Source organism: Schistocerca americana, chromosome 6 (genome assembly GCF_021461395.2).
Source record: "Schistocerca americana isolate TAMUIC-IGC-003095 chromosome 6, iqSchAmer2.1, whole genome shotgun sequence".
Classification (NCBI taxonomy): Eukaryota; Metazoa; Arthropoda; class Insecta; order Orthoptera; family Acrididae; genus Schistocerca; species Schistocerca americana.
This window is the reverse complement of record NC_060124.1, coordinates 16,690,175-16,755,798: the sequence shown is the minus strand read 5'-3', so window position 1 is coordinate 16,755,798 and position 65,624 is coordinate 16,690,175. Positions and strand designations below refer to the sequence as shown.

At 43.2% G+C, this 65,624-nt stretch overlaps 3 non-coding genes across 3 annotated transcripts; 1 reads left to right on the top strand and 2 right to left on the bottom strand.

Annotated features, from left to right (window-relative positions):
- Nucleotides 1-29,602: 29,602 nt before the first annotated feature.
- Trnas-cga lies at nucleotides 29,603-29,677 on the bottom strand. The gene has a single exon. It is a non-coding gene; the product is annotated as a tRNA-Ser (tRNA).
- A 123-nt stretch (nucleotides 29,678-29,800) lies between these two features.
- On the top strand, nucleotides 29,801-29,875 carry Trnas-cga. The gene has a single exon. It is a non-coding gene; the product is annotated as a tRNA-Ser (tRNA).
- Nucleotides 29,876-34,949: 5,074 nt separating this feature from the next.
- Nucleotides 34,950-35,024, bottom strand: Trnas-cga. The gene has a single exon. It is a non-coding gene; the product is annotated as a tRNA-Ser (tRNA).
- Between the last annotated feature and the right edge of the window lie 30,600 nt (nucleotides 35,025-65,624).

The window sequence follows — 65,624 nt, the reverse complement described above, 5'->3', positions numbered from 1 at the left end:
CAGACTGCAATGCGTGCGCCTCGATTCTGTCATCGCTGAGGAGCGAAAGGTGGAAAAGACTGCGGGCCTCCTCTTCCGAACAAACGAAAGGACTCACCCAGCAACTTTGGACCGTATCCTGCGTAGACTCTATTCACACTGATCATTACTATCTGACTATTATTATCTTTTTGTCAGATATACGAGGGACACAGTATTATACTTTTACAGCCTGTCTGGAATATTCATCCTTTTAATTTACCCAGTGGTCTTTTTTCTTCGAAAAAGTTCCACGTGAAGTCCCTAAGCATCTCTGCAGCAACGTGAGCAAATTGCTGGTGTTCGTGTAGATGGTGCTTCCGTAACCAACGTAGCTGAAGTTCCTGGTATTGTAAGAGGCAGCGTATCGGAGATTTATACAGTATACAGGGAAAGCAGAAAAAATGTCATCCTGTAAGTCACAAGACGGAAGAATTTGTTGAGTGATCGTGACAGGCGGTCATTGAAGAAGATTCTGACGAAAAATAAGAGAGCGGCAGCTGCAAAAGTCACTGCAGAATTGAATGTCGCACTCCCAAACCATGTCAGCATCCAAACAACAGGAAGGGAGTCCGTAAGCAGGGGATTACAGGACGATCTGGTATTCTAAAACCAGTCGTCAGTGAAATAAATGAACGTAACAGGAAAACGTCGTGCCGAAGCCATAAAGCCCGGACTATGGAGCAATGGAAGAAAGTGATTTGGTCGGATGAGTCTCGTTTCACACTGTTTCCAACTCCTGGCCCAACTTACGTCTGCTGTACTCCGTCCCAAGCCTACGATGCAGACAGTCGCTGCCGGGAATAAAGCATTGTGGGGTGGGAGAGAGGGGAGGGATGGGGGAGGATTCCGTGATGCTTTCAATAGCCATATCGTGGTATTCGATGGGTGCTTTACTTATTCTGCCAGGTCGCATTTTGGCTAACGAGATCCATCTCATGTACAATGTTTGTTCCCCAATGGCGACGCTATATTCTAACATGAAATGTCTCCTGGTAACACAACTCGTGTCGCTCTGGACTAGTTTTGTGAGCACATGGATGAATTGTCACTTAAACCTGGAAACGACAGTCACCAGATCTCAATATTATAGAGCCCCTGTGATTTAAGAGTACTCTTTCCACCTCCATCGTCGTTGCTGCCCATTCGGAGACTGCTGGAAGCTGTTTTGAACGATAGCGATTTCCCTACACCGTATTAGGCGTTGTAATGTGTTGTGTTTTTACTGTTTCCATTTTACTGTCCACCACCTATATTTTCAGAGTATGGATGTAGAGATGCGAACGTAGATGTTCTCAGCGAGACGTTCTAGAAGGCAGCTGCGACACGCCGAGATAAGGAATGTAAGGTGTTTGGTAAGTAAGGAGATCTGTTGTCAACACGGAAAGGGGTAGAAACAGGACGTGTATTTGTGCAGAAAGCGCGTTTTATTATAGTACGGAGATGGTAATCTGAGGCGTTCCCCCGGCAGGCCGCAGCCGGGATTAGCCAGTGTCGGCGGCGGCGGCGGCGGCGGTACCAGAAGGGTTGCGGCCGCAGCTGCGGCGCGACAAAGCGGTTGTTTGGCCGTCAGCGGCAGCCCGGCCCGGTGTTTATCTAGCTGTGACAGCCGCGCTCTTTGTCCCGTACTCCGACACGCTGCCGGTTCTCGCCTCCTCCCGGCGCGATCTGCATTCGGCCGGCCGCTCGCTGGACCAGCTCCACTGTGCTAGGGGCCACAGCACCAGCACCCCTCCCCGGTTATTTCGCTCCGCTGCTGTCACCGCAGGAACCACCCAGCCGCTTTCAGTGAGCGTTGCCACAGGCTGCAGTTGAATTGGTCTATTGCTCGTCCAGCGTTGTGAATCTCCTGACATACAGCTCCCGGTTTCGAATCTCGGCGGTGATTTCGGAAGTTGGTTGAGTTGCGGTACACATAAGATTAGCGAACCCGACTATGCTTCGCAATTGCTTAATACGTATGAGAATTAGAAGCACATTCCGAACTCCTTCCCCCACATCCTCTCTCTCTCTCTCTCTCTCTCTCCCCCTCTCTCTCTCTCTCTCTCTCTTATCCACCTCCTCCTCCCTTTGTCCATTTCCTCATCCTCCTCCGGCCACTGTGGCCGAGCGATTCTAGGCGCTTCAGTCCGGAACCGCGCGGCTGCTACGGTCGCAGGTTCGAATCCTGCCTGGGGCATGGATGTGTGTGATGTCCTTAGGTTAGTTAGGTTTAACTAGTTCTAAGTTCTAGGGGACTAATGACCTCAGCAATTGAGTCCCATGGTGCTCAGAGGTCAAGAAAGATTTTAAAGCGTCAAAGACGCTATTACCTACACCTCACTGGGTTTGAACGAGGTCGCGTAACAGGGCTGCAAGAAACTCGATGTTCCTTCTGCGATACTGCAGAAAGACTTGGCAGGAGCGTAGCCACTGTACATGACTGCTGACAGCAGTGGAGATGTACGGTCGCAAGGAGAGCGGGATCCGGACCGCCACATTTCACTACCGAGATGGACGACCATCCTCTTCGGTGTATGCCTCTGGCGCATGGTAATCCACAGCAGCAATTTGAAAATCAGGTGGCGCCACAGTGACACAATGAAGTGTTACAAGCCGGTTTCTTCAAGGATAGTTCCGAGCCAGACGACCTGCAGTCCATTCCACTGACCCCAAATCACCGCCATTTGCGACTTAAATGGTGTCAAGCGAGAGCTCATTGGAGATGAGGGTGGAGGTCTGTTGTGTTTCCTGGTGAAAACTGGTTCTGTCCCGGTGCCAGTGATGTCCATTTGTTGATTAGGAAGAGGCCAGTTGAGGGCCAGCAACCTACCTGTATGAGGGCTAGACATGTGGGACATGCACCTAGAGTTATCGCCTGGGATGCGATTGCGTTTTTTTTTTTTTTTTTGGTCATCAGTCTACTGACTGGTTTGATGCGGCCCGCCACAAATTCCTTTCCTGTGCTAACTTCTTCATCTCAGAGTAGCACTTGCAACCTACGTCCTCAATTATTTGCTTGACGTATTCCAATCTCTGTCTTCCTCTACAGTTTTTGCCCTCTACAGCTCCCTCTAGTACTATGGAAGTCATTCCCTCATGTCTTAGCAGATGTCCTATCATCCTGTCCCTTCTCCTTATCAGTGCTTTCCACATATTCCTTTCCTCTCCGATTCTGCGTAGAACCTCCCCATTCCTTACCTTATCAGTCCACCTAATTTTCAACATTCGTCTATAGCACCACATCTCAAATGCTTCGATTCTCTTCTGTTCCGGTTTTCCCACAGTCGATGTTTCACTACCATACAATGCTGTACTCCAGACGTACATCCTCAGAAATTTCTTCCTCAAATTAAGGCCGGTATTTGATATTAGTAGACTTCTCTTGGCCAGAAATGCCTTTTTTGCCATAGCGAGTCTGCTTTTGATGTCCTCCTTGCTCCGTCCGTCATTGGTTATTTTACTGCCTAGGTAGCAGAATTCCTTAACTTCATTGACTTCGTGACCACCAATCCTGATGTTAAGTTTCTCGCTGTTCTCATTTCTACTACTTCTCATTACCTTCGTCTTTCTCCGATTTACTCTCAAACCATACTACGTACTCATTAGACTGTTCATTCCATTCAGCAGATCATTTAATTCTCCTTGACTTTCACTCAGGATAGCAATGTCATCAAGGAATCGTATCATTGATATCCTTTCACCTTGTATTTGAATTCCACTCCTGAACCTTTCTTTTAATTCCATCATTGCTTCCTCGATGTACAGATTGAAGAGTAGGGGCGAAAGGCTACAGCCTTGTCTTACACCCTTCTTAATACGAGCACTTCGTTCTTGATCGTCCACTTGTGGGGCGGCGATTAATTTATGGAAAAATCTAATTGCTGTATAAATGCTTGCATGTTGAATCAGTTTCTGGCTTTTAGAATGTTGTTAATGCTGTCTTTCGCCGTTCTCAACACTGGCTCTCTATTTACTTTTTAGCACCCAGAAAGTGATTTAACAAAACGTGGAGCCAGTAATTAGAGATCCTAGTGCCCACTTCATCTGAGAATACCATTATAGCTGCAGCTTATAGCTCTGAGGAATTAGGAGATTGTCTGGGATTTCTAATCAAAAACGGTTTTCCAAAATAGTTGAGTATATTCTGAAATTCACTGATAAAAAACACAAGTATCCCTACAACCTAACTAACAGAGCAGTTCAGAGTCTAATGCGCTGATGCAACTATAAATGTCCGAATTAAATGTTAAAAGGAATGCTCGCCATAATTTGATGAAAATATTTCATCAAACGCCACGCTAAATAATTGGTAGAATGTCTGTCCCGCGACGGCACGTGAAAATACGATAATACGCAAACTGAAGCTAGATAATGAAAATCATCCCAGAATTAACACTTCACTTGAAATGTTTTCATGGTTCCGCGTATCTCTACTAACTTAATACGGCACCCGAGGCTGTTTGTAGCAGTGATACCGATGCGATGCGACTCCCGACACAGATGGCGTGTCATTCAGCGTCTGGAGAGAACTGGGCCTTCCTTCCTCGCGCAGCGTTCTTATATATAAAGCCGCGGTGCGGACGGCTAAGGGAACGCCTGATCAAATCGGCTCTCCTGACTAGCCGCTGGGCTAGTAACGCACCACTTCAAGTTACATAATAATTTATAGCTTCTTTTGCTGATGGCCGATGAAGCTCTTAATTTAAATGTGCATTCAGCACGCAGGTAAGTATTGATAATAAATTTTTGACGTGGCTAAGTTAAATATTTTGGGCGAGAGAATTAATTAAATTACACTGCACGAAGTAGATGAGCTCTGAACTGGCCCTTTTGAGATCCGCTATCGCTATAATTTTATAGGTATTCAAAAGAAACTTTTCACATCTTCATAGTCATAGCGGACCTCCAACCTATTTAAATCTAAACATCCTAGCCTTATTTATTAGCCTACTTAATCTATCTTGCTTCCTTCAGTTTTGAGGTGAAAACCAGAAAATCATGAATTTCCACTAAAATCTTAATTTGTGAAATCCAAAGTACTGTTTTTATTAAATCATTATGAAAGATGAATCTAAATATAAATTTTGAAGTCTCTAGCTCTTTTCTGTTGCGCCAATGATTTTTTTAGAAAAACGTCCAAATTTCGAAAATGGCTGAAGTTATCGAACTGATATTTAACACACATTAATTTAGTATTATTCCTAACATGCTAGAAAAGTTTTAGGTCATTTGCTTGATTTTTAAGGTAGTGCGCAACATTTATGACGTCAGAGCTAGTTATAGCAGACTGGCTGGCACACAATGGAAACTGATGTGAATTTACTACAGCGTGAGTAGGCTGCTTCCCTACACACTCTTATTATTCTGTCTTGGTTGTTGTACATATTGTATATGACCCGTCTCTCCCTATAGCTTACCCCTACTTTTTTCAGAATCTCGAACAGCTTGCACCATTTTATATCGTCGAACGCTTTTTCCACGTCGACAAATCCTATGAAAATGTCTTGATTTTTCTTTAGCCTTACTTCCATTATTAGCCGTAACGTCAGAATTGCCTCTCTCGTCCCTTTACTTTTCCTAAAGCCAAACTGATCGTCACCTAGCGCATTCTCAATTTTCTTTTCCATTCTTCTGTATATTATTCTTGGTTCAAATGGCTCTGAGCACTATGGGACTCAACTGCTGTGGTCATAAGTCCCCTAGAACTTAGAACTACTTAAACCTAACTAACCTAAGGACAGCACACAACACCCAGCCATCACGAGGCAGAGAAAATCCCTGACCCCGCCGGGAATCGAACCCGGGAACCCGAGCGTGGGAAGCGAGAACGCTACCGCACGACCACGAGATGCGGGCGTATATTATTCTTGTAAGCAGCTTCGATGCATGAGCTGTTAAGCTGATTGTGCGATAATTCTCGCACTTGTCAGCTCTTGCCGTCTTCGGAATTGTGTGGATGATGCTTTTCCGAAAGTCAGATGGTATATCGCCGGATTCATATATTTTACACACCAACGTGAATAGTCGTTTTGTTGCCACTTCCCCCAATGATTGCGTGTGACAGCAGAAACATTCGTTTCCAGAAGTTTTATATGAAGGGATGTTGTTCGGACATGGAGGAGATACAGAGCGACAGGAACTGCCGACGACACGCCTCGCTCAGGCCGTTCAACGGCTACTACTGCAGTGGATGACCGCCACCTACGGATTATGGTTCCGAGGAACCCTGACAGCAACGCCGCCATGTTGAATAATGCTTTCGTACAGCCACAGGACGTCGTGTTACGACTCAAACTGTGAGCAGCAGGCTGCATGATGCCCAACTTCACTCCCGACGTCCATGGGGAGGTCCATCTTTACAACCACGACGCCACACAGAGACATACAGATGGGTCAAACAACATGCCGAATGGACCGCTCAGGACTGGCATCACGTTCTCTTCACTGATGAATGTCGCATAAGCCTTCTACCACACAATCGGTGGAGACGTGTTTGGAGAGAGCTCGGTCAGCCTGAACGCCTTAGACATACTGTCCAGCGAGTGCAACAAGGGGGGAGATTCCCTGCTGTTTTGGGGTGGCACTATGTGGGGCCGACGTACGCCGCTGGTGGTCATGGAAGGCGCTGTAACGGCTGTGCGATACATGACTGCCATCTTCCGATCGATAGGGCAACCATATCGGAAGTATATTGGCGAGGCATTCGTCTTCGTGAACAACAATTCGCTCCCCCATCGTGCACATGTTGTGAATGACTTCCTTCAGGATAACGACATCGCTCGACTAGAGTGGCCAGCATGTTCTCCAGACATGGGATTGGTTGAAAAGGGCTGTTTATGGATACATGACGCGAGGGATGTACGCCGAATCGCCGTTGACGAGTGGGGCAATCTGGACAACAGTGGGCTTGGTGAACTTGTAGATAGTAATGCCACGACGAATACAGGCATGCATCAATGCAAGAGGACGTGCTACCGGGTATTAGAGGCACGGGTGTGTACAGCAGTCTGGACCACCGCCTCTGGAGGTCTCTCTATATGGTGGTACACAAGCAATGTGTAGTTTTCATGAGCAATAAAAAGGGCGGAAATGGTGTTTATGTTGATCTCTATTCCAATCTTATGTACAGGTTCCGGAACTCTCCGTGTAAAAGGCTGAGACAAATCGGTCAAGACCTTTTTTCGAGATAGTTCGGAACATTTCCCCTTTATTTATTTTATATTTACTTGCATTTTATACAAAATTATATAGCTTAAGTCCGTTCGAATGTTTAAAAGTTTATTAGAGCATCGCATAAAAATTGGAAGTCAGTCGCTCAAAACTATACGAGTTTTTTGGTAACAATGTTGGACAGCGACTTGTCTTTGTTTAGTAGTATAGATAATAAATTTCTGTTATCGTTTCATCACGCTGCTAGTACTACGTCAGGCTTCAGAAAAAGTCTTCGTTTTCCTGCCCTTTATCTTTCTTCTTCACGAGATTAGAAAATTAATCTTGATTTGACAGTGTTAGTGGTAGAGGGTGGACGAATCCCATTCTTGCCTCCCCCTCCCCCCCATTTTGCCGTCCCACCCTTCTCCCAAACGGAATGTAATTTGTGTATCTCGTCTGCGCCTACTATTGTCCCACTGAAGCGGTACTTGGGTACCTGCCCGGTATTAACTTGGCTGGATGTAGGAACCCGTCTAAAAACAACATCGGCCGGCCGCGGTGGTCTCGCGGTTCTAGGCGCGCAGTCCGGAACAGCGCGACTGCTACGGTCGCAGGTTCGAATCCTGCCTCGGGCATGGATGTGTGTGATGTCCTTAGGTTAGTTAGGTTTAAGTAGTTCTAAGTTCTAGGGGACTGATGACCACATCTGTTAAGTCCCATAGAGCTCAGAGCCATTTGAACCATTTTTTTGAAAAACCACATCCAGGCTGGGCGGTACGCCGGACCTCGTTATTAGTGGGACGTGCATACTTGTTTGTTGGGCGTGAGATAGCGAAGACAGGTTACGGCTGCAGAATAATGAAGTATTCCTGTCCATCTTTCGGAAAGCCGTCAGCCTACCTCATGTCTAATAGGAGTGAGTGACTGCGAAGTTTATTGACTTTACGAACTTAACACTACAGTCTTGTAACCAATTTTATAGAAAGCACGTGGCGCCATGTTGCAAAACTATTGTATGTTTAGTGGCTTCTGTACCTTCTTTGATCATCCCTATCACTTGTTTCAATTATCAGCCGAAATAAGAGCCACATTCTGTGCGTGTTATGTTCGGCGATTTTTGATTAGTCTTTCGCGGGTCCCACGCTTGAATCTTAGTGTATATAGTATAACGGCCAACTGGTAATTCAGTTCCACACTTCTTGACCACGTGGACGATCTTGCTTCCTATATTTTTCCTTTCCAGCCCAAATGTACTTTCTGAGTGCGATTTCCCAGTGTTTTTTGTAATGAATATTCACTGTATATTATAAAAGTAAGCGTACAAAGTGCGTGCCGCTAGGACCCAGAACATACCCGGGTACGATCAACGGAGTTACATGGTGTGGTAGCCCTCTATCCTCTATCCATGAAGAATGTTCCCGTTCTTAACTAAGGGAGTACTTTCGAATATATAAAAGCTGAGAAGTTTTGCCCTCTAGAACATTCCAGAACATTCGAGAGTTTTCTGGAATATTCCAGAACATTCGGTAGTAAGCGAGAACATTCCACAACATTCCAGAATATTTCGGAATGTTCTACAACGATTCAGTATGTACTGGAATGTTCGGAAGTAGTGTGGAACATTTGGGAAGACTCTAGAATGTTTGGGAAGATCGCGGGACATCCCAGATCATTGTCGAACATTCCACAACACTCTTGAATGATGTGGAGCATTCTGGAACGTTGTGGACCAATCGAAGTCTTTTTGCTATGTTCTGGAATTCGCCACTGGTGGGGTTACTCATTGGTAGGTGTATATAAAGTAAGACCAGTCGTGGGGTCGGACGTCAGTTTGTTATCAGTGGCGAGGGGAGAAATCAAAAAAAGTAGTGCAGCGAGTGAATAAAAACAACCAGTCAAGTGTGAGTAATCAAAGTGACACAGTGACTGAATATAAATCGAAAGTAAAGCGTCAAAACCGTGTAAAGTGCATTCAGTGTATTTGTTAATAAAAAGTTGATTTGATTTGTATTTAGACAGTGCCCAAACGTAAAAGAGGAGATATTTCCAGTTCTGAAGCAAAACGGCGAAAACAAAAAGAACAGCGGAAAACAAAACAGACAAAGAGCACAAAGCGAAGCACGTTTAAGTTCCCAACGACCGAGAATGAGCCCAGTGAGAAGCAGAGACTTCGAAGAACTGCGAAATGAACGAATTGAAGGATCAGGAATTGCGACACAGTCATATATCTGGGGTTCACTGCTCCGGTCAGGGAGCTCATATGAGATTATGTGGTAGCTGAAATGAAAGGTTAACTTTAAAGTCTCCAATTTCCAATGAAATTAGCCCACAGTTTTACGACTAACAAAGTGCAACGACAAACTTTAAAATGTTGCGGCATCACCCTCAAAGAGTCCTGCTTCTCTCACGGTCATCTATGCGTACCTTGCTCTCGAGTAGGAAATTCGAAAAATTTATACATATATACCCCTGATGACAAATTGAAAAATATTGTTCACAAACAAATATTCTAATACTTAGAAAAGGTTTTCAGTAAAAAAAAAGGTAACTTTTATACCTTAACAAGTATTGTAAACAGTTAGAATATGTTTTCAAATGGCTCTGGGGACTATGCGACTTCAGAGGTCATCAGTCCCCTAGAACTTAGAACTACTTAAACCTAACTAACCTAAGGAAATCACTCACATCCATGCCCGAGGCAGGATTCGAACCTACGACCGTAGCGGTCGCTCGGCTCCAGACTGTAGCGCCCAGAACCGCACGGCCACTCCGGGCGGCGGAATATGTTTTCAATAAAATATTTTTACCTCTTATACTTCGAAGTTCATGCTCTTTTTCCATCTACCACACAATCTTATAAAACTTCCAGCTGGCTATATCTAATGAAAGAGTTCGACAGGCTTTCACCTTCACTAGCACTTAGTCATGCATTGTGTGCCTTAAGTATTTGACCATATTTATCCGTAATTTTAACACTCCCCCAACTATTTTTACGTAATATGAGTAATTGATTTACACCACAACGTTTACCGACTTCATTACCGCAAGCCAATACATTTATGTATCTTTCCCATGGTCACAATCTCGTTTTTTGTAAAAAATTGAGCTGCATACATTGCACACAGGGTACATAAAGAGTTTTCTTCCAGCGCACGGGGTAAGTTTGTCGCTTCAAGAGTCAACGAGATGCAGGACAGACAGAGTAAAAACTGCGAGTATGTCTGTCGCGGACAAGCACAGGTCTAATAAGAAGGATTTCCAATTTCAAGACATAGTTCTGTGAACAAATTCATGTTAAAATTAAGTCCTGTGTATTAAGGTATTGTCGAGCCCAACTCAAATTAGGGACTAAGTTATATGCGTTTAAATAATTTTCCTGTATGAGATAAATGTCAGTATAACTCAGAGCAGCAACTTACGGGCGTTGTCCTGGATACAAGTTTCAGCAGAGGAACATAACAAAGCACTGTCAGTACACGACAGACCGATAAAATATGCAAATTTCATGTTTGCTGTGGAATGGGTGCCCACTTAGTATCGGAAGTTTACCATGGGTAAATGTTTACAACCGTCTCGGATCAGTATATTGGTTACGTACGTGGCATTATCACTAAATTTACATCCAATGAATGTATATACATAGAAAAAAAAGTTTTGCATCACCCCAGTCCCCAGAACCACTGAAGGTAGGCGTTGACTGTGCATATTGTAACACATACACAGTCCCTTAGACTGTTCAGAGATGTCACTAAACCCGCCCAAAGATGTAAACAACGAGGCATGAGCAGCTCCTATTAGACGGAGGGGGTCCGACAGCCGATCAGTTCCAGTCATTCCACCAGGAAGGAGGTACACGGCTCGTGTTGTCTGTAGTTCAACCGTGCCTAGACGGTCAACACCGCGGTTCGATCGCGTCCGCATTGTTACTTGGCGCCAGGAAGGGCTCTCAACAACGAAAGTGTCCAGGCGTCTCGGAGTGCACTGAAGCGATGTTTTTCGGACATGGAGGAGATACAGAGAAAAAGAACTGTCGATGACATGCCTCGGTCTGGTCGCCCAAGGGCTACTACTGCAGTGCATGACAGCTTCCTAAGGATTATGGCTCGGAGGAATCCTGACAGCAACGCCACAATGTTGAATAACGATTTTCTTGCAACCACAGGATGTGCGCAATAGGCTTCATGATGCGCAACTTCACTCCCGACGTCCATGGCGAGGCCCATCTTTGCAACCACGACACCATGAAGCGCGGTACAGATGGGCCCAACAACATGCCAAGTGGACCGCTGAGGATAGGCATCACGTTCTCTTCACTGATGAGTGTCGCGTATGCCTTCAACCAGACTATCGTCGAAAACGTGTTTGGAGGCAACCCAGTCGGGTGGAACGCCTTACACATACTCTCCAGCGAGTGCAGCAAGGTGGAATTTCCCTGCTGTTTTGGGATGACATTATGTGGGGCCGACGTACGCCGCTGGTTGGCATGGAAGGCTCCGTAACGGCTGTACGATACGTCAATGCCATCTTCCGACGGATAGGTCAACCATACCGGCAGCATACTGGCTAGGCATTCGTCTTCATGGACGAAAATTCGCGCCCGCATCGTCCATATCTTGTGAATGACTTCCTTCAGGATAACGACATCGATCGACTAGAGTGGCCAGCATGCTCTCCAGACATGAACCCTATCGACCATGCCTGGGATAGATTGAAGATGTTTATGGACGACGTGACCCACCAACCACTCTGAGGGATATACGCCGAAGTGCCGTTGAGGAGTGGGAAAATCTGGACCAACTGTACCTTGATGAACTTGTGGATAGTATGCCACGACGAATACAGGAATGCATCAATGCTAGAGGACGAGCTACTGGGTATTAGAGTTACCAGTTTGTAGAGCAATACAGCAATCTGGACCACCACCTCTGAAGGTCTCGCTGTATGGTGGTTACAACGTGCAATGTGTGGTTTTCACGAGCAATAAAAAGGGCAGAAATGATGTTTATGTTGATATCTTTTTCAATTTATGTACAGGTTCCGGGACTCTCCGAACCGACCTGATGCAAAACTTTTTTTGATGTTTGTATTAAAAATTCAGTTACTTCACAGCGCCGAAAATACACTGCCTGGCAAAGAAAGTGGAACATCCAGAAGGGGAGGAAACGAATCATGACAGGTTGATAGGGTATGTGATGTTATTTCTCTGATAACGAACTCGAATCAAATTTACAAAGAACTTGGCAGTATGATCCTAGTTATCAGTATGATGCACGCGCTGATTCCGTAGGAAAGGGTGGACTTTGTATGCTCTCCTGAGGCAAGGTGGCTCACAGCTGTTGCAACTGGTCCTTGATATCCTGCATACTGGGACTGACATGGAGACCGAGTTAGTTTCACGTATATTCTATCGGGGCCAGATCTGGGGATTTCGCTGGCTGCGGAGGTACGAAATCACCCTGACCGTTCATATAAACATGTGTCATTTGTGAATGAGCATTGTCCTGTTGAAAAACGGCTCCACTATAGTGTCACATGAGAGTTAACAAAGAGGACGCAGATGTCCGTAACGTGCCGCTGTGCCGTCAGAGTCCCCTTCCACCACACTATCAGCCTCGGCCTGAAGTCATATGCGGTGACTCCCCACACTACGACACTAGGAGTAACAACACTATGTCCCTCCAAAACATTGGAAGAATGGGACTTCTCGCCAAGTCACCCTCTTAGTCTACAAAGATAGTCATTACCGCGATTCGTCGCTGAACACAAAGCGACGCCATTCATCAGCAGTCCATGGCTCCCAGTCATACATAGTACCATTTCAGAATCAGGAGTTTGTGTGGTGGTATAAACGGCAGTCCACGCTTCGGACGGTATTCTGTAGTCGGTCTGCTGCTAGTGTGCGACCAACAGTGCTGGATGGCAAAGAATGCCGCGAAGAGCCCATTTCTTGTAACTTCTGAAACCTTCCCGGCGTATTTTTTCTTCTAATAATTTTCGTACTTGCAGCCGGATCCCGTCGACATTCCCCCACGATATTCCGACCCAGGGACGTCCGATCATCTTCAGGTAAAGGTGGTGGGCCATAATATCGTGGCAGAATGTCAACGGGATCAGACTGCACACCCGAAACTTGCTAGAAGGCTAATTCTTGTTCTTGGACGGCAGGCACAGGTGTGAAGCGGCTACGATGTGCATGGTGCAACTTCACTTGGGTTGGTGATAAAATTAATTGGCGCCAGAACGGGTCTTGACAGAGCATCACAAGATACAAAAGAAGGTAAAAGTCAATAACAGCAGCACCATGTGAATGGCAGCGAGTAACATTGTAACAGTTCATTAGCAACGGGCCGATTACACTGCCTGGGCCATGAACTGCTCACAGGTTCGCCGCACACTCATCCACATACACGGCACGTCCAGTCGGAGCATCGTTGCTGCTTACTCGCCGCAGGCCAAGAGAGTCGTCAACGACCATATTGCTGTTGGTCTGACCGGGACATACCTCTCCTGTCGTCAGCGCACTGCTGCCCATTCCTCAAGGAACAGACGGCACCCTCTTCTCAACGCGCCGGCAAGCAGCGGACGGATCGCGACTGGCAATGAGCGTGTCGAATAACGACACAGCGGTGAAGTGCATGTACGGGCCAGCCGGTTCTATGGAGACATTGCAGTAAGATTCTGCGGGGAGACGTGACAGAATGCCAGAAATGGCTGTGTGTGGACGTGTCCATGGTCGTGAATGAAGTTGCCCGATTTATTTGTGTATCTACTCTGGCTGTCCAACATGTCTACGTGTCCACAGGTATCAAATTTAGCCGAAAGCTGTCAGTCAATGTAAGTCGATCGCTACCAGTTTACGAGAAAATTTTTCAAAGGTAACTGCGTGTAATGGACGTACACTACGTGATCAACAGTATCCGGACACCTAGCTGAAAATGACTTACAAGTTCGTGGGGCCCTCCATCGGTATACCTGGAATTCAATATGGTGTTCACCCACCCTTAGCTTTGATGACAGCTGCCACTCTCGCAGGCGTACGTTCAGTCAGGTGATGGAAGGTTTCTTGGGGAATGGCAGCCCATTCTTCACGGAGTGCTGCACTGGGCAGAGGTATCGACGTCGGTCGGTGAGGCGTGGCATGAAGTCAGCGTTCCAAAACGTCCCAAAGGTGTTCTGTAGGATTCTGGTCAGGACTCTGTGCTGGACAGTCCATTACATCTACATCTACATCTACATTTATACTCCGCAAGCCACCCAACGGTGTGTGGCGGAGGGCACTTTACGTGCCACTGTCATTACCTCCCTTTCCTGTTCCAATCGCGTATGGTTCGCGGGAAGAACGACTGTCTGAAAGCCTCCGTGCGCGCTCTAATCTCTCTAATTTTACATTCGTGATCTCCTCGGGAGGTATAAGTAGGGGGAAGCAATATATTCGATACCTCATCCAGAAACGCACCCTCTCGAAACCTGGCGAGCAAGCTACACCGCGATGCAGAGCGCCTCTCTTGCAGAGTATGCCACTTGAGTTTATTAAACATCTCCGTAACGCTATCACGGTTACCAAATAACCCTGTGACGAAACGCGCCGCTCTTCTTTGGATCTTCTCTATCTCCTCCGTCAGACCGATCTGGTACGGATCCCACACTGATGAGCAATACTCAAGTATAGGTCGAACGAGTGTTTTGTAAGCCAGCTCCTTTGTTGATGGACTACATTTTCTAAGCACTCTCCCAATGAATCTCAACCTGGTATCCGCCTTACCAACAATTAATTTTATATGATCATTCCACTTCAAATCGTTCCGCACGCATACTCCCAGATATTTTACAGAAGTAACTGCTACCAGTGTTTGTTCCGCTATCATATAATCATACAATAAAGGATCCTTCTTTCTATGTATTCGCAATACATTACATTTGTCTATGTTAAGGGTCAGTTGCCACTCCCTGCACCAAGTGCCTATCCGCTGCAGATCTTCCTGCATTTCGCTACAATTTTCTAACGCTGCAACTTCTCTATATACTACAGCATCATCCGCGAAAAGCCACATGGAACTTCCGACACTATCTACTAGGTCATTTATATATATTGTGAAAAGCAATGGTTCGAATCCTGCCTCGGGCATGGATGTGTGTGATGTCCTTAGGTTAGTTAGGTTTAATTAGTTCTAAGTTCTAGGGGACTGATGACCACAGATGTTAAGTCCCATAGTGCTCAGAGCCATTTGAGCCATTTAAAAAAAAAAAAAAAAAAAAAAAAAAAAGCAATGGTCCCATAACACTCCCCTGTGGCACGCCAGAGGTTACTTTAACGTCTGTAGACGTCTCTCCATTGATAACAACATGCTGTGTTCTGTTTGCTAAAAACTCTTCAGTCCAGCCACACAGCTGGTCTGATATTCCGTAGGCTCTTACTTTGTTTATCAGGCGACAGTGCGGAACTGTATCGAACGCCTTCCGGAAGTCAAGAAAAATAGCATCTACCTGGGAGCCTGTATCTAATATTTTCTGAGTCTCATGAACAAATAAAGCGAGTTGGGTCTCACACGATCGCTGTTTCCGGAATCCATGTTGATTCCTACATAGTAGATTCTGGGTTTCCAAAAACGACATGATACTCGAGCAAAAAATATGTTCTAAAATTCTGCAACAGATCGACGTCAGAGATATAGGTCTATAGTTTTGCGCATCTGCTCGACGACCCTTGTTGAAGACTGGGACTATCTGTGCTCTTTTCCAATCATTTGGAACCCTCCGTTCCTCTAGAACGAGAAAACTTACAGGAATGTTATTGTCGTGTAACCACTCCACCACCGTGCATTATGAACGGGTGCTCGATCATGTTGAAAGATGCAATTGCCATCGCCAAATTGCTCTTCAATAGCGGGAAGCAAGAAGGTGCTTAATACATCAATGTAGTCCTGTGCGGTGATAGTGCCACGCAAAACAACAAGGGGTGCAAGCCCCCTCCATAAAAAACACTACCACACCATAACACCACCGCCTCCGAATTTTACTGTTGGTACTACACACGCTCGCAGATGACATTCACCGGGCATTCGCCATTCCCACATCCTGCCATCGGATCGCCATATTGTGTACCGTGATTCGTCACTCCACACAACGTTTTTCCACAGTTCAATCGTCCCATGTTTACGCTCCTTCCACCAAGCGAGGCGTCGTTTGGCATTTACCGGCGTGATGTGTGGCTTATGGGCAACCGCTCGACCATGAAATCCAAGTTTTCTCACCTCCCGCCTGTCATAGTACTTGCAGTGGACCCTGATGCAGTTTGGAATTGCTGCGTTATGGTCTGCATAGATGTCTGCCTATTACACTCTCTTTAACTGTCGGTGGTCGCTGTCATCAACAGACGAGGTCGCCCTGCACAGTTTTATGCTGTACGTGTCCCTTCACGTTTCCACTTTACTATCACATGGGAAACAGTGAACCTAGGGTTGTTTAGGAGTGTGGAAATCTGGCGTACAGACGTATGACACAAGTGACACCCAATCACATGACCAACGTTCGAAGTCCGCGATTTCCGCAGAGCGCCCCCTTCTGCTCTCTCATGATGTCTAATGACTACTGAGGTCGCTGCCATTGTGTACCTGGCAGTAGGTGGCAACACAATGCACCTAATATGAAAAACGTATGTTTTTGGGGGTTTCCGGATACTTTTGATCACATAGTGTATTTCGGGGTCCGGTACCTCGCCTAGGCCATTGCTAGCGGTGACCCGTGAAGCAGTACGTCTTCAGTTGGTCACACAATACAGAAAATGGTGATGCGATTTTGTCTCTTTCCAAATGATGGAAGGTGTAGAGTGTAAGGTCGGTCCAATGTTGCGTCAACCCACTTTGTGTGAGTGGGAGGTGTAGTTAAGGCCGAAGGTCCTTTTTCACATCTTCAGGGGCTTGTTTCCGCACCACGAGTTGAGCCGTCTAATTCAAGTTAACGTGAACTCGAAGAAGGATGTTTACTTCAAAGTTCTCGGTGTCCGAGTGTTACCCTCTCCTCGGCACCTTCATACTGAATATGCCGTGGACGCTCAATCCCTCCATAGTGAGCACAGCCGTGTTCGCAGGGCTGCACGCACGCTTCACCGGTTCAGGAATCACACGATCTTATTATCATAGGAATCTAGTCACGGATGATAGGTATGCCACAAGAAACTTGTGGATGCCTCTCCTCATTATGAAGGCAAGAGGCGGTGTTACAAGTGATACCACCTGGAGGTGACTACTCTTTTTTTGTTTTATTCTGTTCACTTAATAACCTTCATAAGTTCATATCGTCAATCCTGAACGTTGTTGTACAGTGATACAGTAAAGCTTAATTCGTGAAGAATGTCATCGCTTGTAGCGTCACTTCTGACATATCGTCTGATGGTGACGTCTACATAAACTAGAAACACGCACAGGTCTTTACCAGTTCAATATAGAGGGAAACTACTCATATACCCACGAGTAATTGCGGTTCTAAAAATTGGAATCGTATATGAAATTTTTATGGTCTGGAAAATAAAGGTACCGCATCACCATCTGCTGTGAACCGTCGTGGACGAACAACAATTAAAACAGCATTTGGTTTACGTACCGTATGTTCTGAGCTTTAGGAATGAGGGTTTCGAGATTACTTAGCAGACTTTGACATGTCACCTTTTCTTGTCGACCCGTAGCACACATAGGCGTGATCAAAGACCTTGCGTACAATAACAGACAATAGCATACGATATTACGAAGATAAATACTTGACTAGACGTCAGATTTCATACAATGTTTGAAGTATTACGATCAGGATTTTAAAAATTACAGACATTTTCACGAATCATTTCCTAGTTACTAGGCATTAGATATTAAAATCTGATTACAATAGTAGTGACAATTCTACTCAGACATGACGTCAAATATCTGAGAAGAATTATTGCTACTATTATAATCTGGATTTAAAAAAAATAGAGATATCTCGATAAATCACCCTCTACATTTGTCCTGTGTCTGGCGATCCATAAATGAATCTTTATTCTAATCACTAATGCCAATATACTGTAATGTTTTTATATGTAAATCAGCTTCACTTACGCAATAAAGGAGACTATGTATGTAAATTACTATTCCGCTTTGCTTAGGATTTGTTTCTTAAAGACACTGTTACAAATTTTAGCTTCAAGTATTCCAGCTTCAAGGCTTGAAAATTTTGTCAGGTTTCCTCCAGCTGTGATGGTGCGAGTTGCGTGCGCTGCGTATGAAGAGAGTGAAGTGGCTCAGGAACCTGTTCCGGCCTAAGTGACGGGCGCTAAGGGAATGTCTGGTCCTCAAGGGCACTTGAGCGTCATTTGCATGACACAGTCCGAACAAACCAGCGCTCCGGCAGTGGTCTGCGGCTGGGAAAAGGCTAAGTACAGAATCATAAAAGGGTGATGCGGTGCGGTAAAATCTGGCCACTTAGGCGTTAACCCGTTATAGCCGGCGACTTGCAGTCAGCGTTAAGACCAGTGCACGGTGCTTCAAGTGGCTGGACGCCTCAGAGTCCCCGCACCCCAGCACAGCGGCTTAACAGGCGCCGCGAAACCACAAGCGAAAGCGCGGCCTGCAGCGAGTTTTCAGTTCTCACACATTGCCCAGTATCTTCCCTCGTACTTGAGCTGTGTGTACACTACCCCTCACCTATCTGCGAGTCACGCTGTACAGCTACTACGTTCCCAAATTTATCCCCTTTAGGAAGCAGAGTAAGCTGTCGGTGCTGTCAAGAAGGGTCAAACAAATACCCCACAATATTCTCGATGAGAGGGGCAATTTTGGCAGTTACTTTCTTCAGTTCTGAAGCAGTCTTTATCTTACATCTTTTCACTCCGACAACTGTTCAACAACTGTTCTTGCTGCCCCGACCCCTATCCTCCACAGACGGTACACATTGCTGCAGTAATGGAACACGTATATCTTACACATTAATAAGAACAGCCAGATCTCGAGATTAGGGATTGCCCACCGACAGCAATTACTCACCATCACACTCACATAGACGGCCCCACGACAAATGCAACGTCATCCGCCGGGAGGGATCCATTTCACCGAAGGTACTTAATATTACTCAACTACAGACTACCTTTTTATCTCTAAAGTTACGTAGAAGTATTCAAAACTCAACAAAAGACTACCTTTTTATCTCTAAAGATATTTAGAACTATTCAAAACTCAACCCAAAACAACGTCTACGCATATACATGGTATTTAGCTCAAAATATATCAGAAACGATTTGTTACCATTACAGAAAAAACTTCAAAAACAATGTACTTTTACCAAACTTTATATCCCATTTCCTTGTTTCTCACAGCAGTTATTACGGATTTCATCACCACTCTGCCCCACTTCTTCCTAGGCGGCATCTGAAACAAAGTGAAAAATTATGTTCTAAATTTCGTCCCCTGGACCTATTTAGAGACGGATGGGGAGATGAAAATAGGAACATCCTACTTGCCAATATGGCGGCTCCCTACACTACGTGAAGTAAACCAAACACGGCAAAACGCTCAGATCATTCACTTTATAGCTTGCCCTAAACAGATATGTCAAATACAACTAAACAAACACATTATAATAATTCGAAAAGAGCATTTACAAATAGTATTTAGACAACTCACCTTTTGACAAATCAGAATACGTTTTCCCAAACGGCCACGCAGATGACTGAACGCATGAAACTTTCACAACTAACAGGTTGCCATGAGCACAACTAACGAAAAATATCACCGATGGTGCCCCTACCGGCAGAACAGAGAACCTTAGGGGGACGAAATTTGGCTCCTTTACCTTATGACTGATAAATCGTCTCCTTCACCTAACACTCGAAATCACTGAACAATGAAAATTAACAAATTACAATAATCGCTAAATGCACGCAAAGCAACTCGACAAATACCTTTTGGTTGCTGAGTCATCTCCGTATCAATATCAAATTCCAAAAGTCTTTCTCCCAGTAATATTCAATTCTTAGCTTTCTCCACTTCTCGGAATTTCTCATCTTCAAAAGAGAGCCAATTGCCCTGATCCAGAGCTCCTCAGCTAAGCCAATCGGTCACCCTCACATCTCCCCCAACACTCGACTATCACTGGCTCCTCGCTATTATTGTTCTCCTGCAGAGCCCTATTTTACTCAACAATGCTTTTTTAAACTGATACAGTGACTGAAATCGAAAATAAAATGTTAAAAATGTGCAAAGTGTGCCTACTGCATGTCTAATAAAAGTTGATTTGATTTATGTTTTAGACAATGCTCAAACGTAAGAGGACGAGATCTTGCCACTTATGAAGCAAAATGGCGAAAACAAAAAGAAGAGCGAAAAAACGAAATAGTCGAAGAGCGCGAAGCACGTTTAAGTCCCCAACGAACGCGAAGCAGAGAAACCGACAAATAACGAGATGAACGGATTGAAGAACCAAGAATTGCGACAATTTTATAATTACACTGCGAACTTAAGCCAGCAGTGAAAATATCAACCTACGAAAAGTGCGGGTGAGGACAGGTAAATAGTACAACCTAACAAATAAAGCATTCCACTACGGAAATCTGGAAATTTGTGGTTAGGTGTTATGGGACCAAACTGCTGAGGTCATCGGTCCCTAGGCTTACACACTACTTAATCTAACTTAAACTAACTTACACGAAGGACTACGCACCCACCCATGCCCGAGGGAGGACCTCCGAAGGGGGCAGCCGCTCGAACCATGGCAAGGCACCCAAGACTGCGCGGCTGCGCCGTGCGGCCATTCCACTACGACTCGAAGAAATAATATAACAGACACAAACACGTCGTAATCTGAAACTTTTGCAACGCGAAAAAATTCAGTAGAGAAATACTTGGATTATGTTGCATGAATGCAGACTCTGCAAGAGAGGCGCTCTGCATCGCGGTGTAGATTGCTCGCCAGGTTTCGAGAGGGTGCGATTCTGGATGAGGTATCGAATATATTGCTTCCCCCTACTTATACCTCCCGAGGAGATCACGAATGTAAAATTAGAGAGATTAGAGCGCGCACGGAGGCTTTCAGACAGTCGTTCATCCCGCGAACCATACGCGACTGGAACAGGAAAGGGAGGTAATGACAGTGGCACGTAAAGTGCCCTCCGCCACACACCGTTGGGTGGCTTGCGGAGTATAAATGTAGATGTAGACGTAGAATGGAAAAATTCGATTGGCACCACTGGAAGCACATCCGCAGGATCTTTTACGTTACATGACCGGGAAACTCCAGAATTAAAAACACTTTCTTCAAAATATAAAAGCGTACAACGGCTGCTTCCAAATAAATTCTTTCGGTCTCACTTCGATCAACACCAGCAGAGATGAAATCTATTACGTTTTTTTTTGTTTTTTTTTTTCATCCAAGGACAAATGTATCACAACATGGGATCATTACGACCATTACCCAACGAAGACCATAAATTCCTGCAAGTATATGTCATCGGAAATGAAGAAACAGAAGTTGATCAGCAGTGCACAAATATCAGTGGAATGAGGCAAGAAGTAGTCCTTGACGTACAGAGGATCTTACACGAATACAATCAACTGATTCACCTGTTCAGTAGACCAAATGATTTCTGATGACTGCAAAGTTATAATTCGATCCGACAAAAGACCACACGTAGAACACGAACCTCAATTTAATGCACCTCATATAGACACAAGCCGTGACATAATTGTATACGAAGAAGTGAAGGACCACAAAGCATTGCAGACACACACCGTTCATATCATGCCCTCCAGCATCCATTGATGTTTCTGCACGGAGAGGACGGGTATCATTTTAACGTGAAACAAATCGAAACTGAAACAGGCGTAGATACAAACACAAAAGTCCCGTCCAAGTAGTTCTATGCTTACCCTCTAACGATCAGAAACAATGAAACATACAATCACATTCTCAAAACTCGCCGTTTATTCCAACAATTCCTGGTAGATACGTATGCAAAAATAGAAGCGGAACGGATGCTTTACATAAAACTGGATCAGAAGAAACTAGATACGGAAGAATGCATCCACCTTCGAGCCGCAATCATAAATTATGGAAATATCGATGACACTGGAACAATAGTAGTCGTACCCTCATCATATATAGGAAGTCCGAGACATGTGCACGAATACACTCAAAATGCCATGACCTATATCAGAAAATATGGACATCCTGAACTCTTCATAATATTATCACGTAACTTGTAGTCGCCAGAAATCAAAGAACAGCTACGATACGGACAAACCCCTTATACATCGATACGACATAATAGCCCGAGTTTCCCGACAAAAACAAATGAGATTCATTAAAGTCATCACAAAATAGCACTCTTTGGGACCGTTAGTTGGTGGATGTACACATACGATCGGCAAAAACGAGGACTGCCTCATTCACACAATCTCATATGCATACACGACAGAATTCATCCCACGGATATAGACAAAATCATCCAAGCTGAATTTCCCAATCCACAGGGAGATCCGGAACTGTAAGGGGTGGTAGTGAAAAACATGATTCATGCACCATGTGGCCATTAAACCACACTGCACCATGTTTGAGTGATGGAAAATGTAGGAAAAAAATATTCAAAATCATACTTGGACGCCACTTACACCGGAGTTGATGGCTATCCTAAATACAGAAGACAATCACTCAAGAACGGTGGCTTCACAGCAAAAATACGAATAGGGGGCAGCGAATAACGGGAAATAGATTATCAGTAGTTAAAAAACTGGTCGTGTGACATTATTGGCGGGGATGCCCCGCCGGGGAAAGTTCATCCGACGGATGCAAGTCTTATTTTAATTGACACCACTTTGGGCGACTTGCGCGTTGGTGATGACAACACAACACCAGTCCAGAACGCAGGCCCGCTGTATGGCAGGCAAGCACGTTACCATTCAGCTAAGCAAGCGGACTACCAATCTGTAGTACCATATAACACACTACTTCCCAAAATGTTCCAAGCAGACATACGCGTAAAATACTGCAATTCAGTAAAATCCACCAAATATGTCTGTAAATATGTGAACAAAGGCAGTGACATGGCAGTATTTCAAATAGCCAAAGCCAGCGAACGACAAAACGGAAACGACGAGATCCTGATGTATCAAATGGAAGGAAATACATCAACAGTAAAGAAGTAGCGTGAGCCAGCTGTGCAACATCTAGCAGTACATTTGGAGGATGGACAGAGAGTTTACTTCACAAAAGACACCGCAAGAAAAATTGCAAGCGAACAACCTCAGAACAGAACATTAACCGCTTATTACCAACGCATCCATTCTCGACAACTTCACAATATGTCGACGTCCCTACCTGTTATATGTGGAACAGAACAAGAAAAATCTTTCAGCGACGAAAACAAGGAATTCCAGTAGGAGATCATCCAGGAATCATGAAAACTGGCGCACTAGGCCGCGTATACACCGTACATCCAAAACAACGCCGAATGTTTCTATCTCCGGATGTTGATACACAAATAAATTTCATAGATCACAAGATTGTTGACGATTACCTATGCCAGACGTACACAGAAGCATGTCAGTGCTTAGGACTACTGGAAAATAACCACGGGGATAATACAAATACAATAAGCCTGACTTACATTCTCAGATGAACAACTGAGAGACTCAGTGGCCATAATTGTAACAACATGTAACGCATCGAATCCAGAACAGTTATGGGACTCCTTCAAAGAGAGTATGACATACTGTATCAGATCCGACAAGCTCATCGTGAACTGACCATCGAATTGAACGACAACATCTTCAATGAAACACTCATTCGTCTACTGCCTATTTGAAAGGGCAATTTTGGCAGTTAAAAATAATATTGTTGACGATATCAACTTTAATATTCGAAAAAACTCCTGGTGAAGCAGAAAATACAAATCAATCGAACGATGGTAAACGTTGAAGGAAGTGTGAACTTCCCTACAGAATTTCTAAATTCTTTGCAAGTGCTAGGAATGCCTTTACAGCGCCTTCGGATTAAAATTTTATCTCCGATCATACTCCTCACAAATCTGAACTCACCAAAACTGTGCAATGGAACAAGGATGATCATAAAACAGCTATCGAATAACATCATCGCAGCCGAACTTACGATTGGAAAGTACAAAGGACACACACTATTTATCCCCTGAATACCACTCATCTCTAATGAACTGCCGTTCCAATTTAAAAGACTGCAATTTCCAATCACATTAGCCTACAGTTTTACAATTAACAAAGCGCAAGGACAAACTTTAAAATACTGTGGCATCAACCTCAAAGACCCCTGCTTATCTCAAGGTTAACTATGTGTCGCTTGCTCTCGAGTAGGAAATTCGAAAAATTTGTACATCTATACTCTGGATAGCAAAATGAAAATAGTTGTTTATAAACAAGTGTTGTAAATAGAATATTTTCAATAATGTTTTTGCCTCATATACTTTAATAAATATTGTAAATAGAATAAGTTCAAATGGTTCAAATGGCTCTGAGCACTATGGGACTTAATTTCTAAGGTCATGTCCCCTAGAACTTAGAACTACTTAAACCTAACTAATTTAAGTGCATCACACACATCCATGCCCGAGGCAGGATTCGAACCTGCCATCGTAAGTGTCGCGCGGTTCCAGACTGTAGCGCCTAGAACTGCTCGGCCACACCGGCCGGCGCATAGAATAAGTTTTCAGTAATTTTTTATTTCTTCTATTTTAAAGTTTATCCTTTTATTCCAACTACCACACAATCTCGTATAACTCCCTGAGCGAAGGCTGGTACCCCAGCTTGTATATAATATGTAGAAGAAACAAGAGGGAACAGTAAGAGCGAGCCATGAAGAACGTAGTGCTCGGACTAGAAAGAGTGTAAGACAGGGATGTAATCTTTCGCCCCTAGTGTTCAATTTGTACATCGAAGAAGCAATGATTGGAAGTTTCAGGAGTGGAATTAAAATTGAAGGTGAAAGGATATCAACGATACGATTCGCTGATGACATTGTTATCCTGAGTGAAAGCGAAGAAGAATGACGTGATCTGCTGAATGAAATGAACAGTCTAACGAATACAGAATATGGATTGAGTGTAAATCGAAGAAAGACGAAAGTAATGAGAAGTAGCAGAAAGGAGAACAGCAAGAAACTTAATATCCGTACTGGTGATCACTAAGTAGATGAAGTTAAGGAATTCTGCTAGCTAGGCAGCTAAACAATCCATGACGGGCGGAGCAAAGAGGTTATAGAAAGTGGACTAGCACTCGCAAAAAGGGCATTCCTGGCCAAGTGAAGTCTAGTGGTATTAACATAGGCCTTAATTTGCACAAAAATTTCTGAGAATATATATATATATAGTGAAACATGGACTGTGGGAAAACCGGAATAGAATAGATGCGTTTGATATATGGTGCTACAAATGTATGTTTAAAATTAGGTGTAATGATAAGGTAAGGAGTGCAGAGGTTCTCCATAGAACAGGCAAGGAAAGGAATGTGTGAAAAAACACTGTCAAGAAGAAGGACATTTGGTATAACATCAGGGAATGACTTCCATGGTACTAGAGGAAGCAGTAGAGGGTAAAAACTGTAAGGGAAGGCAACAAATAATTGAGGATGTAGGTTGCAGGCGCCACTCTGAGATGAAAAAGCTAGAACAGGAGAGGAATTCGTGACGGGCCGCTAACATTAGCATGGAAACGCCATTTCTTGTCGTTAGTAACGATAACCCATAAGAATGGTCGATGTTCACGAGGCAATTGATGAAGACCAAGCAAAGATGCAAATACGATCACTCGTTGACTTTTTGGATTTTGGCTTAGAGATGCGGTAGCATACACCCGAATTTTGAACCTTCCCCATTGCATACAAAAGTCGCATGATGGTGGAATGATCGCAGTTCCTTACATCTGCCAGTTCTCGAGTACAGTGACGTGGGTCGTTGTGGATTAGTGCGTTTGAACGAGCTTCATCAAACCCCGAAGGTCTTCCTGCACGTGGACAGTCACTAATGTCAAAAAGATCCTCCTTAAAACGAGAATATCATATTCTGGCCGTACTCTGCCCAATAGCGTTACCCCATTATACGATGGAAATGTTTCTGGCATGCTCCCTCTCAAACAGAAGAATATATTGGAAATATTCTGATTTCTCCACTTCACACTCCATTTTCCAGCGTCCACAGCTGCAGTCCCTATCTCCAAATGACAAAATGGCAATAGAAGAAAAATAGAAACATTGAACTGCAAATAAAAAATAACAGTCGATGAATAAATCCATATCAACCAGAATGCAAAACAAAAACGCTACGAACTTATGCACCACCCTAATACAGTCACGATGTACTCACGTTACCCTAATCTCCGGCCATATGGTCATATGCCATGTATATTAATCAGTAATATAGACCACTGAAAGTAAAAATGGAAGTAGAAAACGAAAAACAGTTATAAAATATTAAAAAGATAGTACATGTCCTGGCACAGTAATTTGCTACAATCCACTTTCATGCGAGCAATTCGAGTCGTGTGCTTCAAGAGCAGAGCAGGCATGATATGTTTATTCAAAATAATCATTCATGCACTTTGAAAACTTTATTACACTGATACGCTGCATGTACCGTGTAATTAAAAAAGCAACGCTTAGATTATTAATTTATTTTTATATGTTTATTTACTGTTTTGTTGTCTGTTATCTATATAACATGAAACTTCCCCTTTGAACAATTTTTACACGACTGTGCTTAAACATTCTTTTGCAGGGATTTTTGAAAGTCAGATTGCGTTGCGCTAAAAATATTGTGTGTCAGTTTAAGCACAGTCGTGTAAAAATTGTTCAAAGGGGAAGTTTCAAACAGATGAGATTGAATGTTGCGCATGATTTGGCATGAATATACGTAGTACACAGTATTTTAACATTTTTCAAACGTGTTAATAATAACTAAGCATTTCGCTGTTCAAAGAGGAAAAAATGTACATAGAACGACTACATAAAAAGGATAAAAAGTCTACAATCTGCCATTCCGCCATTTGGCGCACAGATATCTGTTCATCCGGAATCCAGAAGGCACACGCTACTGGTCTATTACACTATGCAGCATTGGTGATCACAAATTTTGTAATTTATAATTCTCAACTACACTACTATACAACACTACACAGCATTACACTACATGGCACTACACTACTGTACTTGCTATCAGAACCAAGCTGGATTTCTCGTTTGTACAGATTAGCCCCCGGCGCACTGAGGTGCAACTCTGGATTCACATGGGCTGCGCTACTGTGACAACAGTGTGTAGAGACTAGGAGATGGTGGTCAGGGTCCAGGAAATTCTTCCCGGTCCTCCCTGGGGCTCATAAACTCTACGCTTCCAGAAAGTTGTTGTGGTTGGATACCCTGCCGCAGTGCTTCTCGTTGTCATGATGTATGGTCTCTTCCCGGTTGTCTCTCAGCCATGTAGGTTCGCAGTTCATATGGTGATGTTTTAGCTAAGTTCAGATTCTGCCACAGATCCTCATTCCTTATTATATTATACATTGTCGCATTTCCAAAAATGCATTCCTGTCCAGGGCTATAACATCTTGTCTAAAGGCACATTCCCAAACGATATGATACGGGGTGCCGATTGGTCCACATTCATAAGTGTCTGTGGTGTGCTGTCTTATTTTTAGTAAATAGCTGGGATATAGAGACTTACACAGCATCATGCGATTGCTTCTGGGCAAAATCTCAGAGCATCGTCCAATTCAAAACTTGCCAGCCGCGACACGCGCCCTGTATCACACGTCACAGTCACACGTTACAGAGCCATCAGCTGATCTGACAGCACACAGTAGTGCTACCCTGATATTCAAGTACCCGAACATAAACCCTAATGTAACATACAATGAACTATTTCATTTTCTATTCAAAAATTACAGTGACAGGTACACTTCAAGCGCTATTGGTACATTGGCATATGGTATGAAATGGTTTAAATAGTTCTGAGCACTATGGGACTTAACTTCTGAGGTCATCAGTCTCCTAGAACATAGAACTACTTAAAACTAACTAACCTAAGGACATCACACACATCCATTCCCGAGGCAGGATTCGAACCTGCGACCGTAGCGGTCGCGCGGTTCCTGACTGTAGCGCCTAGAACCGCTCCGGCAACCCGGCCGGCCATATGGTATCGTAAGCAACTGTAGATACCAGTAGATCCGACATACAAACACTGAAATACACTGCCGGCCAGAAGTTTTCGATCACTCATTACAGCTATGGATTTGTGGTTAAAATGATTTCATTTAGAGTATTCTATCATATCGTCTTTCTGGTAATAAAACAAGTGAATGTAAAGACTAAGCGCCTCATTTGTGTATTTGACTGTTCCCACAGAGGGGCGCTGATGAGTACCCACGAAAACAATGACTTTTTTTACCTAAGATGATTCTATTCGGATAGTTCTATTCCTTCAGATACCTCTGTAGCAATCGGTTCACGTTAGTTCACAGTACATTGTAAGCGTCAAGCAGTCGTGATCAGGTTCATACAATATTACCTCATAATGGGGTAGAAGGAAGAGAGAATTTAAAGACGCGCTGTAATTGTAGCCGTGCATTAGTAAGGCTGTCCTAGTGGGACAATAGAAACAAAAGTTGACGTAGCAAAATCTATAGTGGTGCATACATTGCAGCCGATCAAGCAAACTGTTGCCAATGCAAGTGTTTCGGGATCTGCAACACCTCCAGTAACAACATTTAGGGAAGGTGAGTCCATATATGTACAGAGTAAACAACAGAGGACTTGCACTGCACCTGAAGTTCGCTAGAAAGTAATTACTATGCCAGCTGCTTCAATCTCACTCTCAACAGTGCAACACTGTCTTCGTGAACAAGGTTTAAACGGGCGCACAGCAGGTAAAAAACTTTCCTTGCAGATACTAAATAACGTGAAAAGATTGCAATGGGCACAGCAACACGAAAACTGGAGCGTCCAGCGATGGTCAGAGCCGTTATTCACGAATGGGTCTAAGATTGAAGTATTTGGAAGCAATCGTCGAACGGAAATTTGTGGTAAGATCCTATGGTACCAAACTGCTGAGGTCATCGGTCCCTAAGCTTACACACTACGTAATCTAGCTGAATCTAACTTACGCTAAGAACGAGACACACACCCATGCCCGAGGCGGGACTTGAACCTCCGAAGGGGGGAGCCGCGCGAACCTTGGCAAGGCGCCGAGACCGCGCGGCTTCGTCGAATGTTTGTTAGTCGACGTCGTGAAGAGGCAGCGTGTGACGCCAACGGTGAAGGGGTCGGTCACAGTGCGGCGATGCTTTCGCGGGTGATAAAGTCAACGGTCCAACGAGAAATAACTGAACTTTAAAGAACGAAAGGTATCACAGCATACTGATCAACAACAAAGTTCTATCTGGCAAGAGACGTATTGAAACTTCCTGGCAGATCAAAACTGTGTGCCGGACCGAGACTCGAACTCGGGACCTTTGCCTTTCGCGGGCAAGTGCTCTACCAACTGAGCTATCCAAGCACGACTCACGCCCGGTACTAACAGCTTTACTTCTGCCAGTACCTCGTCTCCTTCCTTCCAAACTTTACAGAAGCTCTCCTGCGGTACAGGCAGAAGTAGAGCTGTGAGGACAGGGCGTGAGTCGTGCTTGGATAGCTCAGTTGGTAGAGCACTTGCCCCCGAAAGGCAAAGGTCCCGAGTTCGAGTCTCGGTCCGGCACACAGTTTTGATCTGCCAGGAAGTTTCATATCAGCGCACACTCCGCTGCAGAGTGAAAATCTCATTCAAGAGACGTATTGGTCTGGAGTCGTCTCAAAGTGAGCTTTATAGTACTTCCGTTGATAGGGTTGGGTACTGGAGGAGTGAATTCTATAACATTGTCAAAATTTACGAGATGACCTTGGGGTGTTTGAAAGAATACGTAACCCTCTGTATAGTGCAGTACTGAATCCAGGTGCGAGGACACCCGAGGAGCACCTTCTATAAGAGCTACAAGTGTTCAGTAAATTGTAACATGTAACGAACTGTAGCAGTATTGCATTTCTTGTTTAAGGCCGCCCCAGTGAGATGGAAACTTAACAGAAAAGCTTTCAATGCGAAACCTTTGGTACCAACTGGGAAAATATGTCATACCGAAGTCAGCGGCAGCGTTAAATCGCAATTCCATATTACCTCGCAAACTGTTCATTTTCGAACCCATGCTACTGGAAAGTACAGTATTTGCATTTATTATCATACATTTTCACCTATGTCAGTTTTCACTGTTATGATACAGCCTGTACGGGTAAAAAATCTGTTTTAAATTCAAGATTTGTTCCGTGCAGAACCATTTATGAGCAAAGTTAAACCTGCAATTTAGAGCACATACTGAGTATCATTGCCACGAATACTACTACAACGTCCGGCCATCCTGATTTCGGTTTTCCGTGATTTCCCTAAATCGCTCCAGGCAAATGCCGGGATGGTTCCTTTGAAAGGGCACGGCCGACTTCCTTCCCCATCCTTCCCTAATCCGATGAGACCGATGACCTCGCTGTCTGGTCTTCCTCCCCAAAACAACCAACCAACCGACTACTACAACGCCGCGCCAACACAAGGTTGGCAGCCCGTCGTCTGCAGAGACAGCGCACTCTAGCGGGCTGTGCAGCTCGACGGAACTGGAGTGTGCCTCGTTCACTTCTTAGCTAGATTTCAACCTAGGCAGACGCACTTTCATAATCGGCCCTCAGCCAGTTCTGTTTGCATTGATTCTCTGAGGAGGGCCCATCAGGCATAGTCCCTGAGAATATGTTGTGTTAGTTACAGCCGTAGCTGCGGTCCTACAAACTACCGAAGATAAGTAATTTTCATTGTACTATGAGTTTCTTGAATATTAATCCTTCTCTCTAACAGTGTGCCGTACCGCATATTATTGCAACCTGGACTCCTTCAACTTCTATCATCTCGGCCTCCTACTTATTTGCATTTAGTAACGAGCTGAAAACACCCACGCGTTTTGTGCCTCTAAACAGTGATACGCAATACATACCTATGCAAATAACACGTGGAAATCACAAAAAAACACACAATTGAACCACAAATGTGCAACAAAAGTGCTGACATAATGCAAAACGTACTCGTTCAAGACTGGAAGGAGTGTAAAACAGGCGCGCACAGTGACCGCGCGGTTAGCGGTGCCATGTCACGGATTGCGGTCTCCACCCCGCCGGAAGTTCCAGTCCTCCCTCGAGCATGGTGTGCGTATTGTTCTTAGCTTAGTTTAAGTAGTGTGTAAGTCTAGGGACCGGTGACCTCAGCAGTTTGGTCTCTTAGGAATTCACACACATTTGAACATTTTTGCAAAACAACTGTTCATTAAAGTAAACTATGAGAGCTCACAAAGAGTTTATTTTTGTGTCTTTGACAGATCTGAAGATGCTTATCACTGAACGAAATTAAGACTTGTGATTTTAGTGATTGTGAGCAAAAGGCTAATGAAAATTGTTCGAACAGTCTCAGTATCACTCTTAATTGATGTCATTAATGTTACAACTGATTAATGTTTGGGTGACAAAACCAACTGTGAGTTTTCTGTGGATAAAATTCCTTCGCTACACCACGGACGATATGCTTTAAGTTCCCTTGTAAACACTTCCTTATTCGCTAGTTCGGAATCTGAGCTACAGTTATTACGAGGAAAACACGGCAAGTGCGATAACCCGATTTCCCAGAAACTACCCTAATTGGAAGGGGTGTCAAAATAAGCGAAAACGTGTCTCAGCTTATCCGTAGATACTTGACCGTTTCTGAGAAAACGATGATCAAAGTTTTAGAGGTACTTTATGTGCCTTTTACCGAGTAGACTGTTCGACAGAAGCGGTGGCACAGTGGCCTCTCGTCGCGACTTTACACTTGTACGTCCCGTGTTCGAAACCCGATTATTATTCTTGTTTTTCATTTTTCTACCCATAACCGCAGAAGATTACTACACGAATGTTTTCCAATGTGTACTGAAATAACGTTGCCCTTATTCGTTTACTAATTGTATCTTTGGTGAATGAATTTAAAAAAATTAATAAAAATAATAAATGAATGGAAAAATTATTTGAAACTATTTTTGATGAAATCCCTCTGTATTTTGATTCATAATCAATTGCAAGCGCCAGTTTTCAGAAAATAGATCCGTTATGCATAGTTTGTCAGGAAATTATCGACAATGACAGAAATCTTCAGCACTGTTAACGACGTTTCTTCCCCGAGTGAGATTGATATGAAGAAATGGCGGGGTGCCAACTTGCCCTCGGGCGATGCTCGTGCTGTTCGTAACTTCTACTACGTTTAGAATGCTTCTATGATCGGTATTATCCAAGGGAATGCGCCAAGTCTTCCTGAAGAACTAATACAAGAATGAAATATAAGGATTAAGAATTAAAGGTAAGAATATGGAGGATTTAAAAAGATTGTAACCCTTGAAAATACCATACACACATATATTACACAATAAATATATGATAGTTATTGTGAATCCATGCTGCAGTTTTGCAGTTAATATAACGTCCTTGAATCCCCTAACTTGATAAGAAACATTCGAATAGTAACCTTCTACCGATATAGGTAGATAAATGAAAAAATAAAATAAATAAATACATTAATACGGTTTCGAACACAGGACTCAAAGTGAAAGGCCGTGACGGTAGTCGCGGTGACGCCAGTTCAAGTGAGCTGAGTGTGCTCTAAAAAGGATCTAAATTACGTCGAAAACTTTTGTTCGGGGTAAAGTGCCAGCACGTCTGGTGGGAACGTGAGAGCGGAAAGGTCTGTGAGACGACTTAGTCAATTGCCCGCTGACCGACCCCTCTCCAGGACGACAACGCCACGGCAGCGCCCTCTACATGGAGAGGACATAAGCGCCGTGCCGCCTGGCCGCGCAGAGTTCCACGAGTTATACAGAAGTGTCAAGACCAGCGACCCAGATAGCAGCACCCACTGTATTACTTCACTTGTGTTGGAATAGTTATACTGAAAGACATTGATTATATTGCATGTCGCCCTGTACTTGCGACACATCTATGTACGAGGGCGAGTCAAATGAAAACCTTAAATTTGTAATAACAAATCGAAATTTCGCGCCGTTATCCTGTAAGTTGGTAAGCGTGCTACAAACAGCGTGCAGAATGGCCTGTAGGTGGCAGCATAGTGCAGATGCACACATACCGTCGCAGTATCAGTATGAAGATGTCCACCCCTCTTGCGACTTGCACCAGGGAAAAACAGCGTTCTGTTATTCAGTGAATGTGTGAAACCTATTGAAGTTCAGTACGGTGATGCATGTTTGTCACAGCAGCAAGTCTACGAATGGAATAGGAAGTTCGCAAATGGTGTGACTTCAGTAGGAGATGCTCCTCGTCCAGGTCAGGCACTCCACAGAACATTGCAACAGTTGAAGCCATAGTGAAGGAAAACCGCCGAGTGACACTGAATACATTGCACCATGTTTACAGATTAGTCATGGGTCAGCACACCACATTGTGCATGATGTGCTCCAGTTTCATAAAGTGTCTGCAAGATGGGTGCCACGGCAGCTGACTCCTGAAATGAGAGAACGACGTGTTGATGCTTGTGAAGAACTTTTTCGGCGCTTTGAACGAGAAGGTGATGGCTTCTTTGCAAGAATCGTTACTGGGGACGAAACCTGGGTTCACTTCCACCAACCGGAAACGAAGAGAGCGAGCAATGAATGGCGTCATTCCTCATCACCAAAACCAAAGAAGTTTCGAACAGAGCCATCAGCAGGGAAGGTTATGCTGACTCTCTTTTGGTACGAAAAAGGCGTCGTTTTGGCGCATTACATGCCTAGAGAGACCACTGTCACCAGTGCATCACACACAGATCTCCTAAAAAATCATCTGCGCCCTGCAATCAAATCAAAGCGACGTGGATTTCAGTGAGCAGGTGTCCTTCTGCAACATGACAATGCAAGGCCCCACACTGCCCGTACAACAGTTGCAACAATCACAGACCTGCATTTTGAGTCTCTTCCTCATCCACCATACTCACCAGACCTTGCCCCAAGTGATTTCCATATGTTTGGACCATGCAAAGACGCAATGGGAGGAAAGAAGTTCCGTTCTGATGAAGAGGTACGCCACGCGGTGCATGAGTGGTTGCGCGGACTACCAAAAGAATTTTTTTCTAAAGGAATTTATGCACTTTGCTAGAGCTGGAGGACTTGCATTGAGAGTGGGGGAGATTATGTTGAAAAGTGGTACAGCTTTGTTCCACTTCTACACAATAAATAATAATTAAAAAATATTTAAGGTTTTCATTTGACTCACCCTCGTATTTCTCAAAGTTAAGTATTGTCATTTATTTTCGGTAATAAGCTCATTAATACGTCTTGCTTGAATCGTTGTCTACCGATCCGAGGAAGCAGGTTTCGTAGACACCTCATATTTGGTGAGCAGGCAGGATACAGCAAACCCGTAAATTGAAACTTCCTGGCAGATTAAAACTGTGTGCCCGACCGAGACTCGAACTCGGGACCTTTGCCTTTCGCGGGCAAGTGCTCTACCAACTGAGCTACCGAAGCACCACTCACGCCCCGTACTCACAGCTTTACTTCTGCCAGTATCTCGTCTCCTACCTTCCAAACTTTACAGAAGCTCTCCTGCGACCCATGCAGAACTAGCACTCCTGAAAGAAAGGATATTGCGGAGACATGGCTTAGCCACAGCCTGGGGGATGTTTCCAGAATGAGATTTTCACTCTGCAGCGGAGTGTGCACAGATATGAAACTTCCTGGCAGATTAAAACTGTGCGTCCGGCCGAGACTCGAACTCGGGACCTTTGCCTTTCGCGGGCAAGTGCTCTACCAACTGAGCTATCGAAGCACGACCCACGCCCCGTACTCACAGCTTTACTTCTGCCAGTATCTCGTCTCCTACCTTCCAAACTTTACAGAAGCTCTCCTGTGAACCATGCAGACGAGATACTGGCAGAAGTAAAGCTGCGAGTGCGGGGCGTGAGTCGTGCTTCGGTAGTTCAGTTGGTAGAGCATTTGCCCGCGAAAGGCAAAGGTCCCGAGTTCGGGTCTCGGTCGGGCACACAGTTTTAATCTGCCAGGAAGTTTCATATCTGCGCGCACTCCGCTGCAGAGTGAAAATCTCATTCTGGAACCCGTAAATTATTTGAACATTCAATTCGGCGGGAAAAGTTAAGGTCTCACAGGATACAGCAACTTTGACGGCCGTTTTCTCAGAAACGGTCTAGTATCTATAGGTAAGCCTATCTATAGGTAAGCCGACAAACGCGCCGGCCTGTGTCGCCGAGTGGTTCTAGGCGCTTCAGTCTGGAACCTCGCGACCGCTACGGTCGCAGGTTCGAATCCTGCCTCGGGCAGTTTCTCGGAAATCCGCTTATGACACTTTCGGCGTTCTCCTCGTCAGTCGTGAGGGACAGTGAGTAATTTACAAAGCAGTGCGATCCATGGATTTTAGAACATATAGTAGATAGCTGCCATAGGGCAGACCAAAACCATTCAGTTAAGGAGTGGAGGTAAACTGTTTTCCAACAGTGGGGGGTCGAGTCTGTCTATTGCAGAATCGATCCCAACTGGCGACTGTGACAGGTCGGCGCCGAGCACCCCCCGGTGATTACCCTAGGGCGACATCGTCCAGCAGACGGGCAGCAGCTGCACGTCAGCTTGATTGAGATGAACTCTTTTCAGCGAGGGCCAGGAAGGCTTGCGGTAAACATAACTCCTTCCACGAGCCCGCGGGAGAGAGAGTGCGAAACAGTGTTGAGTCAGTGTTGCCAGAGGCCCAAACGCGGCGCATTATGCGAGAGTGATTCTGAAAGCGGCGGCCGCGACCCCTGCGTTGTGTGCGCTGTGACTCACGCAGAATGCGTCGCGCACCCGCTCGGCTAGGTAGCAAACCACTCGTGGGCATAGAATGCCCTGCTTTAGGCGCCTAATCCTATCAAAATATTAGTTCTTGCGGCGGCCGGCAGGGGCCGGATACACGGCCCGATCCCCGTGCGCGGGGGAATAACACTCGCCACAATATGGCGGGTAGGGTCCACAAAGGCCCTCGTGCAACCCTTCGCGAGCTTCTCTCTGCAGCGCCACACAGGTTTCAAAGGATTCGTCCTTTCGGACGTCCGGTCTCTTCTTAGCAGGCACAGTACCTCTCAAGCACCTCATGCCAACTGCTTGTGGTTGCATCGATCGGAGGTGCTGAGGGCGGGAAACAGACAGCCATCATTCCATGCTTGAGGCTTCCCGATTTTAAAATTTTAAATGATCTATAAATTAACATAAACGCGCTGTATTACACTTGAAGAGCAGCTAAGTATAAACAGACAAAAAATTAAAAACACAAAAATTTTGACATCTGCATCTAGATCTATAGTGCGTAAGCCACCTTACGATGTGTGGCGTAGGTACCACTACCCGGTCCATCGCCCCTCCCTGTACCACTCGCGAATTACGCGTGACAATAACGTCTGTTAATTTCCATATGACCTCAAAATTTTCTCTTAGTCATCATTTCGAAAGATATACCGGGTGATGAAAAAATCAGTACACATTTGAAAACTGAATAAATCACGCAATAATGTAGATAGACAGGTACAAATTGACACACATGCTTGGAATGACATGGGGTTTTATTACAACCAAAAAAAAATACAAACGTTCAAAAAAATGTCCGACAGATGGCGCTTCATCTGATCAGAATAGCAATAATTAGCATAACAAAGTAAGACAAAGCAAAGATGATGTTCTTTACAGGAAATGTTCAATATGTCCACCATCATTCCTCAACAATAGCTGTAGTCGAGGAATAATGTTGTGAACAGCACTGTAAAGCATGTCCGAAGTTATGGTGAGGCATTAGCCAATAATCGCACGGACTGAGGTCTGGGGACCGGGGAGGCCAAGCATGACGAAAGTGGCGGCTGAGCACACGATCATCACCAAACGACGAGCGCAAGAGATCTTTCACGCATCTAGCAATACTTTGTTGTTGTTTTCTTTTGGTTCTAATAAAACCCCAAGTCATTCCAAGCATGTGTGTCAATTTCTACCTCTCTATCTACATTATCCCGTGGTTTATTAAGTTTTCAAATTTATACTGACTTTTTGATCACCCGGTATATTGTCCGACTCTTTCTGAAATGTGCTCTCTCAAAACTGCAACAGAAAATTCTGCGTGATTGCACTGCCCCTTGTAGAGTCTGTCACTGCAGTTTGCTGAGCATCTCCGCAACGCTCTCGCGCCAACTAAATGACCCCGTGACGAAATAAGCTTCTCTTACGTTAACTCAACCGTTAAGCGTTGATGAGCAATACTGAATAATAGATCGAACAAATTCGTTGTAAGTCGCTTCTTTAGTGAGTGAGTTACATTTTCTTGAGTTTCTCCCAATGAATTTCAGACTGGCCTTTGCTATAATTTTCTTAATGCAGTCATTCGAATTTAGATCGAATCGGTAGTTACGCCTAGATATTTCAAGGTAGACAGTGTCTGCAGTAATTTGTTGACAATAGCATGATCGAAAAATAGTGGATTTCCTCGTCTATTTATGGACAATTTGTTACACTTATTTACGCCCACTTTCAACTCCCTGTCTCCGCTCCAGTCGTCAGTTTACATTTCGTTAGTCTTCTGACGTTTCAACCGTTCTATAGACAACATCATCGGCGAACAGACTCATGGAGCTTCCGAAATTATTGACCAAAAAAGTAGTAGTCAACCTAATCCCTACCGCCAACTAGTGGGCGTTCTATCTTTCATGGTAGGCGGTAGGGGTTCTAAAACATTTTTTATGAGATTTCCATAAAAATCTGACTTAAAGTATTTGGGAAATGACTATTATATGTTGTAACTTGCTGTAACTCTAGTTTATAATTTTTATAAACTACCTTATAAATCACCATTTCTGTGAAGCTGGCGAGCTGTAAGAAAAATTTATGACTAAGAGAGATACAAAAGTGATCTGTAAGTAATAAAGGTTGACTGCCCCTGGACTTTATAATTAATATACATCGTATACAGCAACGACCCTATCACACTTCTTTGGAGTATTCTTACAATTACTTTTACATCTATCAATTTTGATCCGTTAAGAATAACGTGTTGAGTTCTGATTGCTAGTAATTCCTGCATCCAATGACAAATTTGATGATACTCTTTAAGTTCGTATTTTATTCACTAAACGGCACTGCGGAACAGTAAATTTAATATTTTTGCTTTAAACGATGTTTTGATCCTAACTTGGTGGTAATATGGAATTGATAGTTTCATGCTTCGTGTATGTGCAATGAAAAATGGCAGTATATGTTCTGAAACTTCCTGGCAGATTAAAACTGTGTGCCAGGAAGTTTCATATCAGCGCTGCAGAGTGAAAATCTCATTCTGAATATATGTTCTATCAATCCTGTTTCGCGTCACTTTATTATGATTCGTCTCCAATCTTCTGCAGTATACTACGTGAGTAATTGCTTAATACGGCTCAAAACTGGTATGTTTTCCATTTGGCAACACAGCGCTTTATATTATTTCGGTCTGTTTTTCAACATTGTTAACTACATAAAAATGCGTAAATAAATTTCGTGTGTTCTGCCATCAGGTGTGTAAAGTGGTGGGAAACAGACCAGTTTCATCTACATTAAACAAGTGTGTGCTTTGGCATCGAAGTTGCTCCACAATAAATCAAGGAGGAAAGCATTCACATGCTCAATCAGTTGCACAGAAATGAACTCTCAGCAAACCAGTGTCTCTTATACAATTTGCAGCGTGAACTCTTGTTCAATATTAAACTTAAACAGGGAACGTAATATGACATTATGCCTCTGCATCAATTATAAGCAGGAACTTATTGAACTCTGATTTTTTTCTTATCCTTGTCCCTGACCCTCGGAGTATTAATTACCAACACAATTCTTCAAACTATTTTATCCATATTCACTATTTTATCCACATTCTTTGACATATTTTAAAGCCTGGGTACTTAATCCATCCAGCGAAGAACATCTTCAGATCTGTAAAAAAACAAAGGACAATGGACTAGAGAAACAAACAACAGCAGTGGACACAAAATGTGAGGTAAAATACCATTTGCGTGAAACATCAAGTCACGGTTTGGAGCACATACCTGTGTAATCACATGCATAAATTACAAACCAGCAGACAAGTGCACCACAAATGTGCAACCACAATATAAGTATAATCCAAATGGAAACAGTTCAAAATTAAAAAGTTGCGTAAAACAACAGTATTCAAAATCCAGACAGAGAACTCCAGACGTAGATTTCGATCTTATATTTTGGACAGATCTAAAGATGTTCATCTCTGAATGTAATGAATTACCTGGAGTATTTTAAAAAAATTGTAATCAGAGTTTGGGAATAATTTCTTTAATATTCTCAGAATTTTTGTTAACTGTTGACACCAACGTCCCAATTAGTTAATACATTCTCACTGAAACAAATTCTCAAACATCAAAATAATTAGATTCTTGTGTGGCTGTTCAAAACAAAACTTTCGAAGTAGTGACGTTACGAAACTAACTGGGAGTTTTGTGTGGGTAACATTCCTCCACTACAGTACCGACGATATATTGTGATAGCTTCCAGAATATGGGATCAACGTAATACCATTGCACCATCTCATTCAGCAATAAGCGCGAAATAGTTACCACTTTTATTGCTACCATGCTTTTCTCCTGGCCTTATTTCTTTTCTCTAATGTCTATACCGTCTAGCGAGGGATACTCTGCTTGTTGATTTAGCGAATTTTTATTTTGTTATTTAACTTTGTCACCGGATGGCCTTCACGACGCAACAGTCATGAAGGTAACGTACGGGAGGGGACTCGTGCGTGCCATTTGTGTGTTAATGGTGAAGACGTTGTTCTGTGTGTGATCGTATTTTAAATGTTCCTGTATCTGATTCTCTGAAGCGAATTTTGTGGAACGGCTCTGGATCTGCCAAAACGAGCGTGAGAAACCGCCTAAAACCACACTCAAGCTGTCCAATGTACCAGCCGATAGTCGATAATTACCCGCGCCGATTCGATGGAGGTCTGGCTCATTTTCCTGTCTCACAGGTTAGGGCACAGCCAAAGTAGACAAAAATTACTTGCGATACTTAGAGCTATTACCTATGACGTCAACTCCTCCCCTCCCCACACACTTCCCCTTCCCATTCTCATTTTACTCCCCCAAGCGGCAGATTCAAAACAGCCCGATTTTCCACCGTGTCACACAGAGATTCGTAAGTGGAATACACTGGGTTCGAGCCTCGATATGGGTTTGCTTCAACTTTCGTTAACTCTTGCGTAGATTTTTTTTTTCAAGTTTCGTTGATTTTTGCATTTGATCGAAATTTCCTGTGATTAACGTACCTTAAAATGGTGGACCAGACAGTCGTAGGATGTTCTCGCTTCAAAATCGATGGTTGCATTTTCGGCTTTTTAGACGCTGAAACAGATGCGTCATTACTTCCACCAGACCGTCCATTTGGTTTCCAGTGGCAACAATTTTTCCCTTGATGTGTTTGTAAGACAAGTGTCTCAGTTTTTTACTTAGCGCCGGTGATAAGATTCATTCGACCCCTTTCAGGTTTTTTTTTTTTTTTTTTTTTCAAAATCGGATTATTGTTCGATTCTCCCCGAGAAAGCGAGTATTCTAGCCTACCACACATGTCTCTACCTTAAGAGTTTCCTGAATTTGTCATTCGTGCCAATGATTGTTTTCATCTCTGGGTGTTGGTTTGAAGTTCCCAGTGAGGTCATTTCAGTCTTTAAACATTTACACAAGTGTCCCGTCTTTTCAGCCTATAAGGATTGCGCTGTTTGAACCCTACAGATTCACGCATTTCACGTCTTCGTCGGAGAGGTGGTAGCTATGTTTTCGAATCTGCAAGTCAATTACGAGATGTGGGAGTTTTAACTCAAGCGGTATGGTAGCATATTCAGTTGTCAGCGGGATTTAGCAGTAGCAGCATTCTGCTGAAGATGGCGAACAGGTGATCTGCCGAAATATCGAGTCATGCTGACTTTAGGATCCGGCAGTAACCCCGAGGAGACTCTACCAAGGTGCCATGCCCATTTGACAAAGTTGTAGTGCAGTATTAGCAATATCATCCACCCGCTTCCTCTTTATTCATCATTATCAGTGACACGTCATCATGTGACGCATTTACAAATGTAAAAGGAAGGAAGGTTAGGGCTTAACGACATCGTTGGAGGTGGAGTACACGCTCAGAATGGGGACGGACAGGGAAGGAAATCGGCCATGATCATTTCGAGGGAACCACTGCGGCGTATGCATGAAAAACGATTTAGGGAAATCATGGAAAACTTAAATCTGGATGTCCAGACAAGGATTTGAACCACCGTCCTCCCGAATAAGAGTCCATTGTGCTGAACACTGACCCAGTAAGTTCCAAATCAGCGAAAATTCCTTTACGGAGTTAAAATTCATTCTGGAAACAATTTCCTAAGCTGTCGCTCAACCTTTTCTCCGCGAGAATTTATGTGAAGTTCAGAACGGCTGAAGTAAGACTGAGATGTGCCCGAATAGCTCAGTCGGTAAGAGCCTTGCCTGCGAAAGTCAAGGTTCCGTGTTCGAATCCCGGTCTGATACGCAATTTATATCTGCCAGGAAGCTCCATAACATGATAGTTTGAAAGTGTTTCCCGGGCGGGAAAATTTCATTCCTTTCAAAAGAAAACGACATTACTCCGGTCTTAATTATGAACACAGTTTTGACATGATTAGAGTTACTTTATACATATGTTCCATATATGAATCTCAGATTTCTTACGCGATTTTTGTAAGAGGTAGAGACTCTAAGGCGATTTTCTAAAGCCGCGCGGAGTGGAGCAACGGTGGATCTTAAACATTAGGTACCGACTAATTTAATTTCACGCCAGTAGAAATATTACAGCAGCGAGAAACATTTAAAGTAATAAATAACATAGAAACATCCACTCATGTAGGAAAAGTTAGAGACTAAATTAGAAAAAGCAGACTAATGATCTATTGGTGGACCCAAAGAGTACGTCTAGCAATCTGACAAGAACAATATTGTACAACGATTTGGAAAATTCAGAGTTAAAACCAGCTGTATTACGAAAGTGCTAAAGTACTAGAAGAAAATGGAATAAATAAGCAAGAAATTTAAAACAGGATAAAATATAGAAATGCTATTAAGAGTAGCAGAAGTTTCCGAAACAAAACACTTCCAAAAAGGCAGAGAAAATGATGGACAGCAGAGGAAAGAAAAAAGTGAACAAATGAAAGAGTGGAGAAAGCATAAAACTAATTGCCTTGACAAAAAGTGACAAAATACATCGTAATACAAAAAATTCGACGCACCACGAAGGAATTACCCAAACTGCATGGAAGTCGGCAGATGCGATAAACATGTACAAACGAATAAATGATTACAGTTTCAGAAACATTGGATTATTTATTCAAGAAAAAGAACTTCACAAACTGAGCAAGTCAGTAACGCGTTAGTCCACCTCTAGCTCTTATGCAAACAGTTACTCGGCTTGGCGTAGATTGGCAGAGTTCCCGTAGGCCCTCCTAAGAGATATTGTGCCGTATTTTGTCCAGTTGGAGCGTTAGATGGTCATAATCTCGAGCTAGTTGCAGGGCCCTACCCAAAATACTCCAAACGTTCTCAATTGGGGAGAGCTCCGGGGACCTTTCTGTCCAAGGTAGCGTCCGGCAGGCACGAAGAGAAGCGGGTCCGTATTATCTTACTGAAATGTAAGCCCGTAACAGCTTGCCATGAAGGGCAAGAAAGCGAGTGTAGAATATCGTCGACGGACTATTGTGGTGTAAGGGTGCCGTGGATGACAACTAAAGAGTTCCTGGTATGAAAAGAAATGGCACCGCAGACCATCATTCCTGATTGTCGAGCCATGTGGCGAGCGACATCAGGCTGGTAGCCCTCTGCTGTCCCATACGTCTCCAGACACGTCTTCGCTGGTTGTCGGGACTCAACTCGAAGCGGGACTCACCACTGAAGACAATTCTACTTCAGTCAATGAGATTCCAGCCCTCGGACATGTCCGTAGACGACCCGGACAGTGGTGTAATACCAGCCTATAACCGTCGCCCGCCATTCGGCCTGACAAGCAGGAGTGATGTCTGGAGAGTCATTTCTTTTCGTAGCAGGATCCGCCTTAATGAGATTTTCACTCTGCACCAGAGTGCGCGCTGATATGAAACTTCCTGGCAGATTAAAACTGTGTGCCGGACCGAGACTCGAGCTCGGGACCTTTGCCTTTCGCGGGCAAGTGCTCTACCATCTGAGCTACCCAAGCACGATTCACGCCCCGTCCTCACAGCTTTACTTCTGCCACGTTGTCATCCGCTTCACCTTTACAGCACAGCGGTACGTCGACGACATTCTACGCCCCATTTTATTGCCTTTCATGGCAAGCCATCCTGAGCTTACATTTGAGGAAGATAATGACCACCCGCACGCTGCTTACCTCTGTGTAGTATTCTCCTGACGTGGTACGCGGTCAGTTCTTCGTCTTTCCTCGGATGAAGAAATCATTGCGTGGAGGCATCCTAATGGCGAAGAGGTTGTTCCTCGAACAACCACAGCGCAGGTCTCTTGCGTGTCTTTCATCAAAACATAAAAATGTATTTGTGGCTAAATAAAACACCTGATCAAAATTGAAGCACCCAGAATACGTCGACAGATACAATGAAACTTCGTACACATACACACCATCAGCTGATACCTACGACAGGTAGAACGGCCGCTAGAGTGCATTAGTGTTGTTTGTGTTTAGTGTTTTTACCACGCCTGGTAGGATATATATGGGGCGACAGCGTGAGATGTCCAGTGTTCACTGTCGAGGACCCGGAGATGCTGCGTATTCGAGTAAGACAGCGTGAACAGCAGATGACACAGTTTGAAATGGGCCTCATTGTAGATCTCCTGTCGACCGCCTGATCGAATCGTGCAATATCCAGATTTTCGGGTCTCACGGATGTGAGAGTGGCCCAATGTTGGACTGCATAGGAACATGAGGGCAGGCCTACTCTTCATAAAGATTGAGGTGGACAGCTTCTGACCAACACAAAGGAGAATCGCTGTATTGTGCGCCAAGGACATCGTAAGCCCTTCACATTTGAGCCTACAATATTGTGTGTTATCTCCCACTACTGGTCGGAGGCTAACCGCAGCAGGTGGACTGGAGAATTACCGTCCCATGCTGCACAACTCAAACGGCTGCGTTTGAAGTGGTTCCATTCCCTGGAAGCATCTGATGAATGGCGTCGCATTGTATAGATCTTGCAATTAAATTTTCCCTGCGACATATAAGTCTCATCTTTATCTACGATAATGTTGGAAGCTGAAGAGATGAATTAAAATTTGTGCCGCGCCGGGACGAAGCAAGAAGACCCGGGTTAGAGTCTGGAGTCATGATGTGGAGAGCGATCGCGTATGAGTTTAGGTCACGGCTGGTAGTAATTGAGGGAACTCTAGCTGCACAACGGTTCGTCATGGACTTTCTGCGTCCCGGCGTGATTATCTCATGTGACGGTAGACTCAGAGTAGGACATTGTGGTTGGTAGACGCGCAGTCGCCAGGGCACGCATGGGGGGAGCGGTAGTGATGGAGTTTACAGTCAGGGGAAATATCTTTCTAAACTGAAGTCTACGCTCACATTTTTTTATAAATATTAAGTGGGGCTCCTCCACTCCCACACGTGCATAATGACCATTCAAAAAGATCTGTCACCTACATTTTGATTAGTATCTAAAGAGAATTTCGGCAAAAATGCAGCAATTTATTTTTGCCTAGCTTGTCAGCGATCTGTAACTTTCAAAGACGCATCATGAGTGACAAATTTTGAGTAAAGCCCACACATTCCTCTGGTTGCCACATCAAAATTCGCTTCTTTTGCCAAAACACAGCGGATTTTATACAGTCTCACTTCACTTACATCTTGTGCACACGCAATTGAGGGAGAATTCTGAAATAGTCGTCTATTATATTCATTAAATGATGAACTGCGGAAAAAGCAAGGTCAATAGCTTATGAAAAAGCACACCCTTAGTACAAAAAAAGTGTAATATCTTCACTTATGTTGTTCCAAAATCCATAGCACTTCTCATATCACCAGATATCAATGGCACTTAAAAATTACATTTTTTCATCGAAAAAGTATATAGTTAGTGGAATAACACAGTAGATAATGAAGTTTTGGATAATGACAAAATACTCTCCTCTTTGTGTGCTATCAATGCCAAAATCTCATTTCGATATCTGAAACCTGAAACGTCCCCTTAGAAAAATTTTACATGACTGTGCTTAAACTGACACACAATATTTTTGGCGCAACACAATCCGACTTTCAAAAATCCCTACAAAAGAATGGCCCTGACTAACATTAACCTATACGTTTCACAAATCACTTACAGCACAAAAATCTTCGTTACTCGAACTACCACAATACAGCGAGCGCCACTACTGCCACCTAAATAAAAGATTCAAACTGCGGAAGGCACTAACTACAGATAGGCATAGTTAGCAAATTAAAGATTTTAATAGAGAACAAACAATGTATTTACCTTAATAGTCATAATATATATAGCAGTTCATGACATCCATTCTTACAAATGTACTGTTTCTGATGCTCTCAAAAATCCGCCATCTCACTTCCCCACATCCACCACTGCTGGCGGCTCCCCTCCAACTGCGCAACGCTACGTGCTGTTAACATCCAGCTGCCCAACACTACAATGGCAGACAACAAAGCAAACTAGCCACAGACTGCACACAGCACAGCCAGTGATTTTCATACAGAGTGCTACGTGGCGTTACCAATAAGAAAACCTAAATAGCCTACTTACATAGCCCCCATGCTCCCCACAAAAAATTTTACAAATTGTTTTGGGCACTGGCCAATACATATTTGTTAAAATTTTTTTCACAATTACAATAACAAAGAAATCATATGCACATACTTATTGATACAAGGTTGGTCAAAAGCTAAAATTTTCTCACAGTCCATAAACACAGTCCTGATCATTCATCACAGTAAAATTGCAGTTTTTCTTCAAAGTCTGAGCAGTAAAAGAAAATGCACACAGAAGTAGTGGATTTCCATGCAGTCTTGAAGAAGTAGTGTTGTCCTTCCAACGGAAAGACAGTGCTGACTCTCGACATGCAGACAGGTAATGGGCCACAACAGAGCAAACCCACAGCAGAGTCATTCGACGTTTGGAAGAATATTGGTAGGTAGGTCATCACAGAGCAGACCCACTATAGTCTTGGTAGAGATTACGGTATTGGTGGGCCACCAGAGGTGCAGACCCACTGCAGTCCTTGTAGAAATAATGGTATTGGTGGGCCATCAAAGGTGCAGACCCACTGTAGTCCTTGTAGAGATGGCCAGCAGCCATCTGTTGTGACTGTGCGCATGCACAATCACCATTGAAGAGTCTTGCGGATAATATAGCAAGTCCATAACCACCACTTGTGCACTCACAAAGTTTTTGGAATTGTCCTTAGAACCAGCAATGCTGTTATCCAGTCCCTTGCTGAATTATTAACACACCTGCAAACACTAACAGTCCCTACTTCTCACATATTGTCCATATACTATGACCAACAGAAACGTGTGCAGTGAAATGTAACTTACAAGTTACTTTATTTGATGAACTGGGGTCAATTACAATTTTATAACATAAGAATACAATAACAAAGGTACAAAATACATCATTAAAGAACATAACAATGTAGATAACATTTGTAGTAACACAGGCTTTACAAAAGAATAGAAATAAACATATACATCAGTGTTACAGGAATTATGACATAAGTAAATATATAAAATAATGAGAATAGTTTTTGAAACATTAATTTCACACACGAGCATTGAAACAGAACAGAATAAATAATGTCTAAACATCTTTACAAAGAAAATAACATAGTATTTGAAAAATTCTACAACATAAATCTTATTTGCTAAACACATAAAGACAGGAAAAACACAAATAAACAAGAGTACATAAACACATAGCGGAATAATACAAAAGGAAAGACAGGGTTCGTTTTCAGTGTGACATTTGGTACTGCAGTCCAACCCAAAACTTCGTTCTGTAGATCTTTCCCCTTATTTCAACATTTGCTTCCACCAAAAAAAGCATGCTTTCTGTATTCTGTTCACATCCGCTTTCAAAATTCTTTTTTGGCCAAATCATTTTCTTATAGCTTCTCAATGCATTTCTTCCAATTCATCACAATTCGTTCTCACATATAGCCTACCCCATCTTAAGCTAACTTAAATCTACTGAGCTCAGATGCTAAACTAAGGGATGAGGCAATGCAGCAGCACAAAACAATTAACACAAACAGCAATGACAAAAAAATGGAAATTGGCAAAGCAAGCTACAGTAAATCTAAATTACCAAGCAAATGCAACATTACAACTAATATGAGCCAATGTGCAGCAACAAGAAAAATAAATCAGTAGTAAAACTAGCTTAACAGAGTAATACAAAGTGAAATTTAGTAGCGCTATGCCTGGCAAACAGCAGGAGCAAATGCAATAACTTATATCTAAACATGACAAAGCTCAAGTAGAAAAAATATTACAGTAAAAAATGGCCATGTTTAATACCTATGTCACATTTTAACACTAGAGTGATGCATCACCTTAACTTACACTACTAAATAAGTTACCCAGTCATTGACAAAAATTATGTATGCAATTCCTGTGAAGGGAAATGTCTTTTTGTGCTCCCTCGTTTTTTTGAAGTAGATTATAAAGTTATTATTTATTGGATCTGTAGGCATAAAATATTTATATTAGTACATCTATAAAATTTTATTTTAACCAATGCTGCAGTGCAGCTAGAAACTAGATATTAAACAAAATGAGCGATCTCTCAACTAGAAAGACAATAGATGTAAAATGTTCCTCATTTCATTAGCCATTTTAGTAAATATCATAAATTGAGAACTCTACAGTGTAGTCATGTTTTCAAGTTTGAGCGTGTCATATTTGCGATGCTTTCTACAAAGAAATGTCAATAGCGAGGATAATGGCCTCTTTCTTCTCCACCTAATGGCCTTTTCTCAAGGCGGCTGCCACACCTGGCCGCTCACAACGCATTACGTCACGGTCACTCACCTTTCTTACCGAAATATTTACGTCAGTTTCCGCTACAGTGACAGTCTCATATAAAAATTTCACAGGTCGAAAATTTGCGTTACAAATGTGTAATAACAAAATCCTCTAAATATAACAGTGTCCAAAAAATTTTCGGCGGCATTGTGATACATTCACGCATGTACACACATTTCTTAACTCTTTCAAGTATGGGGTTTTCAGCTTATTGATCATAAACATACCTCAACAGTATAATACACATTGTCATCGTAATAATAACATCATAAAAACTCAGTCAAATCTCAAAAACGTCGTAGCTTCCTCCAATAATTTCAAAACTTAAAGAAAATTCTCTGCTCATTTCAATAGTGTCATCTACCTCAAACGTACTTTAAAAATCATGATTCCATTCCAAATACATCATTCAAAGCTGTCATAGTATCACAATGGATCCGAAAAAATATGAACAGTTCACAAAGTACATACAAACTACAGTTTCATAAGTGTGAAGTTATCCAACTGTGTAATTGCGTAAACACGTGTCACTGACATAGTAAAAAAAAACATTTTTGTCTCTCTCAGTTAAATGATCAGATAGCTGTGTAATTTATGTGTTGGAGAAATATGGTACCGATGTGTAAAGTTGTATAAGCAAATACCATATTAGCTAGGGCTACTTGTGCTTGCCACAGACATGATACACAAAGTAAGCGTGTACCCCCCTGAGGATTAATGTAATTATACCCTCAGGTGTTACAGATTACAACAATGGAATGAAATGTATCACGGAAAACTTTCTTTGTAATTCAAAAATCTTGAAAAATAAATGGTTTAAGTACAAAATTAATCACTCAAATGCGTGTCCTGTAGCGCTAAATGTGCGTCTTGCTGTAAGATAATTCTGTGGAACTGTCGTAGTTATCGTCCTCTGTGAGCAAAGTTCTGCTGAAGTCAGTTACTTACCTCATCATAAACGAAAGTGAAATGCTTTGCGTATAAATACCGTAGTTATTACGTACCTTGCCGTGATCAAGAAAGTACTATAATGTAACGTATTGTTGTGCTACGAAAAAGGCTGTCTCATTGTAGCTACACCACAAAAGTTACTACTAAAACATGTTTTACTTTCCAGAATAATACAGAAAAACTGTGTAGATATAAAACAGATACACCGCAAAAGCAACAATGTAAATTGTGTCACATATTAGTAGTGTCGTGATATAATCGTGTAGCTGTCAAATAAACTAACCACTGTGTCATCTGGTATCTCTCAGAAAGTACTTTAAATCCAGAATGTATTTTCAAGTAAACCAAAATGTTGCATTAAAATCTCATTAGCAGTACCGGTACGTGTTCCAAGTATGTGAGCCTTATGGTCGTTACGTAATCGTGCCACTAACAAGCGGGAATGTACACACACAATAACACTGTGTCGTCTGTTCACTATAACAGTGCACTCGTAAATACTGTCTAAATATGTTCCCTAGGTTCTCGACTGGATAGTTAACTTCAAAACATTGTTGCATGTTAACAGTTTCTCAGTGTGACAAATTGTACTAGTAGCGTGAAGTGAAAAATTTTATGGCAAAGACTGAGCAAAAAAAAAAAAAAAAAAAAAAAAAACAGATTATCTCTCAATAAACGGTTTTACATGTGAAATGTGGTGCAGTCCTTTACCCTTTCTAGTGCACAGATTTTCAATTTCAAAGTAATTATCATGTTGTATACGTCGGTAAGGAATGCTAAAATTTTTCTCAAGATTAGCGTCTATGTTATTTTTCTCTGAGCCAGCCGACGCACGTGGTTGCCTGCGGTGCAGGTCATTGTTTGCCTCTTTGTTGGAGCGCGTCGTTATTGGGATTTGGAGGTCTAACTTCTACAAATTCTTCTTGTCGAGAGGGCCCCGCCCTGTTTGAATCCCGCCAGTTCTGATGCAATTCAGGTCTGTCATTGCGATCATATCGTCTGTCGTCATGTCGGTAATTTCTGTAATTTCTTTCTTGTCGGTTAAGTGGTGGAGAATTCCTCCCTGAGTTAACACTGCACAGTGGACCGTCGCGTCTGAAGTTATTCTGTCTCCCGTGATAATAATAGTTCTGGTTGCCATATTGTCTGTTTCTATGGTTGTCTCTGTTATACTCATTTCTATGGAAATGCGATCTTTCTCTGTAACTATTACTGTGCCAGTGGTTGTCATATGGGTGGTGTCTGTTTTGGTCACGATTTACGTTGTAAGAATAGCCTTGTCATGTCCAGTTATTATTTCTTTCATCGCAGAATTGTGACGGATGTGACCCGTAATTATTGTGTTCCTGTTTTCGCGTCCCGTGATTGTCAGTGTCAATTTCTAATTCTTGTAAGAGTCCCTGAAAAGCTTCAATGTCGTCTTTGCAACGTCCTGCCAAAATAATATGTCGTAAATGTTCAGGTAATTTGATTAAGCAAATTCGGATGAGTTCTGAGGGGCTGTATGGGTTTGACAGGTACTGATTCTTGTGCAACATGTCTTCAAAATATTTCACAAGACTGGAAAATTCAGAATGTTCGAAATGTTTCATCATTATGATGCTATGTTTTACTCGGTCTTGTGTGGCTTGAGACCAATATGCTGAGAGGAAGGCATGAAGGCTCCTTCACTGTGGCAATCGTGAATGACCGATCGCATTCTTACAACTGGTTCATTCTCTAAATAGCCACACATAAATTCTAATCTCTGCTCTAATGACCAGTTGGGGAGGAGGGGGGGAAATAATGAGAGAATTGATGAAGCCACGCTTGTGGATGAATGTCGTTGCCAGAATTCTTAAATGTTTTGAATTTACGTGTAGTAATGAACAGCTTATAGTCAAAATCATCGTGTTGGCGAGTCGCACTTCGTTTCGGCGGTTCCATCTGAAAATTCAATGCGCCTTGCCAATTTCTTTCATAATTTCCGAAGTGTCCTGTGTTATTATTTTGTGGTTGTTCCGTATTTCTATGTTCCTCTTCCCCTACTGGAGCGCGAGTATCCTCTGAAATATGTAATTCTTGTATTGCTTATGCCAACTGATATTGTAATTCCAGGATTTCTCTTTTGTACTGTGTATTGATTTGATTTTGATGTTGTTTGAAATTTCTAATTTGTTCATACTCTTCAGTGTCAGTGAAGGCTACAGGTCTTGTGTCATTCAGATCATCATCTACCTTTGTAGATAAGTAGTGAACTGATCTGAGAGTTTGGCTACTTTGTCCGATAGTGAAATTATTTCCTCTGTGTGTTTTTCTGAACCAAGTTTCAGAGTGTCCATTTGTGTTGAAATCGTATCTACTGTATCCTTTAAGTTTTCCTGAGTTTTTGCCAGTTGCGTAACCGAATCGGTAGATGCAACTGAGTCAATTTTAGCTTGCAAGGTCTCATGATTTTCATGAACAATAGTTTGCAGTTCTCTTATGGCTGCTTCATGATTCTGCAATGCATTTTCATGCCGCGAAAAAATAGGTTGAAAATGCTCACAAATTTGTGTTTTTACGTCATTACAGACTTTTTGACATTTCGATTCAATGTTATGTAACTCAGTAGTTAAATCTTCACGTGTTTGTTCAAGCGTGGTGTCTAACTTCCGAAGATTTTGTTCTATTGTGTCTAACTTTTGAAGATTTCTTTCCATTGTGTCTAACTTTTGTAGCCTTTGTCCCATTTGTTGCATTAACTGTAATAACAATGCACTGGTGTCTGAAACATGTTCCTCAGTGCTATTCGGCAGTGCATTTGAACCGGCAATATTCGCATTGTGAAAAGCAGAAAATGTGTCTTGACTTATTTGAGAAAACGGTGAGGACCCAAAACCTGAATCTACAGTATTTGCAAGATTGTGTCCTATCATTTCGGATTCCTGAGGCGAACTGTTGCTGACCGATCGATCGATAATGCTTCCCTGTTCACTAATTGTTTCACTGTCTACACCATTATTTGCCGCCCGCTCCATTTCCCTGTGCACAGTTACCAAATTACTACTTTGAACATTAGTTAATTCATTACTCGGTGGCGCTAACACATTGCTTTCGTCTTCACTGTCATTTCTCAGTTTACTTTGGAGCCTAGTATTACGTTTTTCACACGCCATTATTGTCTCAATATTTCACACGACAACACAGAAAAGCACAATTTGAAGAGCAAAATAAGAAAACACATTAACATCGCACTGAAAATAATATCTAGTTAATTGCAAGCGCAGCTGCGAAATACTTGGTGCAAATCTACATGCATGCCACAACTGTTTTACTGTACAACAACGAAAAACTACAACTACAAAGGAAATTCTCTCTACAATTACGCGCTAGCAATAAACAAAGGCTGCACTAATTGCACAAACTACAAGAAAAAAATCAGAAGATTCCAGTGAGGTATCCTAGGCTAAGGGTCGACATATGAAACGTCCCCTTAGAAAAATTTAACATGACTGTCCATAAACTGACATACAATATTTTTTTGGCGCAACGCAATCCGACTTTCAATAATCCCTACAAAAGAATGGCCCTGACTAACATTAAACTATACCTTTCACAAATCACTTACCTCACAAAAATCTTCGTTACTCGAACTATCGCAATACAGCGAGCGCCACTACTGCCAGCTAAATAAAAGATTCAAACTACGGAAGGCACTAACTACTGATAGGCATAGTTAGCAAATGAAAGATTTTAATAGAGAACAAACAATGTATTTACCTTAATAGTCATAATATATATAGCAGTTCATGACATCCATTCCTACAAATGTACTGTTTCTGATGCTCTCAAAAATCCGCCATCTCACTTCCCCACATCCACCACTGCTGGCGGCTCACCTTCAACTGCGCCACGCTACGCGCTGTTAACATCCAGCTGCCCAACACTACAACGGCAGACAACAATGCAAACTAGCCACAGACTGCACACAGCACAGCCAGCGATTTTCATACAGAGCGCTACGTGGCGTTACCAATAAGAAAACCTAAACAGCCTGCTTACAAACCGTTTATGAAATATCATGAATATTGTGGATATTCCACTCCGGCTTTATCGCTGGCGCAGTGTGATCGCAAGTGGGCGTGCTACGCCAGAGCAACTTTCTAAAGAAAAATTCAATATGTTAATTAAATTTCATACGCATCAACATATGTAATATGCACCACATGCAAAATCATAGCGACCTCTATCTTTCATTGCAACCTTTTCCGAATTTCGCGCAGTGCCTTACTTCCAAGTGCCGGCTAGTGTGGCCATGCGGTTCTAGGCGCTTCAGTCTCGAACCGCGTGACCGCTACGGTCGCAGGTTCGAATCCTGCCTAGGGCATGGATGTGTGTGATGTCCTTAGGTTAGTTAGATTTAAGTAGTTCCAAGTTCTAGGGGACTGATGACGGCAGATGTTAAGTCCCATAGTGCTCAGAACCATTTGAACCATTTACTTCCAAGTATATACGAAAACAACTGTGACCATTAACGGCATGATGGGCGCTTCATCATCAGCCTGACATATAAAGCAAAAATGTAATTTTTTAACGAATAGCTTCTGTAAAATCGTTTGAGAAAAACTCCAGGGCTTACGCCTTGATTCTGTCATCTTCGGCCGGCCGGTGGCAGACACTTGTCGGCCTCCTCTATCGAACAAACAAATGAACTCGGCCAGCGCTTTGGACGAAAATTGGTCCCTGCGCAATGGTCATCATATCTTACGGGGCCTCTATCTTAGGACCATTGTAAGCCGGAGAATGCTCTCCCACAAACATCACGTGTTCTTATGAACTCTCTGGATGAGGTCCACGCACTGCTTTGGCCAGTAAGATCCGTAGCTCTTTGCTCAACAGAGCATGTGTGGCACCAGCTCGGACATCCAGTCCGTCCCAGTGTCAGTGACCAAGATATCAAAGACCTGCTGCCATAGTTATGGACCGGACTGCCTTAGGAAAGGATACAGGGGCTTTCAGATCGTTCTAGACCGTTCACAGAGCGTGGTTCCAGGCCAGAAGAGGTTCAGCGTCATACTGATAAGTCGTCTGATAAAAAATGGCTCTGAGCACTATGGGACTTAACATCTGAGGTCATCAGTCCCCTAGAACTTAGAACTACTTAAACCTAACTAACCTAAGGACATCACACACATAAATGCCCGAGACAGGATTCGAACCTGCGACCGTAGCGGTCGCGCGGTTCCGGACTGAAGCGCCTAGAACAGCTCGGCCACCGCCGCCGGCGTGGTCTCATACTGCCAAGTTCCCTGTGAATTTGATTCGATTTTGTAATCGCCGAAATACCGCCAGGTGGTCTCACAACCTGTGAAGTTTCAGTTCGTTTTCTCCTCACCTTTTGAATGCTTCACTTGTTTTGTCAGTATGTGGGGAGGGACTAAGACCGTTACCTATTTTCTTGGACGCAGCTGTTGTGAAAACGAGTGGCGCCGGTGTTCCGCGTCAGCGCCGCGGTGCTGTTGTGCACATTTTCCTCCGGGCCCTTTGTTCTTCCCTCTCGGGAGACTGCAGCCGGTCCTGGGCCGGCACCAGATAAGGGGCGGCGGCCTTTGGCCTAATGCGGGAGCGGTGTCCGGCGGCCGGGTGACGCGACGCAGCGCGACGGCCCGGCTCGTGGGAGGCGCCGGCCGCCCGACCGACCTGCCGGCCTGCACCGGGCTGAACTGACGGCGGCAGGATCCGCGCTCGCTGCCAGAGAGCCGCGCAAAGTCGACCGCTCTCCACAAATGTAACATTTTGCCAATTACTGTTATTGTTTCTTTCGACACTCGCAGGGCGCCTAATTTGTACATTAGTAAAATACACGATCTCCTATAACATTCTTTGCGAGATAAAGCAGTCCGATGCGTTCTTAGAGTGGCGGTTATATCACCGATTACTAGTTCGCGTCGAATTTTCATTATGCTGTGTACTTTAGAGTTGCAGTATAGCAAAACTACGATTCGATAGTTTTCGTACAAAGCATAAATGATGTAGTAAATGGTATTACCGATAGTATTGGTAGGGAAAGAAACATAAATGAATGTGTAAGGGAGAAAATGGGAGCCGACCACTTTTCTTCGTTTCTTTTGTTTGTCTGTTTATTTTGCACTTATTTAGACCCTCAATCTTTCAGTGTTAGTCCATTGTGTATTTTATATCCTTGTTGTTATTGTGTTCTTCAGTCCAGAGACTGGTTTGATGCAGCTCTCCATGCTACTCTATCCTGAGCAAGCTTCTTCATCTCCCACTACCTACTGCAACCTACATCCTTCTGAATATGCATAGTCTATTCATCTATTTGTTGTGTACACAGTTCCGCGTAGTCAGCGCGTACACAACTTTTCCATTAGAGCGCGCCCCGCTAAGCACAACAGCGCAGGCGCAGCGCTTGTCCGTCTCCGCACTACGAGATGGCGCTGTCTTAGAGACGGACCAAATTCTGCTTCCGCCGATCCGCGTATTAATATGTAACGCAGCCAATGAGATTGCTGCTAACGTAGAACCTTTTCTCCTTGCGGATCACACTCGCGCAGTGATACTCCTGAACCCGCGAGGTATTATAACGAGTGCACTGACCTCCGATTAGTCAGTCTGCATAGTCTGCATCAGTCTATAGTAAAGTTTCAGTCTGTGCCTAATAAGATTACCATATTCCTGTACATAGCCATGAAGAGAAATGTATAGACACTTTGTCAAGTATCAGAGATATGTGAGAATAAGATTAACGTACCAATACCAAAGGAACTTCAGATTGTCAATTGTAAATAGCATCCACAATCAAGTTAACTAATTTTATGTTGTTATTATTTTAATAAATGTGTGTGAAAATTAATGAAGGTTTGTTTAATGTCGCTCACCGTCAATCTATTACTCTAAGCGTGCAAGTGGCAATTCTATCGTCTGACCTAACGGCAGAAGTTAAACACGCCACGATAAGACCACGAGACATATTGCTGACACTCGCCTACTTCGTTAGAGCGACAAGTCAAATAATCTGATGGTGTGTGTACCGAAGGTCTTACAGTACGCACCCCACACTCTTGGTCTCCCTCTACGATTTTTATCCTCCAAGCTGCCCTCCAATACTACATTGGTGATCCCTTGATGCCTCAGAATATGCCCTACCAACCGAACCCTGCTTCTAGTCAAGGTGTGCCACAAATTTCTCTTTCCCTAACTCTATTCAACACCTCCTCATTAGTTATGTGGTCTACCCATCTAATCTTCAGCATTCTTGTGTAGCACCACATTTCGAAAGCTTCTATTCTCTTCTTGTCCAAACTATTTATCGTCCACGTTTCGCTTCCATATGTAGCCACACTCCATACAAATACTTTCAGAAACGACTTCCTGTCACTTAAATCAATACCCGATGTTAACAAATTTCTCTTCTTCAGAAACGCTCTCCAGCCGGCCGGAGCGGGCGAGCGGTTCTAGGCGATACAGTCTGGAACGGCGCGACCGCTACTGTCGCAGGTTCGAATCCTGCCTCGGGCATGAATGTCTGTGATGTCCTTAGGTTAGTTATGTTTATGTAGTTCTAAGTTCTAGGGGACTGATGACCACAGAAGTTAAGCTTTCCTTGCTATTGCCAGTCTACATTTTATATCCTCTCTACTTCGACCATCATCAGTTATTTTGCTCCCCAAATAGCAAAACTCCTTTACTACTTTAAGCGTCTCATTTCCTAATCTAATACCCTCATCATCACCCGATTTAATTCGACTACATTCCATTATACGCGTTTTGCTTCTGTTGATGTTCATCTTGTATCCTCCTTTCAAGACACTGTCCATTCCGTTGAGCTGCTCTTCGAGGTCCTTTGCTGTCTCTGACAGAATTACGATGTCATCGGCGAACCTCAAAGTTTTTATTTCTTCTCCATGGATTTTAATTCCTACTACGAATTTTTCTTTTGTTTGCTTTACTGCTTGCTCAATATACAGGTTGAGTAACATCGGGGAGGGGCTACAACCCTGTCTCACTCCCTTCCCAACCACTGCTTCCCTTTCATGCCCCTCGATTCTTATAACTGCCATCTGGTTTCTGTACAAATTGAAAATAGCGTTTCACTCCCTGTATTTTACCCCTGACACCTTCAGAATTTGAAACAGAGTATTCCAGTCAACAATGTCAAAAACTTTCTCTAAGTCTACAAATGCTAGAAACGTAGGTTTTACTTTCCTTAATCTATTTTCTAAGATATGTCGTAGGGTCAGTATTGCCTCAAGTGTTATTACATGTCTCTGGAATGCAAACTGATCCTCCCCAAGGTCGGCTTCTATCAGTTTTTCCATTCGTCTGTAAAGAATTCTTGTCAGTATTTTGCAGCCGTGACTTACGAAGCTGATAGTTCTGTAATTTTCACATCTGTCAACACCTGCTTTCTATGGGATTGGAATTATTATATTCAAGTCTGAGGGTATTTCGCCTGTCTCATACATCTTGCTCACCAGATGTTAGAGATTTGTCAGGGTTAGCTCTCCCAAAGCTATCAGTAGTTCTAATGGAATGTTGTCTGTTCCCGGGGCCTTTTTTCGGCTTAGGTCTTTCAGTGCTCTGTCAAACTCTTCACGCAGTATCATATCTCCCATTTCATCTTCATCTATATCCTCCTCCATTTCCATAATAACGCGTTTTGTAAGCGATAAAAATTAGTTCATCGCATAACGTCTCCGCTTTTGTGTGACCAAAACAATTACTTTTGATGCAAGTGGAGTTCAAATGCAAAAACATAAAAAAATACTCCCTTTTACTGCAATTGAGACAGTCTACAATACCACATTACAGTTTGCTGTTATGATATGTTTCTTATCTTAATGCAGGATGTACATAAAGTTCGGGTACACTTCCAGTTATTTATTGCGCAAGAACCAAACATTGTACAGATATCGTACATATGTCACTTTGAAGAGAAACCCTGAAAGTTGTTTTCTTTTTCCATTTTTTTTTCATGTATACTGCCAGAGAGTAGTTTGGTAATTTCCCGATAGTCAGCGCTAGTCGCAAACATGGCGAGTTCAGGTGCGGAGGGAGTTTTCTGTGTGTTGGAGTTCGAAAAACAAAAACAAAAAAAACAAAAAAAAGTGTGCTTCAGCTGTTCAACGGATGCTCAGAACCAAGTACGGTAAGAAGCCACCAACAAGGAAGGCCATTTACCACTGGCACAACAAATTCGTTACGACGGGTTGCTTGTGCCCGGCATAGAGAAGCGGACGTCCCTGTGTGAGTGAAGTGAATGTGGAGCGCGTACGAGAGACATTCATAAGGAGTGGAAAGAAATCGGTGCGTCGTGCATCTCGTGAACTCGAAATGGCTCCAGTCGCAGCGTGGAAAGTCCTGCAATAGGAGTTGTCTATGAAACCATTCAAATTGGAAGTAGAGCAGAAGCTCAATGACGACAGCAAAGGCAAGCGTTTAGAGTTTTGTTCGCAGTTGTAACAATTGAATGAGGATGGGGATGGCATTGTTGATCGCTTAACTTTTAGCGACGAAGCCACTTTTCACACTAATGGCAAAGTGAACAGCCATAACTGTAGCATCTGAGGTACAAAGCATCCACACGAATGCATTGAATTTGAGCGTGATACCCCAAAGGATTTTTTTTTTTTTTTTATTTGTGCCTTGTCACGTCGAAAACCTTACGGGCCATTTTTCTTCGCCGAGAGCACTGTCACTGGATATTCCTACTTGGACATGTTGCAGCAATGGCCGATGCCTCAAATGCCATCGTACTCTCCAATCATCTTTCAGAAAGATGGAGCTCCACCCCATCCTGGGTAGCTGAACACGGAACTGCCGCATCGATGGATCGGCCGTGCTACAGAAGGAGACAGGCTGTTTCACGAAATGGCCTCCCCGATCACCAGATATCAGTGCGTGTGATTTTTCTGTGCGGACACATTAAAGATCAAGAATTCGATTACCGCATTGACGTCTGTCGAGTCACTCAGGTAAAAAAAATAAAGGAACTCCCAGAGTTTCTCCTCAAAATGCAATATGTATGACACCTGTACAATGCTTAGTTCTTGTGTTATAAATAATTGAAAGTGTTCCCAGGCTTTATGTACACCCTGTATATGTAACTGTACTTAGTATATATAATTATACTCAATAGAACGTTCTTCATCATGATCAAAGGCAAGAATTTCCAGTTATTATTGATAAATGCGAAAGTTGTTTACGAATGACGCGAAACTTGTACAAGTTTGACGAAGCAGTGAAGCGATGTTTGATAGATTTTTGTTTTGCTTTTTTTTGTTTTTTTGTTTTGCGTTTTTTTGTTGTTTTTGTTTTGTATCTTTGTGTTTAGGGAATTGCGATCCAGCACCTTTCGAATAAAACCTGAATTGAGCACTGACAATTTCAGTCTTGCTATAAATACCGTTTATTCTTGAGCAACAGACCGGAGGATAACAGTAGAACAAAAATGTTCCATAGGTTATCGAGCCCTTTATATGTAATCATTCAGTTTCTAGATGGTTCACTGCCTTCAGTCTTGTAAGACACTGACAGCATGTGTAAAATAAGTGATCGTAATGTGGCAACGCCCGATAGGTATGCAACACACCTAAAATATAGGGATGCGGATACGACCATAATGGTTCAAACAGCTCTGAGCACTATGGGACTTAACTTCTGAGGTCATCAGTTCCACAGAACTTAGAACTACTTCAGCCTAACTAACCTAAGGACATCACACACATCCATGCCCGAGGCAGGATTCGAACCTGCGATCGTAGCGGTCGCGCGGTTCCAGACTGTAGCGCCTAGAATCGCTCGGCCACTCCGGCCGGCGGATACGACCATAACTGACCAACGCTACTAGGAAAACTAACATAGTGTATACTTACTTACGGCAGTCTAAAGTAACCTACAGCAGTTTTAGAGCTCTATGTGAACTCGAATTCTGCTGCATTGTAGCCGTGTTTTACTCTATTAAGTTCTGTCTTTACTGGGAAAGCTATAAGACATGTATTCATTTTTCTGGGAAGCATTATTTCTCGTTTTGGTTGCCGTGCAATGTCCGCAGGTCGTGGTCTAGTGGCTAGCCTCGCTACCTCTGGATCACGGGGTTACGGGTTCGATTCCTAGCCGGGTCGGGGATTTTCTCTGCCTGGGGACTGGGTGTTCCTCACCATTTCATCACCATCCTGATCGTTCGTGACGGTGGCTAGATTCGACTGTGAAGAAAATTGTGACTTTGTACGGGCGCTGATGACTGCGCAGTTGAGCGCCCCACAATCCAGACATCATCATCATCATCATCATCATCATCTTGCCCTGCAATAGCGTTTCACGGGCCTACACAGGCTGCCGACATCTTTAGAACAACGTATTTCAGGCAGTGAGGGTACAGCAGTCAGTCGATTTTCCGTGGCTCTCTCGTGGGTACGAGAAACCGGCCAATAAAGTGTATTGACTCTATGTAAATGTAGTCCATTTTAGTGCAAGACTTCTAGTCTTTGCTGGTATACAGCTGTTACTTCTGATTGCGATCGAGTAAAATAAACGTTGTGGAATATGTGTGGATTTCATTCGTGGCTCACATAATTGCCCTCCCCTCCTCATAAACAAGACCGTTGTAAGTCGCAATAACATTTTTCGCATTACATTCGTTAAACGTGGAAGGCGCAAATGCCTTTTTACAAACCGCTGGTGACGAGAGCCGGTGGCTGGAAGCCTTAGAACTTTCCCCGCTGAAAGACAACAGCAAGAGGGACACGACGATATCACAATCTCCAGCAATCAATCACAGCCGCGCCGCGAGCGAGCACCAGTGGTGGCCATTTTTCGCGTTCCGGCTCGTTCACGTCAACTGCATAACGTCTACAATTGTTAGCACCACCGTTTTTACGCCCACACAACTGGATGTATGGTCTGCGGTCTTGGAGAACATTTTCGCACAAGACTGACAATTAGCAGTTTGCACCAGAGAGCGACGATAATTTTACACCCACCTCGCCAACAAACGTACCTCCAGCTGAAGAGTTAACTGATCACACACTGCATGAAGTTACCTGAGCAGAGGCTTCTCCGAGTACATTACCAGGAGAAACTGTAACCTCCCCCTCACTTATCGACCTTAATGACAGTGAAAAATTAAACCGCGTGTACCTAATGGAAATTTGGGAAAAGCAATCGTCACCGAAGTTAATCTGTCGGTAAAGAGGGAGGAAAGGGTTACATCTAAATAAAAGAAAAAAAGCAAATGAAATTGGTGGAAATTAATTTTGAAAAGGGGTAAAGTTAATAAAGAAAGTAAATGTGCGGCCGTTACGTTAACAATTAACTAGCGGTAATTAGATGTTTGAGATTTGGGGAAAATTACGGTCGCCAGTCGTATGGACAATTACTATAATAACTGAAAAAGAAAGGTTATTACACATATAATTAGCACTAGAAGCGTGGCAACTGAAGGTTGACACGTGTAGTGTGAAAACTGAAAGTTTGTCAGAATTAGTAAATTTCGCTACACTCTGACATTATTTAGCAATAGAATTAATAAAACCGGAAAATCCAAAGTTAATTTAGTGACTGAAGTTAATAGTGAGATTTCTTTCTGAAGCACATCGAAATTCAGTAAAATACGGTTAGTCTTGGACTACCTCAACAATCATTTCAAAAGCTACTTGAATCTACGCAATTTAGAAATAAGAGATTTAACTTTGAACTTGAATTAAATGATTCTGAACAATTAACAGTAGTAAAATTTAGTACGTACCAAGCTGAGCTGCAGTCACAGGTAAGCTAAAATATGGTAACAAAACTAGCACTCTTAATTTGTGCTTGTGTAATCTAAGTATTGTAGCCAGCTATGAATACTTTAACTGAACTTTGAAATTAAAGCACTGAAATGGAATTATGCTGGCGTTTGAATTTCAACGACACTCGGATTCATTTCGGAAAAGGAAGGGACCCTGCTTGGTAATGCAATTGGGACAATGAGCAACAAAGGTTCATGCTAAGTTGCTGTAATTTTGCGAGGCAAATGGAACAATTTGAAAAGCTGAGGTCTGCCATACAGTTCTGAAACTTTACGTGCTTCCAGTCTTCCTTGTTGGTTGATTGAAGGCTTGAAGCCGTCGATCGAGGAGGTGGCGACAATCACTCATTGTCGGCCGTCGCTGTTGCAGAAGCTGGATGTTGGCGCGCCTTCTTCTCGACACGGTCACCAGACGAAACGGGCTCTTGATGTGCGCCAGCTAATGCTTCCCGTCCGCGACACCATGTCAGAAACTATCATCGCAGGTCGAGCGCAATTACATGCTGCCAAACCCCGAGCGCGGCAACTCGCGGGAGCTTCACACAAAACACCTGCTCCACTCACTACTCCAGCCAGACTCTCTCTCTTCCCGCGCTCCACGCGGCAGAGTCAACACTACCAAAGATCCTACACACTTTGATTCTTCACACGACCCATCGATGTAATTGTTCGATAGCATTTTTCCCTAGGCAAGACCCAGCGTAAAAATACAAATAATATTTACGAAACAAACCAATTATACATCGACATAAGTGCATAAATATATATATACAAACAGTAAATCAATTACAATATATAAAGAGACAGAAATGTCATATCTTGAGGTAACAAAACAAGGAAAAAAATAATAGTACAATAGATGGAAATAGGAGGATATGCATTTCCGGCGTTACAAAACGTAGAGACACGTCGGAATTTTGGAGACTTCTCCGCACGGTATTGTTTGTTAGTGTTAATATCTGATGAGCAGTAGCTACCTATCTGGCGGCAACAGACAACGCCTCAGATGGAGCTGACATTAATAGTGTATGCTGGGCAACCGTTCGATAAGTTACTGCAAGTAGGTGATAGAGCATATGCTACATTGGAGTCGACTGCTGTGACATCCGTAGCAGCGGCAACTACCTGCAGCCCAGCAGAAGGCAAAAGACACGCAGTGGAGTTGCTGGAGGAGCCGATACCGCATTCCAATGCCGCGTCTTCTCGACAATCATCGGACATCAATGGGAACTCCGAGAGCTACAGACCAGATTGCCATGCAGTTTCAGAACTTTGGGTTAACTGACAGACCACAATAAGAGGACGCCGCTGCGGAGTACATCCAACCTACAGCCCCTAGACACCGGTCAAGGTCAAGCTAGCGACGATCATATCTGGTGGTATCACAGGCAGTCCACCCCCTGTGGTGTAACGACGTAAGTTTTGTATAAATGATTTTCTTTTGACATATGACCATGTGCAGACTTCGTCACCTACGTCAGTTACAACACACTTCAAAATTATTTAAATTCTTTTTTTAGTTGTCTCTGAATGGTTCTTGAACGAAACTGTAAAACATCGTCATTTGAGTCGTATGCCCAGAATTACGTCACTCAGTCCAATTGGTTTGCGTAAACTTTTTCAATTTAGATGTCGTTTGTTTCTTCTCAGAAATTATATTAATGCAAGTGATCTGATTTAATAAATATTAGAACCACATTGAATAAACTTTCAAGAATCACACTCGCTATGAACGTTGTCAAAAATTAATAATCTTGTCAAATAAATTACGTAACATAATTCTTCATAAATAAATTCTCGGAACACGTATTTAAACTTTAGTAGCATCCACTAGTTCCTACATATAGACGTGAACCTGAGCCTTGACAAGATAGAACTGAACATTTACAACATGACTAAACTTTCTATGACGTCTTTGTTGTAGAAACATTACAAATTCTTAATTTTCAATTTTTAGAAGCACGACGCAACAACTCGGTTTCAGGATCTTCTGTTGCTCCTTGACTGTCGACCCGCGACGTATAGTGGCCAGCAATTTCCTCTCTGGTCCCGGCAGTGAAGATGCTGTCTCCGTTCGTTGCGCCGCCCTCTCCGTACATGAAACATAAAATTTAAATACAAAACTTTAGACAATTCACAACCATTACAAATATTACAAAAAATACATCAACAAAAAACTAAATTAAACTTATATTCACCTGCAAAGTGGGCTGACACTGGTGGATGGGTGACGCTTCAATTTCGCGTCCCACTACACCCCGATCAACAAAGTGCTCAATGCTGTGTGAGTACCCAAATGGGAAGGCCAGTCAGAATCAGGTACGGTGACTGCGACATTCACAAATGGCTCATCCCACGTAAGAAGTGGCACGTCGCGCAGATGGACAAACGGTGAAGGTAAGGGCATGCTCATTTCCATTCCGACGAGTCACGGCATGGTATCACGTCGGTTGCATGTGGTCGACCTTAAGGTTTTTAATAAACACCAACTCAGAGGTCAAAACGCTTCGGGTCACGGATACAGTTAAGACGACGACGCATGAGCCCTTATAGTTGCTACCTATGAACAGCTTCAGTATCAGTACGTACGGGTGCAAAGAAGTGATGACAGACATTTGTATTTCTACTAGACACATGTGGAATTTCGTGGCAGTGGACATTATGCAACCTATATTAGGTGCCGATTTTCTGTCGCACTTTGAACTGACCATAGACTTGGCAAATCCCTATCTTACACACTGATGAGGCAAAACATTATGACTACTGTCCACCGCGACGTTGCATACCGCCTGGTGGCGTTGCGGTCACGTGACGCGATAGCGAAAGTGTGTAAGCGTAGCAGACACGGACGGGGTGTCACCCTAGCGGAAACATTGGATGCAAATGGAGAAATCCATTGAGTTAAGCAAGTTTGACAACTCTGATTTGATGTCCTCGACGGCGATGTCATCTTTCAGTAGTACGGTTGTCCGTTTATCAGAGCCAGAACCGTGCTACACGGGTTTGAGAAGCATTATAGTGAACTCATATTGATGTCTCGTGGACCAAATTCGCCTGCTGTAAATCCTACTGAACCCAAATGGGTCGCTATCGGGCGCCATCACCGCGTACGCAAATCAGCAGCCCGTTGTTTACGCGAATTACACGGCCTGTGCGTAGACATCCAATGCCACATACCTCCACAAACCTACCAACAAACTGTCGGATCCATGATGCACATAATCACAAGGTATTTCGTTCCAAAGAGGGACAAACAAGTTAGTAAGCAGGTGGTCAAAATATTTTGGCTCATCATTGCGAGCGGGACACAAAATGTCAGAGTGAAGTGAATTCGGAGAGGTTCTATGGACAACATTACAAGAGTAATCAATAATGCAAGTAAATAGTCCACACTGCAAGACTCCGTGAAACCAAGCAGCGTTAAACACAATGTTGTTGTGGTCTTCACTCCAGAGACTGGTGTGATGCAGCTCTCCATGCTACTCTATCCTGTGCAAGCTTCTTCATCTCCCAGTACCTACTGCAACCTACATCCTTCTGAATCTGCTTAGTGTATTCATCTCTTGGTCTCCCTCTACGATTTTTACCCTCCACGCT